The sequence below is a fragment of the Zeus faber genome, assembly GCF_960531495.2.
Source record: "Zeus faber genome assembly, chromosome: 14".
Taxonomy (NCBI): domain Eukaryota; kingdom Metazoa; phylum Chordata; class Actinopteri; order Zeiformes; family Zeidae; genus Zeus; species Zeus faber.
This window is the reverse complement of record NC_137200.1, coordinates 1,021,740-1,093,828: the sequence shown is the minus strand read 5'-3', so window position 1 is coordinate 1,093,828 and position 72,089 is coordinate 1,021,740.

The following is a 72,089-nucleotide window of genomic DNA, read 5'->3' as shown; positions in this document are numbered from 1 at the left end:
TAAACAAAAATCGTATGCCTCTTTTTTTATTTGCAGCCTTCTTTAAATTTAAATTGAACAGTTATCTTTTTTCCACAGGCTAATAATATATTTAAAAATAAAATAACAATAATAAACCAATCGACTAATAATAATATCCTTCAGTGAACGTGCAACCATTCAAGCCCATGCCTTGGACTAGCAAGAAAAAGGGCATAAAGACAACTTTAACAGTAGCTCAGTTTGGTACACACTGATCTACTCTGTGTTCAAGCCAGATACCTGGCATCTCTTCTTGGATGCTAATTCATCAATATCTGGGCTCAGGCTCTGAGCTGAGGAAATCCTCAGGGTCGAGCAAAGGTGTTCATCTGTCAGACGACTCCTGTGAGATGTTTTGGTCATCTTTATGGAGGAGAACAATTGCTCACATAGATAAGTGCTGCCGAACATGGAGAGCATCTGAGCAGCATGGGTGTGGAGCTGAGGCATTGTGTCAGGGATGAAATGTGGAAACTGTGCGGCACCCACAGCGTGTCACTACACTGGAGTCCAATCAGCTCCATTTGGAGGTTGGTAGGTGTGTTTTCCACGTCAACTGCAAAAGGATTAATGAGCAGTTCAAACCTACATTTCTGGACATCAAAGTCGGCAAATTGCCGGGTAAACTCGACGGCGGAGTTTTTCAGCAAACTGTGCACATGAGAACATGGCGATAAAGATCTGCGTTTTAATTGTTTGGCAGCAGGGAAAATGGCCCAGGTTTCCTTGCAGCATCTGGTTCTCCCACAGGCACAATTTAGTTTTAAAAGCCCTCACTGCAGCGTACATGTCTGTGATGATACACTCCCGCCCCTGAAGCTGCAGGTTCAGCGCATCGAGCTGGCTCGTGATGTCACACAAAGACCAGTTCACACAGAAACTTTTGCTTCCAGAGCTCTGCTGGGTCTTTCCCTTTGCTTTCCAGAAACTGACATATTTCCTCATGGAGCTCGAAACATCTGTTCAGTACTTTTTCTCGGCTTAACCATCACACCTCTGTGTGAGAAGGCACGTCTGCGTATTCCGAACTACATTCCTCCAAAAGAGACTTGAACTGGCGGTGATTTAGACCTTTGGCTCTTATAAAGTTAACTACTCATGTTACTGTGTTCATAACATGTTCCATCTTAAGGGCTTTGCCACACAGTGCTTCTTGATGTATAATGCAGTGATTAACAGCTAGCTCACCCGCACAGTTCTCCTCCCGCATCTTCTCCCGTACCCTGCCCACCAGTCCACTCTTTTGACCGCACATCCATGGCGCACCATCTGTCGTTGATCCCACGAGTTTATCCCAAGTCAGCTTCATTTCAGTTACACATTTGGAAACCTCTTCAAAGATTTCCTTTCCCGTGGTTGTGCCATGCATTGATTTTAATCGCAAAAGTTCCTCCGTAACACACAGATTTGAGTCCACTCCACGAATGAAGACTGCCAGCTGTGCAGTATCAGATGTGTCGCTGCTCTCATCCACAGCAAGGGAGAATGCAACAAAATCTTTTCCCTTTTCCATCAGCGGTCATATAGATTGGTGGCAAGATCACATGTGCAATCAGCTACTGTGTTTCTGCTCAGGCTAACATTTGAAAATGCTTGCTTTTTCTCTGGGCACACGAGGTCACAAACTTTCATCATGCACTTTTTCACAAACTCTCCCTCAGTGAAGGGCCAGGCTGATTTTGCGATCTCTGCTGCCACAATAAAACTCGCCTTTACAGCAGCCTCAATTTGTGATATTACTGCTTTTAACTTAGTCTGAAACCAAACTTCTTTTCATCTCCTCTACTTTCTGGTGCCTTTGAATCATGTCCATGTCCTTGTACTTGTCGTGGTGTTTCGTTTCATAGTGTCTTCTCATGTTGTACTCTTTGGTTATAGCCACGTTTGGCTCCACATACAAGACAAACAGGTCTGTCTTTTACATATGTAAACAGATATTCTGCCTCCCACCTGTCCAGAAAGCTCCTGTTTTCTGCCTTTCTTTTCGCCACTTTTGGGATGGGTAGCACGGTGCCAGTAGCAGCATGAGGTCGCTATGACTACTGTCAACAGAGGAGAGCGTGTTTATGGGTCCTTTACTCATTGACGCGCCAAACAACAAGCAGAGCATTCTGGGATTTGTAGTATTAGCGGTACATGCGCTGTATAATACCGGCGGGCCAGCTCTAGTCATTTGGTATTGCCTCGCGGGCCAAATATAATTACACTGCGGGACATATTCGAGCTCTAGTGCTGAGGTTGCTGTGTAGTGTATTACTGCTCTGCTTATGCTATCTAGTATTGTAGTATTGCAAATTAGGACTACTGGTTTGACTCTGCACATTTCACTGCTATTTGCTGATCTGCCAGCAAGCTTGTGTTCCAGACACACCCCCTATTCAGGTAAGTCCTCTCTTATGTGGGTGTGCTCTTAGCCAGGTGCAACCCTAATCACATGAGCAGCTGTATTCTATCACCTATTTATGGTCCTGCCTTGAAGCGTTAGCTTTAAGCATTGGCCCATTTGTAGTCGCTCTCGTGTGAAGACGCACGTCTACCTCTGCACGTCAACCGAAGCAAGGACACCGAACAAGACAAACCTGCCTTCTTTTTCTCACTCCATACAAAAATGTGCTACTACTGCATCTCTACAACTTCAAGGTCACCCAGAAAGCCTCGTTATACCATACGCCGATGCAATCCGGGTAACCTCAGGTCCCTGCAGCAAACATCTTCTGCAAAGACCTCCTTCTCTGTTGGCTTGTGGAATTGTCGATCTGCAGTTAACAAGGCAGACTTAATTTCTGGTCATGCCAACCACCTCTCCCTGGAGCTCCTTGCTCTCACTGAGACATGGATTAAACCGGAAGATAGCGCAACCCCGGCTGCACTCTCCACAAACTACACATTCTCCCACACATCCAGACCATCTGGCCGTGGTGGTGGGACTGGCCTGCTAATTTCCACATGGAAATTTAATCCACTGCTGCCTTTAAACAACTTTGCCTCCTTTGAATATCACGCCGTCTTGGTGACTGCTCCGGTGAAAGCCTATGTGGTCGTCATCTACCGTCCACCAGGACAACAAGGTGACTTCCTACATGAGCTTGACACCCTGCTGTCATCAATTCCTAAGCATGAGTGTCCCATGCTCGTCCTCGGAGACATGAACATCCACTTGGACAGTGCGAGCTCGGCTGACTTCCTGTCTTTGGTTCGCTCATTCGACCTAAGACAGGTCCCGACTCCACCGCCTCACAAGGCTGGCAAAGAGCTTGATCTCATTCTTGCTCGGAGCTGCACCACGGACAACCTAAGGGTCACTCCTCTTCATCTCTCAGGCCACTTCTTCAACCACTTCAATGTCCAGCTACCAAAACAACCCCCCACCTCCCCACCCATGGTTACTATCCGCCGCGATCTCCGCAACCTGTCTCCCACCCACTTCTCCACTGTGCTCTCCTCTTCTCTTCCGCCCCACGGCACTTTCTCCTCTCTGCAGGTTAATGATGCCAGTGACTCAGAGCAGCAGAGAGGAAAGGGCACAAATCCAAAACAATTGAAGATCTTGCAAGCTACCAGACACTGCTGTCCTCCTTCTCTTCCAGCATCACTGCTGCTAAGAAGACCTTCTTCAAAGATAGGATCAACGGTGCCACAGACACACGTAAGTTATTCGCCACCTTCTCTGCTTTACCCTCCACCACCTCCCCCAGCTACTAACCTCACTGCTGACTGCCTTGCACCTTTTTTAAGTGGCAGCCATCAGCAGCCAATTCACTAAACAACTTACTCACAACCTGTCTTCTCCAGCCCCAGGCTCATGGTTCCCTGGTTTCACCCCCCTCGCTGAAAGTGAGGTATCTAAATTACTAACATGTAGCCCTCCTACTACCTGTCCGCTAGATCCGATCCCATCAAACCTCCTTCAAGCCATTTCACCGACTATCACCCCGGCAATCACACATATGATTAACTCTTCCCTAACTTCCGGCACTTTCCCCTCCGCTTTCAAAGTGGCTCGGGTCGCACCACTGCTCAAAAAACCCTCACTCAATCCCAATCAAGTAGAAAACTATCGGCCGGTCTCTCTCCTCCCATTCCTTTCCAAAACCTTAGAGAGGGCGGTCTCTAGACAGGTTACAGAAACAACCTTCTCGATACACTTCAATCTGGCTTCAAAAGTGGTCACTCCACCGAAACAGCCCTGTTGTCTGTGACAGAGGCCTTAAAAACTGCTAGAGCTGATGCCAAATCCTCGGTTCTCAGTCTGCTAGACTTATCAGCTGCTTTTGACACTGTCAATCACAGCATACTCCTGTCCATACTCTCAAGTATGGGCATAACGGGCAGTGCACTTTCCTGGTTCGAATCTTACCTTACTGGGCACTCGGTCAGTGTGACATGGCAAGGCTAGCTGTCTGTGCCTCCCAACCTCACCACAGGTGCCCCAAGGCTCGGTGCAAGGACCCCTCCTCTTTGCCATATACACCACCTCACTGGGCCCGATCATCCGCTCACATGGCTTTTCATATCACTGCTATGCGGATGATACTCAACTCTATCTGTCCTTCCCGCCCGACGACCCCACTGTCTCGACGCGGATCTCGGATTGTCTCGCTCACATATCCACATGGATGAAGGATTATCATCTTCAACTAAATCTGGCGAAAACAGAACTGTCTACAAGACACCTTGGGGATTAAAATTTATTAAAACATTTTGTTTTCGTCACACAATGTGGGCGTGGCAACGCATTGAATTTCATATTCGAAAAAACACTGTGTTAACGTGACTTTTGGGGCCTTAAGAAACTCAAAAAATCCTTGATGATTTTTTGTGCTTTCCTAAGGCATCGTGTGCGGTAGATGCCTTGCACGGAGGGGAGGTGGCAACCAATGATGCGCTCCGCTGTCTTCACCACCCTCTGGAGCGCCTTGTGATCGGAGCAGCTGCCGTACCAGGCGGTGATGCAGCCAGTGAGAATGCTCTCAATGGTGCATTGGTAGAAGCTGGTGAGAGTCCTGACAGACATGTCAAATTTCTTGAGTCTCCTCAGGAAGAATTGGCGCTTTTGGGCAGTTTTTATTGCTGGGTCCGATTGCCTGGATGAGGAGAGGTCATCACTGATGGACACACCGAGGAACTGGAAGCAGGAGACTCTCTCCACTTCAGCTCCATCGATGTGGATGGGGGCGTGCACCCCCCCCTAGTCCACTCTTGCAGACGTTGACAGAGAGGTTGTTATCCTTGCACCATGTTGCCGAGACGCTGACCTCCTCTCTGTAGGAGGACTCATCGTTGTTGGAGATGAGATCTAGGATGGTGGTGTCGTCCGCAAACTTCAGGATGGTGTGGCCACACAGTCATGTGTGAACGAAGTGGACAGGAGGGGAAACAAATACACAGCCCTGCGGGGCTCCCGTGCTCAGGGTCAGGGTGCAGATGAGGAGACATTTCCCATTCTTACCACCTGGGGTCTGCCGGAAGTCCAAGATCCAGTTAGAGAGGGAGATGTTAAGACCCAGGATACTGAGCTTGGGAACAAGCTAAGCGGGCACAATTGTGTTGAATGCTGAGCTGCAATCCACAAACAGCATCCTCACCTATGTGTTGCTCTTGTCCAGGTGGGAGAGGGTGGTGTGCACTACCAGGGCGATGGCGTCCTCCGTAGATCTGTTCGGGCGATATGCAAATTGAAGAGGTCCAGGGTGTCAGGAAGGGAGGAGCAGATGTGGGTTCTGACTAGCCGCTCGAAGCACTTCATGATGGTAGAGGTCAGTGCTATGGGGCGATAGTCATTCAGGCAGGTGATGGGTTGTTTCTTTGGTACTGGGACAATGGTTGTCTGTTTAAAGCAGGTGGAGACTGTAGACTGGATCAGGGAGAGGTTGAATATGGAGGTGAATACCTCCGCCAGCTGGTCGGCGCATGCTCTGAGGACATGGCCTGGAATGCCATCAGGAGACTGGAGACTTCTGAGGGTTTACTCTTTTAAGTGCTCTCCTCACGTCAGCTGTAGACACGAACAGAGTGCAGTCATCCTGGTCCTCCGCTAGCCTTGCAGCGGGGATGGTGTTGCTCGCCTCAAACCGTGCGTAGAAGGTGTTGAGCTCGACGGGAAGAGAGGTGGCTGGCTAGGCATCACTCTTGTTTCTCCCTTTGTAGTCTGTGATGGTGCACAGTCCACACCACATGCGTCTGGGGTTGGAACTGTGGTAGCCCGACTCCAGTTTGTCCCTGTAGGCTCTTTTGGCATCTCTGATGGCTTTCCGAAGGTCATATCTGGACTTCCTCAAGGCCTCCAGGTCCCCAGAGCTATAGGCGGAGGACCGTGCTCTGAGCTTAGCACGGACATCACCATTAACCCAGGGCTTCTGGATCGGGAAAGTCCTGACTTTGACTCTCGGGACGACGTCATCATTGCACTTGGAGATGTAGGCTGAGACAGAGTCTGTGTATGCATCGATGTCCCCATCAGCTGCAACACAGAACATGTGCCAGTCTGTGGTTTCGAAACAGTCCTGGAGAGTGGCAGTGGATTCCTCACTCCAGCGTTGGACTGTCTGACAAACCGGTTTTCCTTGCTTTAATCGTTGTCTGTAGGTTGGTAGGAGAAGAATGGAGGCGTGATCTGGAGGTGCCTGACCAAAGGCAGGGTGGGGGAGGGGTTTGTAGCTGTCTCGTGGTTGTGAATAACAATGGTCTAGAGTCTGATCACCCCTGGTAGGAAAGTTGATATGCTGGTGATATTTAGGCAAAACTTTTCTCATATTAGCCCTATTGACGCCCCACAAACAATAGAGTGTTCTCCAGTCCATTGATTACTCTGTAAAGGTCCTCTAATGCGCACGTTTTATCCACCTGGAGGGGTATGTAGCCTGCCGTGATTATAGCGGAGCTAGAAGGAGGTAGAATGGAATAGAAGATAGAATAGAATTCATAGAATTCTGGCGAGTTTGCCTCTTCTCTTTCTCCTCCGTCGGCGTATTGGTAAACACAGTGCAGCAGGACAAAGGGATCTTAGCACATACTCCGGTTAGTTGCGAAAAAGTCAGTTTAAGGTGTCCAACGGATGTCCATGAGTGCTTGTCGTTCATAGTGTAAGAGTGACAGTGCACTGCGTGCAAAAATGAGGACCATACAAATAATAATAAACACAAAACTACCAGTTGAATGCGGAGCCATTGCCGGTGCGTCCATACTACGGTGCTACCGGAAGTTAGTCCGGGTTAACTCGTAAGTTAGCTAGCTAGCTAGCGGGAAGTTAACTAGTAAACCATAATCACACAGCACACCATTTGACTATTAGTTCAACAACTCACTCCTGCAGCTTCCTCTGCTGAACCAATATTTTATTGGTTAATATTATATAATATTAACCAATTATTATACCAATTAATAATATTAATATTTATTTCAACTTCCATAATCATTGAAGTCTGTCAACTAACTTTACAGCTCTCTCACCTTGTTATAATTTTTTCAAATAAATTTAAAGCGTTACAGTATCCTTTCCAGCAATCCTACCAGATATTTAGATTATAACGCTACTTTTACACCAAGGACTCATGTGGGAAACTTGTCGGACATGTTGTGTACAACACACATACTATGCTTATCTCACATTTATACATTTGCTTGTTTTTAATCAAGATTTTTATCAGCCAGGTAACTAAACATACCCCAAAACACTGATAGAATGTCTCCGAACTCATCTCATCCATACGTGCTCCAGAGTGATCCATCGGCCAGGCGGTGACACGCCCCAGATACCAATTCAATCAGCCAGGATTCATATCACTGAAAATACAAGTCACACAATGGGCCTTTGAACTCTGTCCTCTCCCTAGCTATTCAAAACTTCCGAAAACTAGTTAGAAAGTAAGTCGCATAGCTGGATTATCAGTTAAAAAAAAAAAACATGTTTATATCCATATATATATATATATATATATATATATATATATATATATATACTGTATGTATTTTTCAATGTATTTATATATCTTTTTCTAAATCACATGAGAGCATTGTCTTTATTTCCAAACCTGTGTCCCAATACACTGCAGGACCGACAGGTGGCTTTAATTATAATTATCAATTTACTTTAGTTATTAATTAATTTAATAAAATTTTGACAGCACCATAAGTTCCTCCCCTACCCTCAATTGTTTTGCTAGGAGGGAACAAAGTACAATTCTGCTTTCGCTGGGAGGGGTCAAGAATAATCTATTATAATTATGTATTTAATAATGTCGACTTTATTACTGAATAACATAACAAAAAATTAAATAAACAAACAAAAACCACGATTCTCTTGATCGATGCAAAATTGGTCATCGAAAGAGCCTTAATTGGCTCGCGAGCCATAGGTTCCTGACCCCTGCTCTAGATTGATTCAATCTTTAAACTGACTCAGAGCTATTTCATTCGATCTTCTCTGGTCGGCACAATAGCTTTTTCCTTTTATATTTCCTGATAGGAACAATATCTCAGTGAGTCGTCACCTTAATTTTTCGGGAATCTTGTGTTGCCTTTTCTGGACCTGTCCAGAAGACTCCTTCTTGGATATCTTACGGCCGGTCTCTGACTGCCGTTGTGCACACAACCTGGACATGAAGAGGTCCAGCAGAGTCAAGCAGAGAGTCTCATCATCGTCGCCAGATTGTTGGATAAATTATCCTAGGTGGTCGGTGAGGTTAATCTGCCCGCTACAGGAAAACAAAACTGAGAGTATTAAAGATATTTATTCTGTAGAATAAAGAGAAAGATACAGTCATGCTTCAAAGCAGTGTTCTGATCAGTCTACCCCTATTACTGATGAAAAGGGCTTTATACCAAAGAGAGGTTGTGTGCCATTGGTCAAGTGTCATTTACAACACCGTGACCCTCAGTCATATCCCTGGGTGTTACCCCCAAACAGTGATTTAACAGTCAAACTCCAGTCACACAGTTGTCCTGTATAAAACATGTAAAACATCATTCAAATAGTTGATCATGTGTATTTTTCTCTCACAGTGCACGGCCTCCATACGTGCAACTGCGGCTCTTGCGCGGGCCACTGCGATCGTAGACATTTCACCCGCTGGACTTGAAGGACCTGCTGAATGAATTGCCAAGCCCGCTTTGCGCAGTCAAAGTTGTACTGCCACTGCGGTCCAGGCCTTCTGCCCGTTCCTCCAAGCCTGGCCGTCTGTTTGGGCTCACAAGTTCCGTGGAGCCTCGGGGTTCCGAGGGGTCTCAGTGTTCCGTGGGCCCTGGGTGTTCTGACATCATTGCTCTCAGCAATGCCTTGAGGTGAGGCCAATCTTTTTACTCTCAGGCCCTCACCACGTGTAGCTGTACTTGGCTATACAGCGAGCTAAACACTAAGTACCCAGAGACAGGAGCTCACTTTTTGTATCTTTAATAAAAGCCGTGTAAAACTGTGGAACAATACAGAAATATGCAGATAAACGATCAATCTCTATGCAGATGTAGATAACCTGTTAATATGTTGTCATCGCTTCCACATTGTATACATACAACAATAACATGAATTATCTCACAGATTCTGCTTTCTCAAGGGCAGTGAAGAGGCTGATGGCTGTTAATCCGGGTCTGGGACATGATCAGATTGGCTGAGTGTGCCTCGATCTGTCTATGCCTGTTCTGATAGAATACTATCATCCAAATACTATGACGTTGCATAATGGCTGGGCGGGGGCCGCACCGGGAGGCAGAACAACCGTGTTTGGATTGCATCTGAATTTTTTAGTATGGCTTTTAAGTTGGTTTTGAAACTGTAATTCTGTATCATGATTGCGTCTGAATCTTTGGGACACATCATCAGTAGTGGACCCCAGGATCATGGGGTATTTGACCATTATCACTAGACACCCTCACCTGAGGAAGGCCCTCCAGTGGTTGATCAAGCCTCGGAGTGTGTCCCATAGCCAATTGGAGTTCAATTTGGGTTAGGCTCGATTTTGGAGGGTAGGCAAAGAGTTTTGCTAAACATTGATTTAGAATGATTGATGTTAAGAGTTTTGCTAAACATTAATTTTGAATGACCAATTTACTAATGCTCCATGCAATTATGCCATGTCAAGGTTGGTATGGTAAGTTAAAAAATAAAAAGTTCAAGTTAAATAGGTAAGTATTTAGAGGTGTCTTGTGTTCTTACCTTGTGTCGGGGTCTTCTGCAGGTTCAGAATGAAGTTAGCTCCTCGGCACTTCTAAATTTATGGGGCATAGCTCCACCCATTTTTTGGAATAAACTCCTTTTCTTTTCTTTGTTTTCTTCCAATAAAAATCCTAATTGGCTTTGTTAACTCCAGTTAACTTGGGGATGGGTTTTAACCAACTTCATCTTTCATTTTCATAAACTTCCTTTACTTGATTTTTCTTTAGTATCAGGGTTAGAGTTAGGTTACAGATTAGGTTAGGTTAAGGTAAGGGTTGGATAAGATTAGGTTTAGGCGGGTGTCGGTCTGGGGTTGGGGGTGGGCGCGGCCGGGGTTCTGTGCCTGCAGCTGTGTCTTGTACCTGCATGTGGGGGTGGGTTGTATGAGTCTGCCCCTGGGGTGCGGGGTCTCCTCGTGCTCCCTGGAACTGGGTTATGCTCCTGTGGGCCAGGCGTGGGGGTTGCACAACGGCCCTCTGGCTTCTCTGGTGGCCCGAGGGTCTTCTGTGGCCGCAGGGCAGGGTGCTCGGAGCTTTCATGCAGCCGATGGTGTCTATGCAGCTGCGGAGCTCAGGGGGCTTCGGGGCCCTTTCTGCTGCTTGGAGGCGCCATGACATAATACATAGTACCAAATGGGATAAGTCATGTATACTCACCGGTATACACCTTACACACACACACACACAGACAGGCGGTCCCATCACACACACACACACACACACACACACACACACACACACACACAGACACACCACTACACTTGCTTCGAATGCACCCCAGCACCATCCTGGTTGCATTCCTGTCCTTTTCGCCCTCATTTTCTGCCATAACTATGACAGGAAGAGGCCACATCACCATTTTTCGTTCCAGTTTTCCTGGACCTAATCCACTGTTTTTCATTACATGTGGTCATCCAATGTTTATGTTTTTGTCTAAATGTTGTTTGGTTCTATGTTTAATTGTCTCACCACTGGTGATTCTTCCCCTCTTGGAGTAGTGATCAGTTTATAGACCCAAACATGATAAATAGTTTTCCAAAGAGGGGGGTTGGTGGTGGTTCTCTATGACTAAAAACTGTGCTCTTGTCATTCTACAGGTCATCGACAGGACAGAGTTAATGCAGCAGTTATTGATGATTTAAGAATTAATACTGACTGAAAGAATGAAAGAAAGATTGAAAGATTGAAAGAAAGATTGAAAGAAAGATTGAAAGATTGAAAGATTGAAAGAAAGATTGAAAGTTTAAAGGAAAGATTGAAAGACTGAAAGAAAGAATGAAAGAAAGATTGAAAGATTGAAAGAAAGATTGAAAGAAAGATTAAAAGAATGAAGGAAAGAATGAAAGAAAGATTGAAAGATTAAATGATGGAAAGAAAGAATGAAAGAAAGATTGAAAGATTGAAAAAAGATTGAAAGAAAGATTGAAAGATTGAAAGATTGAAAGAAAGATTGAAAGTTTAAAAGAAAGATTGAAAGACTGAAAGAAAGAATGAAAGAAAGATTGAAAGAAAGATTGAAAGATTGAAAGATTGAAAGAAAGATTGAAAGAAAGATTGAAAGATTTAAAGATAGAATAAAAGAAAGATTGAAAGAAAGATTGAAAAAAGAAAGAAAGATTGAAAGATTGAAAGAAATATTGAAAGAAAGAAAGATTGAAAGTAAGAAAGATTGAAAGAAAGAATGAAAGAAAGATTGAACGAAAGATTGAAAAAAAAAGATTGAAGGAAAAATTGAAAGAAAGATTGAAAGAAGGAATAAAGAAAGATTGAAAGAAAGATTGAAAGACAGAAAGATTGAAAGAAACAATGAAAGAAAGATTGAAAGATTAAGAGAAAGGACGAAAGAAAGATTGAAAAATTGAAAGATTGAAAGAAAGACTGAAAGAAAGAAAGAACGATTGAAAGAAAGATTGAAAGAAAGATTGAAAGACTGAAAGAAAGAATGAAAGAAAGATTGAAAGAAAGATTGAAAGATTGAAAGATTGAAAGAAAGGTTGAAAGAAAGATTGAAAGAAAGATTGAAAGACTGAAAAAAAGAATGAAAGAAAGATTGAAAGATTAAATGATTGAAATAAAGATTGCAAGAAAGATTGAAAAAAAAGAAAGATTTAAAGATTGAATCAAAGAAAGATTGTAAAAAAGATTGAAAAAGGAAAGAAAGATTGAAAGATTGAAAGAAATATTAAAAGAAAGTAAGATTGAAAGTAAGAAAGATTGAAAGAAAGAATGAAAGAAAGATTGAACGAAAGATTTAAAAAAAAAAGATTGAAAGAAAAATTGAAAGAAATATTGAAAGAAGGAATGAAAGAAAGGTAGAATGAAAGATAGAAAAACAGAAAGATTGAAAGATACAATGTAAGAAAGATTGAAAGATTAAAAGAACGAATGAAAGAAAGATTGAAAAATTGAAAGATTGAAAGAAAGACTAAAAGAACGAAAGAACGATTGAAAGAAAGATTGAAAGAAAGAAAGATTGAAAGAAAGAATGAAACGAAGATGGAAAGAAAGAATGAAAGAAAGATTGAAAGATTGAAAGAAAGATTGAAAGAAAGATTGAAAGACTGAAAGAAAGAATGAAAGAAAGATTGAAAGATTAAATGATGGAAAGAAAGAATGAAAGAAAGATTGAAAGATTGAAAAAAAGATTGAAAGAAAGATTGAAAGATTGAAGGATTGAAAGAAAGATTGAAAGTTTAAAAGAAAGATTGAAAGACTGAAAGAAAGAATGAAAGAAAGATTGAAAGAAAGATTGAAAGATTGAAAGATTGAAAGAAAGATTGAAAGAAAGATTGAAAGACTGAAAGAAAGAATGAAAGAAAGATTGAAAGATTAAATGATTGAAAGAAAGATTGCAAGAAAGATTGAAAAAAAAGAAAGATTTAAAGATTGAATAAAAGAAAGATTGAAAGAAAGATTGAAAAAAGAAAGAAAGATTGAAAGATTGAAAGAAATATTGAAAGAAAGAAAGATTGAAAGTAAGAAAGATTGAAAGAAAGAATGAAAGAAAGATTGAACGAAAGATTGAAAAAAGAAAGATTGAAGGAAAAATTGAAAGAAAGATTGAAAGAAGGAATGAAGAAAGATTGAAAGAAAGATTGAAAGACAGAAAGATTGAAAGATACAATGAAAGAAAGATTGAAAGATTTAGAGAAAGAACGAAAGAAAGATTGAAAAATTGAAAGATTGAAAGAAAGACTGAAGGAAAGAAAGAACGATTGAAAGAAAGATTCAAAGAAAGATTGAAAGACTGAAAGAAAGAATGAAAGAACGATTTAAAGAAAGATTGAAAGATTGAAAGATTGAAAGAAAGATTGAAAGAAAGATTGAAAGACTGAAAAAAAGAATGAAAGATTGAAAGAAAGATTGAAAGAAAGAACGATTGAAAGAAAGATTGAAAGATTGAAAGATAGATTGAAAGAAAGATTGAAAGATTGAAAGATTGAAAGAAAGATTGAAAGAAAGAAAGATTGAAAGAAAGATTGATAGATTTAAAGATTGAAAGAAAGATTGAAAGTAAGAAAGATTGAAAGAAAGAATGAAAGAAAGATTAAAAGAAAGAACGATTGAAAGAAAGATTGAAAGATTGAAAGATAGATTGAAAGAAAGATTGAAAGATTGAAAGATTGAAAGAAAGATTGAAAGAAAGAAAGATTGAAAGAAAGATTGATAGATTGAAAGATTGAAAGAAAGATTGAAAGTAAGAAAGATTGAAAGAAAGAATGAAAGAAAGATTGAAAGATTGAAAGAAAGATTGAGAGAAAGAAAGATTGAAAGAAAGAATGAAAGAAAAATTGAAAGAAATATTGAAAGACTGAAAGAAAGAATGAAAGAAAGATTGAAAGATGAAACAATTGAAAGAAAGATTGCAAGAAAGATTGAGAAAAGAAAGAATAAAAGAGAGATTGAAAGAAAGATGGAAAGAAAGAACAAAAGAAAGATTGAAAGAAAGAATGAAAGAAAGATTGAACGATTGGAAGAAATATTGAAATTAAGAAAGATTGAAAGAAATATTGAAAGATTGAAAGATTGAAAGATGGAAAGAAAGAATGAAAGAAAGATTGAAAGATTGAAAGAAAGATTGAAAGAAAGATTGAATGAAAGATTGAAAGATTGAAAGATTGAAAGAAAGATTGAAAGTTTAAAAGAAAGATTGAAAGACTGAAAGAACGAATGAAAGAAAGATTGAAAGATTGAAAGAAAGATTGAAAGAAAGATTGAAAGACTGAAAGAAAGAATGAAAGAAAGATTGAACGATTAAATGATTGAAAGAAAGATTGCAAGAAAGATTGAAAAAAAAAGAAAGATTTAAAGATAGAATAAAAGAAATATTGAAAGAAAGATTGAAAAAAGAAAGAAAGATTGAAAGAATGAAAGAAAGATTGAAAGAAAGAAAGATTGAAATTAAGAAAGATTGAAAGAAAGAATGAAATAAAGATTGAACGAAAGATTGAAAAAAGAAAGATTGAAGGAAAAATTGAAAGAAAGATTGAAAGAAGGAATGAAGAAAGATTGAACGAAAGATTGAAAAAAGAAAGATTGAAGGAAAAATTGAAAGAAAGATTGAAAGGAGGAATGAAGAAAGATTGAAAGAAAGATTGAAAGACAGAAAGATTGAAAGAAACAATGAAAGAAAGATTGAAAGTTTAAACAATTGAAAGAAAGATTGCAAGAAAGATTGAAAAAAGAAAGATTGAAAGAAAGAATGAAAGAAAGATTGAAAGATAGATGGAAAGAAAGATTGAAAGAAAGAAAGATTGAAAGAAATAACAAAAGAAAGATTGAAAGATTGGAAGAAATATTGAAAGATAGAAAAATTGAAAGTAAGAAAGATTGAAAGAAAGAATGAAAGAAAGATTGAAAGATTGAATTATTGAAAGAAAGAATGAAAGAAAGATTGAAAGATTGAAAGAAAGATTGAAAGAAAGATTGAAAGATTGAAAGATTGAAAGATTGAAATAAAGATTGAAAGTTTGAAAGAAAGATTGAAAGAAAGATTTAAAGAAAGAAAGATTGAAAGTAAGAAAGATTGAAAGAAATATTGAAAGAAAGATTGAAAGATTGAAAGAAAGAATGAAAGAAAGATTGAAAGAAAGATTGAAAGACTGAAGGAAAGAATGAAAGAAAGATTGAAAGAAAGATTGAAAGATTGAATGATTGAAAGATTGAAAGAAAGAATGAAAGAAAGATTGAAAGATTGAAAGAAAGATTGAAAGAAAGATTGAAAGATTGAAAGATTGAAAGAAAGATTGAAAGTTTTAAAGAAAGATTGAAAGAAAGATTGAAAGACTGAAAGAAAGAATGAAAGAAAGATTGAAAGATTAAATGATTGAAAGAAAGATTGAAAGAAAGATTGAAAAAAGAAAGAAAGATTGAAAGATTGAAAGAAATATTGAAAGAAAGAAAGATTGAAAGTAAGAAAGATTGAAAGAAAGAATGAAATAAAGATTGAACGAAAGATTGAAAAAAGAAAGATTGAAAGAAACAATGAAAGAAAGATTGAAAGATTAAAAAAGAATGAATGAAAGATTGAAAAATTGAAAGATTGAAAGAAAGACTAAAAGAAAGAAAGAACGATTGAAAGATTGAAAGAAAGATTGAAAGATAGATGGAAAGAAAGATTGAAAGAAAGAAAGTTTGAAAGAAATAACAAAAGAAAGATTGAAAGAAATAATGAAAGACAGCTTGAACGATTGGAAGAAATATTGAAAGATAGAAAAATTGAAAGTAAGAAAGATTGAAAGAAAGACTGAAAGAAAAATTAAAAGATTGAAAGAAAGAATGAAAGAAAGATTGAAAGATTGAGATATTGAAAGAAAGATTGAAAGTTTGAAAGAAAGATTGAAAGACTGAAAGAAAGAATGAAAGAAAGATTGAAAGAAAGATTGAAAGAAAGATTGAAAGACCGAAAGAAAGAATGAAAGAAAGATGGAAAGATTAAATGATTGAAAGAAAGATTGAAAGAAAGATTGAAAAAAGAAAGAAAGATGGAAAGATTGAAAGAAATATTGAAAGAACGAAAGATTGAAAGTAAGAAAGATTGAAAGAAAGAATGAAAGAAAGATTGAACGAAAGATTGAAAAAAGAAAGATTGAAAGAAAAATTGAAAGAAATATTGAAAGAAGGAATGAAAGAAAGATAGAATGAAAGATTGAAAGACAGAAAGATTGAAAGAAACAATGAAAGAAAGATTAAAAGATTAATGGAAAGAATGAAAGAAAGATTGAAAAATTGAAAGATTGACAGAAAGAAAGATTGAAAGAAAGAATGAAACGAAGATTGAAATAAAGAATGAAAGAAAGATTGAAAGAAAGATTAAAAGAAAGAAAGATTGAAAGATTGAATGATTGAAAGAAAGACTGAAAGAAAGATTGACAGACAGAAAGATTGAAAGAAAGAATGAAAGAAAGAATGAAAGAAAGATTGAAAGATTAAACAATTGAAAGAAAGATTGCAAGAAAGATTGAAAAAAGAAAGATTGAAAGAAAGAATGAAAGAAAGATTGAAAGATAGATGGAAAGAAAGATTGAAAGAAAGAATGAAAGAAAGATTGAACGATTGGAAGAAATATTGAAAGAAAGAAAGATTGAAAGTAAGATAGATTGAAAAAAAGAATGAAAGAAAGATTGAAAGATTGCAAGAAAGAATGAAAGAAAGATTGAAAGATTGAAATATTGAAAGAAAGAATGACAGAAAGATTGAAAGAAAGATTGAAAGATTAAACAATTGAAAGAAAGATTGCAAGAAAGATTTAAAAAAGAAAGTTGAAGGAAAGAATTAAAGAAAGATTGAAAGAAAAATGTAAAGAAAGAAAAATTGAACGAAATAACAAAAGAAAGATTGAAAGAAAGAATGAAAGAAAGATTGAAAGTTAGAAAGAAAGATTGAAAGACTGAAAGAAAGAATGAAAGAAAGATTGAAAGAAAGATTGAAAGATTGAAAGATTGAAAGACTGAAAGAAAGAATGAAAGAAAGATGGAAAGATTAAATGATTGAAAGAAAGATTGAAAGAAAGATTGAAAAAAGAAAGAAAGATTGAAAGATTGAAAGAAATATTGAAAGAACAAAAGATTGAAAGTAAGAAAGATTGAAAGAAAGAATGAAAGAAAGATTGAACGAAAGATTGAAAAAAGAAAGATTGAAAAAAAAATTGAAAGAAATATTGAAAGAAGGAATGAAAAAAAGATAGAATGACAGATTGAAAGACAGAAAGATTGAAAGAAACATTGAAAGAAAGATTGAAGGATTAGAAGAAAGATAGAATGACAGATTGAAAAATTGAAAGATTGAAAGATTGAATGATTGAAAGAAAGACTGAAAGAAAGATTGACAGACAGAAAGATTGAAAGAAAGAATGAAAGAAAGATTGAAAGATTAAATGATTGAAATAAAGATTGCAAGAAAGATTGAAAAAAGAAAGAAAGATTGAAAGATTGAAAGAAATATTGAAAGAAAGAAAGATTGAAAGTAAGAAAGATTGAAAGAAAGAATGAAAGAAAGATTGAACGAAAGATTGAAAAAAGAAAGATTGAAGGAAAAATTGAAAGAATGAATGAAAGAAGGAATGAAGAAAGATTGAAAGAAAGATTGAAAGACAGAAAGATTGAAAGAAACAATGAAAGAAAGATTGAAAGATTAAGAGAAAGAACGAAAGAAAGATTGAAAAATTAAAAGATTGAAAGAAAGACTGAAAGAAAGAAAGAACGATTGAAAGAAAGATTGAAAGAAAGATTGAACGACTGAAGGAAAGAATGAAAGAAAGATTGAAAGAAAGATTGAAAGAAAGAAAGATTGAAAGAAAGATTAAAAGTTTGAATGATTGAAAGATTGAAAGAAAGAATAAAAGAAAGATTGAAAGATTAAAAAGAAAGATTGAAAGATTGAAAGAAAGATTGAAAGTTTTAAAGAAAGATTGAAAGACTGAAAGAAAGAATGAAAAAAAGATTGAAACAAAGATTGAAAGATTGAAAGATTGAAAGAAAGATTGAAAGAAAGATTGAAAGACTGAAAGAAAGAATGAAAGAAAGATTGAAAGATTAAATGATTGAAAGAAAGATTGAAAGAAAGATTGAAAAATGAAAGAAAGATTGAAAGATTGAAAGAAATATTGAAAGAAAGAAAGATTGAAAGTAAGAAAGATTGAAAGAAAGAATGAAAGAACGATTGAAAGAAAGATTGAAAAAAGAAAGAGTGAAAGAAAAATTGAAAGAAATATTGAAAGAAGGAATGAAAGAAAGATAGAATGAAAGATTGAAAGACAGAAAAATTGAAAGAAACAATGAAAGAAAGATTGAAAGATTAAAAGAAAGAATGAAAGAAAGATTGAAAAATTGAAAGATTGAAAGAAAGAAAGATTGAAAGAAAGAATGAAACGAAGATTTAAATGAAGAATGAAAGAAAGATTGAAAGAAAGATGAAAAGAAAGAAAGATTGAAAGATTGAATGATTGAAAGAAAGACTGAAAGAAAGATTGACAGACAGAAAGATTGAAAGAAAGAATGAAAGAAAGATTGAAAAAAAGATTGAAAGACTGAAAGAAAGAATGAAAGAAAGATTGAAATATTAAACAATTGAAAGAAAGATTGCAAGAAAGATTGAAAAAAGAAAGATTGAAAGAAAGAATGAAAGAAAGATTGAAAGATAGATGGAAAGAAAGATTGAAAGAAAGATTGAAAAAAAGAAAGATTGAAAGAAAGATTGAAAGATTAAACAATTGAAAGAAAGATTGCAAGAAAGATTGAAAAAAGAAAGATTGAAAGAAAGAATGAAAGAAAGATTGAAAGATAGATGGAAAGAAAGATTGAAAGAAATATTGAAAGAAAGATTGAACGATTGGAAGAAATATTGAAAGAAAGAAAGATTGAAAGTAAGATAGATTGAAAGAAAGAATGAAAGAAAGATTGAAAGATTGCAAGAAAGAATGAAAGAAAGATTGAAAGATTGAAATATTGAAAGAAAGAATGAAAGAAAGATTGAAAAAAGAAAGAAAGATTGAAAGAAAGATTGAAAGAAATATTGAAAGATTGAAAGAAATATTGAAAGAAAGAAAGATTGAAAGTAAGAACGATTCAAAGAATCATTTAAAGAAAGATTGAAAAAAAGATTGAAAGCTTGAGAGAAAGAGTGAAAGAAAGATTTGAAGAAAGGTTGAAATACTGAGAGAAAGAATGAAAGAAAGATTGACAGATTGAAAGATTGAAAGAAAGAATGAAAGATTGAAAGAAAGAATGAAAGTATGAAAGAAAGATTGAAAGATTGAAAGAAAGAATGAAAGAACGATTGAAAGAAAGAATGAAAGAATGAAAGAAAGATTGAAAGATTGAAAGAAAAATTGAAAGAAAGAGAGATTGAAAGTAACAAGGAGATTGAAAGAAAGATTGAAAGTAATGAAGTTTGAAAGAAAGAATGAAAGAAAAATTGAAAGATTGAAAGATTGAAAGAAAGATTGAAAGAAAGATTGAAAGAAAGTAAGATTGAAAGTAAGAACGATTGAAAGAAAGATTTAAAGAAAGATTGAAAGAAAGATTGATTGAAAGATTGAAAGAAATATTGAAAGAATGATTTAAAGATAGATTGAAAGAAAGATTCAAAGCTTGAAAGAAAGAAAGATTGAAAGATTGAAAGATTGAAAGAAAGAATGAAAGAAAGATTGAAAGATTGAAAGATTGAAAGAAAGATTGAAAGTTTGAAAGAAAGATTGAAAGAAAGATTGAAAAAAACAAAGAAAATTGAAAGATCGAAAGATTTACAGAATGAAAGATTTAAAGAAAGATTGAAAGACTAAAAGTAAGAATGAAAAAAAAGAATGAAAGAAAGATTGAAAAAAACAAAGATTGAAAGAAAGAAAGGTTTATAGAAAGATTGAAAGAAAGATTGAAAAAAGAAAGAAAGATTGAAAGAAAGATTGACAGATTGAAAGAAATATTGAAAGAAAGAAAGATTGAAAGTAAGAATTATTCAAAGAAAGATTGAAAGAAAGATTGAAAGAAAGATTGAAAGCTTGAGAGAAAGAGTGAAAGAAAGATTTGAAGAAAGGTTGAAAGACTGAAAGAAAGAATGAAAGAAAGATTGAAAGATTGAAAGAAAGAATGAAGGATTGAAAGAAAGAATGAAAGTATGAAAGAAAGATTGAAAGATTGAAAGAAAGAATGAAAGAACGATTGAAAGAAAGAATGAAAGAATAGAAGAAAGATTGAAAGATTGAAAGAAATATTGATAGAAAGAGGGATTGAAAGTAAGAAAGATTGAAAAAAGAATGAAAGAAAAATTGAAAGATTGAAAGATTGAAAGAAAGATTGAAAGACTGAAAGAAAGAATGAAAGAAAAAATGAAAGAAAGATTGAAGATTAAAAAATTGAAAGAAAGATTGAAAAAAGAAAGAAGGCTTGAAAGAAAGAATGAAAAAAAGATTGAAAGATTAAACAATTGAAAGAAAGATTGCAAGAAAGATTGAAAAAAGAAAGATTGAAAGAAACAATAAAAGAAAGATTGAAAGGATGGAAAGACAGATTGAAAGAAAGATTGAAAGATTGAAAGATTGAAAGAAAGAGTGAAAGTTTGAAAGAAAGATTGAAAGAAAGAAAGATTGAAAGTAAGAAAGATTGAAAGAAATATTGAAAGAAAGATTGAAAGATTGAAAGAAAGAATGAAAGAAAGATTGAAAGATTGAAAGATTGAAAGAAAGATTTAAAGAACGATTGAAAGACTGAAAGAAAGAATGAAAGAAAGAATTAAAGAAAGATTGAAGATTGAAAGATTGAAAGAAAGATTGAAAAAAGAAAGATTGAAAGAACGATTGAAAAAACAAAGATAGATTGAAAGATCGAAAGATTTAAAGAAAGAAAGATTTAAAAAAAGATTGAAAGTCTAAAAGTAAGAATGAAAAAAAAGAATGAAAGAAAGATTGAAAGAAAGAATGAAAAAAAGAAAGATTGAAAGTATTAAAGATTGAAAGAAATATGAAAGAAAGATTGAAAGATTGAAAGAAAGAAAGATTGAAAGAAAGAATGAAAGAATGATTGTAAGAAAGAATGTAAGAATGAAAGAAAGATTGAAAGAAATATTGAAAGAGAGTAAGATTGAAAGTAAGAATGATTGAAAGAAAGATTTAAAGAAAGATTGAAAGAAAGATTGAAAGCTTGAAAGAAATATTGAAAGAAAGATTTTAAGAAAGGTTGAAAGACTGAAAGAAAGAATGAAAGAAAGAATGAAAGAAATATTGAAAGATTGAAAGATTGAAAGAAAGATTGAAAGATTGAAAGAAAGAAAGATTGAAAGAAAGAATGAAAGAATGATTATAAGAAAGAATGTAAGAATGAAAGAGAGATTGAAAGAAATATTGAAAGACAGTAAGATTTAAAGTAAGAACGATTGAAAGAAAGATTTAAAGAAAGATTGAAAGAAAGATTGAAAGATTGAAAGATTGAAAGAAAGAATGAAAGATTGAAGGAAAGAATGAAAGAACGATTGAAAGAAAGAATGAAAGAATGAAAGAAAGATTCAAAGATTGAAAGAAATATTGAAAGAAAAATTGAATTGAAAGATTGAAAAAAGAAAGTTTGAAAGAACGATTGAAAAAAACAAAGAAAGATTGAAAGATTGAAAGATTTAATGAATGAAAGACTTAAAGAAAGATTGAAAGACTAAAAGTAAGAATGAAAAAAATGAATGAAAGAAAAATTGAAAAAAACAAAGTTTGAAAGAAAGAAAGATTTATAGAAAGATTGAAAGAAGGATTGAAAAAAGAAAGAAAGATTGAGAGAGAGATTGAATGAAAGATTGAAAGAAAGAATGAAAGAATGAAAGAAAGATTGAAAGAAATATTGAAAGAAAGAAAGATTGAAAGTTACAAAGATTGATAGAAAGATTGAAAGATTGAAAGAAAGAATGAAAGAAGATTGAAAGATTGAAAGAAAGAATGAAAGAAAGATTGAAAGAAAGATTGAAAGAAAGATTGAAAGAAAGATGGAAAGCTAGAAAAAAAGTTTGAAAGAAAGATTTGAAGAAAGGTTGAACGACTGAAAGAAAGAATGAAAGAAAGAATGAAAGAAAGATTGAAAGAAAGATTGAAAGATTGAAAGAAAGAATGAAAGAACGATTGAAAGAAAAAATGAAAGAATGAAAGAAAGATTGAAAGATTGAAAGACATATTGAAAGAAAGAATCAATCGTTCTTTCAATCTTTTTTTTTCAATCTTTCTTTCATTCTTTCTTTGTTTCAGTCTTTCAATCTTTCTTTCATTCTTTCTTTCTTTCAGCCTTTCAATCTTTCTTTCAATTTTTGTTTCATTCTTTCTTTCAATCGTTCTTACTTTCAATCTTTCTTTCTTTCAATATTTCTTTCTTTTGAAGATTGAAGATTAAAAGATTGAAAGAAAGATTGAAAAAAGAAAGATTGAAAGAACGATGGAAAAAAACAAAGAAAGATTGAAAGATCGAAAGATTTAAAGAATGAAAAATTTAAAGAAAGATTGAAAAAAACAAAGATTGAAAGAAGAACGATTTATAGAAAGATTTAAAGAAAGATTGAAAAAAGAAAGAAAGATTGAAAGAAAGAATAAAAGAAAGATTGAAAGAAGGATGGAAAGAAAGATGGAAAGATTGAAAGACAGAATGAAAGAAAGATTGAAAGACTAAAAGTTAGAATGAAAAAAAAGAATGAATGAAAGATTGAAAAAAACAAAGATTGAAAGAAAGAAAGATTTATAGAAAGATCAGTGTTTCTTTCAATCAATCAATCTTTCAATCTTTCTTTCTTTCAATCTTTCTTTCAATCTTTCTTTCATTCTTCATTTCAATCTTTGTTTCATTCTTTCTTTCAATCTTTCTTTCTTTCAATCTTTCTTTCAATCTTTCTTTCAATCGTTCTTTCTTTATTTCAGTCTTTCTTTCAATCTTTCAATTATTCAATCTTTTTTCAATCTTTAAATCTTTCAATCTCTCTTTCAATCTTTCTTTTAATCTTTCAATCTTTCTTTCAATCTTTCAATCGTTCTATCAATCTTTTTAACTTTCAATCTTCCGTTCTTTCAATATTTCTTTCAATCTTTCAAACTTTCTCTCATTCTTTCATTCTTTCTTTCAATCTTTCTTTCAATCTTTCTTTCAATCTTTCTTTCTTTTTTCAATCTTTCTTTCAATCTTTCTATAAATCTTTCTTTCTTTCAATCTTTGTTTTTTTCAATCTTTCTTTCATTCTTTTTTTTCATTCTAACTTTTAGTCCTTCAATCTTTCTTTCATTCTGTCTTTCAATCTTTCCATCTTTCTTTCCATCCTTCTTTCAATCTTTCTTTTATTCTTTCTTTCAATCTTTCTTTCTTTCAATCTTTAATTCAATCTATCTTTCAATCTTTCTTTCCCAAAAACGACTTACAAAAACGTCAAAATATACAACCCAGATAAATATTCCAAAAACTACATAATACTACGTCGAAAAATGTCAAAATATACAACGCCGAAAAATATTACAAAAACGTCAAAATATACAACCCAGATAAATATCCCAAAAACGACATACGAAAAAAGTCGAAAAATGTCAAAATAAACAACGCCAAAAAATATCACAAAAACTACATAATACTATGTCGAAAAAGGTCAAAATATACAACGCCAAAAATTATCCCAAAAATGACATAATATAGTATATCAAAAAACGTCAAAATATACAACGCCAAAAAAAATCCCAAAAACAACATTATACTATGTCAAAAAACGTCAAATATGCCATGCCAAAAAATATCACAAAAATGACATAATACTATGTCGAAAAACGTCAAAATATACAACGCCAAAATATGTCCCAAAAAGGTCAAAATATACAACCCAGATAAATTTCCCAAAAACGACATACGAAAAATGTCGAAAAAAGTCAAAATGAACAACGTCAAAAAATATCCCAAAAACGACATAATACTATGTCGAAATACGTCAAAATATACCACGTCGAAAAATATCACAAAAACTTCAAAATATACAACACCAAAAAATATCACAAAAACTACATAATGCTGTGTCGAAAAACGTCAAAATATACAACGCCGATATATTACAAAAACGTCAAATTATACAACCCAGATAAATATCCCAAAAACGACAAAATACTATGTCGAAAAACGTCAAAATATATTACGCAGAAAAATGTCACAAAAACTAAGTCCAAATATACAACACCACAAAATATCCCAAAAACTACATAATACTATGTCGAAAAATGTAAAAATATACAACGCCAAAATATGTCCCAAAAACGTCAAACTATACAACCCAGATAAATATCCGAAAAATGACATAATACTATGTCGCAAAATGTCAAAATATACGCCGAAAAATATCCCAAAAACGACATACTATATTATGTCGAAAAAAGTCAAAATATACAACACCAAAAAATATCCCCAAAACTAGATAATACAATGTCGAAAAACGTCAAAATATACAACGCTGAAAAATATCACAAATACTTCAAAATATACAACCCAGATAAATATCCCAAAAACGACATACAAAAAAAGTCGAAAAAGTCAAAATATACAACGCCAAACAATATCCAAAAAATGAGATACTATACTATGTCGGAAAAAGTCAAAATATACAACGCCAAATATGTCCCAAAAAGGTCAAAATATACAACCCAGATAAATATCCAAAAAACGACATAATACTATGTCGAAAAAAGTCAAAATATACAACACCAAAAAATATCCCAAGAACTACATAATACTATGTCGAAATACGTCAAAATATACCACGTCGAAAAATATCACAAAAACGTCAAATATACAACCCAGATAAATATCCCAAAAACGACATACGAAAAAAGTCGAAAAAAGTCAAAATATACAACGCCAAAAATTATCCCAAAAACAACATACAGAAAATGTCGAAAAAATTCAAAATATACAACACCAAAAAATAGCCCAAAAACGACATAATACTATGTCGAAAAAACGTCAAAATATACTATGTCGAAAAATATCACAAAAAAGTCAAAATATACAACGCCAAAATATGTCCCAAAAACGTCAAACTATACAACCCAGATACATTTCCAAAAAACGACATAATACTGTGTCAAAAAACGTCAAAATATACAACGTCGAAAAAATATCCCAAAAACGACATAATACTATGTCGAAAAACGTCAAAATATACAACGCGAAAAATATCCCAAAAACTACATACTATACTATGTCGAAAAAAGTCAAAATATACAACACCAAAAAATATCACAAATACTTCAAAATATACAACCCAGATAAATATCCCAAAAACGACATGCGAAAAAAGTCGAAAAAAGTCAAAATAAACAACGCCAAAAAATATCACAAAAACTACATAATATTATGTCGAAAAACGTCAAAATATACCACGTCGAAAAATATCACAAAAACGTCACAATATACAACACCAAAAAATATCCAGAAAACGACATACAAAAAAGTTGAAAAAAGTCAAAATATACAACGCCAAAAAATATCCCAAAAATGACATACAATACTAAGTCGAAAAACATCAAAATATTCCACATCGAAAAATATCTCAAAAACGTCAAAATATACAACCAAGATAATTATTCCAAAAACGACATAATACTTTGTCAAAAAACGTCAAAATGTACAACGCCGAAAAATATCCCAAAAACGACATAATACTATGTCGAAAAACGTCAAAATATACAACGCCGAAAAACATCACAAATACTTCAAAATATACAACCCAGATAAATATTCCAAAAACGACATACTTGTTACGTCGAAAAAAGTCAAAACATACAACGCCAAAATATGTCCAAAATGTCAAAATATACAACCCAGATAAATATCCCAAAAAACGACATAATATACTATGTCGAAAAAAGTCATAATATACAACGCCAAAAAATGTCCCAAAAACGTCAAATTATACAACCCAGATAAATATCCCAAAAACGATATAATACTATGTCGAAAAACGTCAAAATATACAACACCAAAAAATATCCCAAAAACGACATTTTAGTTTTTCTATGTCGAAAAAAGTCAAAATCTACAACGCTGAAAAATATCACAAATACTTCAAAATATACAACCCAGATAAATATCCCAAAAACGACATACAAAAAAAGTCGAAAAAAGTCAAAATATACAACGCCAAAAAAATCACAAAAACAACAAAATATACAACCCAGATAAATATTCCAAAAACGACATACTGGTTATGTCAAAAAAAATCAAAACATACAACGCCAAAATATGTCCAAAATGTCAAAATATACAACCCAGATAAATATCCCAAAAAACAACATAATATACTATGTCGAAAAAAGTCAAAATAAACAACGCCAAAAAATGTGCCAAAAACGTCAAAATATACAACCCAGATAAATATCCCAAAAACGCTATAATACTATGTCGAAAACGTCAAAATATACAACGCCGAAAAATATCCCAAAAACTACATATTATATTATGTCGAAAAATGTCAAAATATACGACACCACAAAATATCCCAAAAACGACATAATACTATGTCGAAAAACGTAAAAATATACCACGTCGAAAAATATCACAAAAATGGCAAAATATGCAACCCAGATAAAAATTCCAAAAACGACATACTTGTTATATCGAAAAAAGTCAAAATATACAACGCCAAAAAATGTCCCAAAAACGTCAAAATATACAACCCAGATTAATATCCCAAAAACGATATAATACTGTGTCGAAAAACGTCAAAATATACAACGCGAAAAATATCCCAAAAACTACATAATACTATGTCGAAAAACGTCAAAATATACAACGCCGAAAAATATCCCAAAAACGACATATTATACTATGTCGAAAAACGTAAAAATATACAACGCCGAAAAATTTCCCAAAAACTACATATTATACTATGTCGAAAAACGTAAAAATATACCACGTCGAAAAATATCACAAAAATGTCAAAATATACAACCCAGATAAATATTCCAAAAACGACATACTTGTTATGTCGAAAAAAGTCAAAACATACAATGCCAAAATATGTCCAAAATGTCAAAATATACAACCCAGATAAATATCCCAAAAAACGACATAATATACTGTGTCGAAAAAAGTCAAAATATACAACGCCAAAAAATGTCCCAAAAACGTCAAAATATACAACCCAGATAAATATCCCAAAAACGATATAATACTATGTCGAAAAACGTCAAAATATACAACGCGAAAAATATCCCAAAAACGACATACTATACTAGGTCGAAAACAGTCAAAATATACAACACCAAAAAATATCCCAAAAATTACATAATACTATGTCGAAAAACGTCAAATATACAACGCCGAAAAATATCACAAATACTTCAAAATATACAACCAAGATAAATATCCCAAAAACGACTTACAAAAAAAGTCGAAAAAAGTCAAAATATACAACGCCAAAAAATTTCACAAATACTTCAAAATATACAACCCAGATAAATATCCCAAAAACTACATACAAAAAAAGTCGAAAAAAGTCAAAATATACAACACCAAAAAAAATCCCAAAAACGACAAACTATACTATGTCGAAAAACGTCAAAATATACAACGCCGAAAAATATCCCATAAACGACATATTATACTATGTCGAAAAACGTAAAAATATACCACGTCGAAAAATATGTCCAAAATGTCAAAATATACAACCCAGATAAATATCCCAATAAACAACATAATATACTATGTCGAAAAAAGTAAAAATATACGAAGCCAAAAAATGTCCCAAAAACGTCAAAATATACAACCCAGATAAATATCCCAAAAACGATATAATACTATGTCGAAAAAAGTCAAAATATACAACACCAAAAAATATCACAAATACTTCAAAATATACAACCCAGATAAATATCCCAAAAACGACATACGAAAAAAGTCGAAAAAAGTCAAAATATACAACGCCAAAAAATGTCCCAAAAACGACATACTATATTATGTCGAAAAACGTCAAAATATGCAACGCCGAAAAATATCCCAAAAACGACATAATACTATATCGAAAAACATCTAAATATTCAACCCAGATAAATATCCCAAAAACGATATAATACTATGTCGAAAAAAGTCAAAATATACAACACCAAAAAATATCCCAAAAACTACAAAATACTATGTCGAAAAACGTCAAAATATACAACGCCGAAAAATATAACAAATACTTCAAAATATACAACCCAGATAAATATCCCAAAAACATTTGCGGAGTTATGATCATTTTCAGAACTTTGGACGGTTTGCTATTGTTGGATGTAGTATAGCGCACAAAATGGCTGCTAATAGAAATAACAGGGAATTTTACCTAAAATGGTGCCCAACATATAAAATGTCTCTTTATGACATCTCTCATCCAAATAGCCTTTATGACGACTTGCCAAATAACCTTTATGACAACTGGCCTAGGAGGATATATATATAGGAGCGTGTCTATAGACTCGCTCTCCCCCTCTCGCTTGGTCGCTCCTGCTTTAGGGTCGTCTCCTGGTCTTTGTCATTGTGCCAATAAAGGATCCATTCTGCATCGCATCCGTCTCCTTCTGATTGAAGAATCTCTCGACATCAACAAACCTGGGAGGGATCGGTTTCCCAGATCCCAACAGTTTTGGGGGCTCGTCCGGGATGTCGAGGAGATTTTAGAGATTGACAGACCGAAAGTTGCCCCGGACCTTTGCCTACGGATGACTCTGGTCGACCACATCTAAAAGGTATGCACTGGCCTGTTACATCGAACCTGTGCAAATTGGACTTTGTCAAATTTTGAGTCGGAAGTAAAAGGGGGTCCGGGAGAGAAATTAAAGCTAAGCAACGATTTAGGTGGATGCAATGTATGCAATGTATGATTTTATGCAGTGATGTGCGCTGGTTGTGAAACACACGGACATGTATTAAACTATTTGTGGGACTGGGATAGAACCCCCAGTAGTCGGCCGCAGTTTTCTCAGGAAGCTGTAGAAGCTTGCCGATTAGGTCCCAGAATAGGGCATTGCGTCCATACATGGTCTGTTGATCACGTGTAAGAATTTTGAAGTTTGTGGCGGTTAGTACATATGTGGTGAAGTGGTGGCCGGCCTGTTCCCGCGTGCCTCTCTGGTAATACATGCATGTATGAGCCTGTATACGGACTTTGATAAGAATCTATGAGCCTTTTTATAGGACGTTTATAAATTTGCCCCCTAATCGATTGATAATAAATCTATGAGCCTTCCCCAGGACGTTTATAAGATTGCCCCATAGTCAACTGATAAAAATCTATGAGCCTTGCCCAGGACGTTTATAAGATTGCCCCATAGTAAACTGATAAATATCTATGAGCCTTGCCCAGGACGTTTATAAATTTAATTGATGAGTATATGAGCCGTTTTTCAGGACATTTATGAAAACATATATGGGAAACAAGGAACTTGGCCTTTTTGTCCGCGTTGCGGAGGATTGGGGGGGTCTCGTCTGCATGTGCGCATGGGCGTAGCACGGACGTGTGGTTGAACTTGGCCTTTTGATCTGAGTTACAGAGAATTTGGGGTCTCTCAAATCCCGGCCGGGTAATAGAACAGGCGGACAACAGAGTGTACAAGTGGAGTTGTTGTTGACGGCTCTGGAAGGGGCCAAAAAGACGGAATGGGGTCCTAGGAAGGACATGAAAGATGAGTTAAATCTCGCATTGGGGCGACAGGGAGTAAACCAAGATGACGAATTGCCATTGGGGCCAGTGTTGTGGAAGAGGAAAAAAGAGTATAAGAAAGCGGTAGAAGACGCGGAGGAGGCCGCCAAGGGCAAGTTGTGGTTGTCACGAAAGAAGTTGCATAAGGTCAGAGACGAGGAAGAGGGGCACAGATGCAAGTGGTTTTCGTGGGCCATGTTTTGGCAGGGGATAGCTCATCAGTTGAAGAACAAACAGAGTAAAATGGAGGAAGAGGCCTCTTTGCAGCAGAAGGCCAAAGCGGCACCGACCACGCCTCCGTTGCCCAGTGCGATGTATCCAATATTGGAAATAGACTCGGGCAGATTCCAAATAGAGGTAGAGAATGGTCCTGAAAGGGGGTCTGACGGGTGTGGGACAGGGACTCCACCGATGAGGGCTGAGGACTGTCCACCGTGCGGGCCAAGGCCGGCAAACCAGCTGGGCCCTGAAATGGAGGCGCCGCCCAGGGAAGTTTTTCCCCAGGGGCCCCTGCCATGCACTGTGACGTGGGAGCAAACGGCGTTGCACAGAATTAGGAATGAGACACGGGAACAACGGGAAGTTGCGGACCGCGAGGAGGCGTGTCGCAAATATCGCCCGATGGGAGGGATTAAAACAGGAGGCCGTCAAGTCACTGCTCGAGGAGTTTTGACAGGCATTTATGACGACACAAAGGACACTGACGACGGGGAACCGAGAAGGCAAAAAAAGGGAGGGACGATTGGAACCCACAGAGGGGTGGTGAGAGTGACAGATGGCTCCTCCCAGGAGGGCAGTTCCGATGATGACACAGAGGACGAGGAAGCTAAGGTGTTAAGGGAAATAGCGGACTTGGAAAAAAAGATTGGGACGTCGCACAAACACATGCCCACCCCAAAGATACTGATACTAACCGACGACAGGCCAGACTCACGGCTCGTACCCGACGTCAAGCCAGGGGAACGACCAGTCCGGCTCACACTCGCACCGGACTACCCTATGGGCCCGAAGGCCCACAGTCCCGTTTAATGTTACCCCTAATGCAGGAAAGTGGAGGTCCTCCGGTGTACCGACCATACGGGCTGAGTGACCTCCAGGCCCTAGCGGACAAATTACCGCCCCTACACGAGGGGGGCATGGTGTGGTTGGAAAAATTAAGCGGCCTAACGGCAGGCCACACCGTGGCCCTTGGCGAATACCGTGGGGTGGCGTCGCGGTGTATGACTCCGGGGGAGGCGCAAGAGATCGAACGCGACGCTAAAACCACGCATACAGCCGATCAGGAACCGTTACACATGATTGCCCTACCACTTAATGATGCCATACGTAAGCGGTTTCCCCCTACTGTGGCCCCCACCGTCCCTAAGTTTCCCTGGAAGGAAGGACGGTCCCCTAGAGAGCACCTGACGGCATGTAAGGCCGAATGGACTCGTTTGACCGGTAGTCACCCTGAAAAGGACCGAAACTCGATCGAATGGTATCGGAGGGCGGTGTTAGAGGGGGCTGAGGGGACAGTAATGGACGCCATGATGGCCAATCCCGACATCCCGAGATGCCCCTCTACGACCTGGGAAAGACATTTTGTACACCACATGCAGCGAGCGCTCAACTCCAAGGAGAAGGAGGCCTCTGCGGTTAAGGACCTGCAGCTGCAACTACTAAAATTAGAACTAGACAAGGCCCGACGGGATGCGACCGATAAAAAGAAGGCGGGGACCGCCAAACAAATGTCTGCGCAGGCCGGCCCACCGGGTCCAGCCACTCCTGATTTGCACCCGATCCCATTATAGGAGGAACAAGGCCCCTACCCTCCAGGGCCTCAAAGGCGTGGATGGGGCCAGGGGCGGGGCTATGGGGCTTGACCATGGGGACAGCGAGGTATGAGAGGGGGACCTCCGGGGCGTCCGATGCAAGACGGATGCTACGCGTGTGGAGAAAGAGGCCATTGGTCAAGGGAATGTCCATACCAAGGGCAGAAGCCCCAACACCCGCGGGGAATGCGTGGGTCCAGAGGACCTTACCGAGGGGGTCGAGTGGCCCCCAACCCTGACACACCCCACAGAGAAAGCCAAGAGAAGGGGGCCAGGCAGACCCCATGCTCCCGATGGAAGTGCTAGGCGAATCACTGCCGTTCTTGGTAGACACAGGGGCCACCCATTCAACTCTGAACCGGCCTCTGTCGCCCCACCATATGTCGCGCAACACTGTGAACGTTGTGGGTTTCTCTGGGATAGGACAACAACTGCCCGTTACCAAGCCATTATCAACCAGACTGGGGAATCAACGGCTACTCCACCCGTATGTCATGTCTCCCCAAGTGCCCGTGAACCTCATGGGTCGTGATCTACTAATACGATTGGGGGCCAGCGTGTTGTGCTCTACAGATGGACTAATTGTGACTCTCCCTGATGGAACTGAACTGGCCTGCGGCCATGCCCTGACAGAAGGGGGCCAGTGGCTATTGGCCTCCCCCGAACTCCAAATGGCAGATATCTACTGGGGTTTAATTGTTACCCCCGGCAGACCACATCCTGAAGGGATCCTCGCCCAGTACGCCCGGTGGAAACCCTGGATTTCTCTGCTGGCACCCTACCTCGTTCCCCCCGACCCGCCCCATGTCACATTATTCTACGATCGAGACCAAACCGAAGTATACTCGGATTTGTTCAGAGATATTGAGGATACTGAGTGGGAAATTGTCACTCACAATCTTTACGTCGGTCCCCTAGGTGTCGCAACTGCGGTGGACCTCACGCCCGAGCAGGCGGTCTGGTATCAAATGGCTCCCACCGCGGTTCCCCATGTCTCCTTAGCAATACACCCCAACCATGACGCTAAGGACCTAGGGCCCATGACGAAGACCGCTGTGTCACTGACCGATTGGACTGAGACACAGATCCCCCAGGTGTGTTACTCCCCCTCGACCAAGATATATCGAATCTCACTCACAGGTTGCGATGCCGTCCGTCTAGAACACGACGAAGAAGCTCGTGACCACGGCTGTGAGAGAACTGACCACCCGAGGTTGGCACAGGCTCTGGAAACTTTGCCTCCCACCTGTGGTCGACCGGACCGACGGACGTTGGCCTGGCTTCTTGCCCCCCGGTGACCTTTGAGGTGACCCCGGGGGGCCCCATTTGGCTCCCTCAGTACTCCAGGAAACCGGAGGCTGAAGCAGGGATAGCCGAGACGATAGAAGGACTAAAAGCCTCTGGGGTGTTAGAACCCTCCACCTCTCCATGGAACACACCTATTCTCCCGGTGGAGAAAGCAGGAACAGGGAAATACCGCATGGCACATGATCTCCGCGCAATCAATAACATCCTAAAAAAAACCCAGATCATACCGGTTCCGAACCCTTACACCGCGCTAAATAGTCTCAGTCCCACGCATAAGTATTTCACTTGCATTGACTTGGCCAATGCATTTTTCTGTCTACCCCTAGCGCAGGGATGTCGGGATTTTTTCTCGTTCACCTACAAAGGTGAACAATTACGCTACACCAGGATGCCACAGGGGTTTGCGGCGTCCCCAGGCCTTTTTAATCAGGCCCTGCGCGAGGCACTGGACGAGTGCCCCCTCCTGGAGGGCTGCACGTTGATCCAGTATGTTGATGATCTCCTACTGGCCGCCCCCGACGCCGACTCCTGCTTAGCCGCTACGTTGACGGTTCTCCACCGATTGGCAGACACGGGGTTCAAAGTGAGCAAAACCAAACTACAAGGCGTCCGCCAAACGGTCACCTTCTTGGGCCGCATGGTCCAAAACAGGCGCGGGCCTCACCACAAGTCATCGAGACTCCATATTACATCACGGGCGCCCTCAGACGGTGAAACAAATGCTATCCTTCTTAGGATTGACCGGATATAGTCGCGCCTATATTCCAGATTACGCGTCAGTACATCCCCCGGCACGGGTTCTCGCGCAAAGTCCGAAGTGACAACGGGACCCATTTTAAGAATAAAGACCTCCAGAGGGTGGAGGCGGCACTAGGTCTCAGACACGCGTTCGGGACGGTGTACCACCCACAGTCGCAGGGCAAAGTTGAAAGAATGAATCAGACACTAAAAAACAAAATTGGCCAAAATATGTGCACAGACCTCCCTCAACTGGGTGGACGCCCTCCCAATCGCGCCTATGTCCATATGGAGTTCACTTAATAGGGGAACCGGGTTCACGCCGTATGAGTTACTTACCGGGCGCCAGTTCCCTGGGCCCAGCCCAGTGCCAAAGTGGGGGGAGGAACAGGAAATGTTGCTAAGAAAAGCATACTTGACGACCTGCGAGCCCTTGTTGCCAGTTTTGCCTCACAGGTGGAAGAGACGAAGGGAAGCCCAGGTGATTCCGAGCTCCACACGGCAGAGTGGGTCCTGCTGAGGGTCATCAAGCGAAAGTGGGCGGACCCCCGATGGACGGGACCACATCGGGTCACCGAGCGCACCTCCCGCGCCGTCCGGCTCGAGGGAAAAGGGGACACGTGGTATCACTGGAGCCAGTGTGCCCCAGCCTTCAACCCGGGCAGCCAACGACCAGTTCCTCACAGCACCACAACACAGCCCGACCCCAGAGGAAAGGGCGGCAGCCGCCCAATCGAGGCACTCACTGTTAGCTGCAAGGGTGATAGTGCTGGAAACCTCTCCCCGAGGTCATAGAGGAGCGAGGCGGGACGGTCACCATTCCCCGCCCAGAAGCAGACTGTCCAACTGCATGGAACCCCAGCTGCTTCTCCTTCTGAGTGGCTTATGGTCCATGGTGTGGTTGTGTGTGGATGTTTATAATTTTGACGTTGGGAAGGCCCAAGTCATGAGATTTAGTTCACCGACCTATGTGGGTGTGATTTTTGTGCTGGTTTTGTTGACATTGGAACTGACCGGCAACATCCAGCTGTACTAGACGCTAATTGCAACAATGAAGGTTGGGGGACTAGCCCTGTTCGCGGCCCTCCTCTTGTTCGGGGAACAGATCGAAACCGTGGCGGGGCCTGAGAAGGACGCGTGTTTGAATAAATATGGGGGGCTAGAGTTGAACTACACACAGGGGCACAAAACGACCTTTGTGTTTGATTTATGCATGGTTATTAATTGTGGGCCCCAACCATGGACCCAGGCAAAGAAGTGGCGGGGCTATAAACTGTATGCCTGTTTTGACTCCAGCGTACATCGCCAATGCGCGACAAGAGGCTATACGAGCGGGCCTTGGTGTAGAACCTGGAGCCAGGTGGTAGCGTATACCAGCGGTTCCTGGACCTCCACTAAAATGGCCAGGAAACTGGGAGGAGACATATGGGACAAATTAGAGCTACAACGAAATTACGACTGGATTTCGAATCCCGTGGCCCTTTCATTGGAGTGGGATGTTTCCCCCGCCCAGACCCCGTCCAATAGTAGTTTGTACCTGGTCTTAGGGGTGGAATTAACCGGAAAGGATACCATGGGGCTGATCAAAATCAATTTCTTGTCCCCTCAGCGCACCCCCAACACCCCTGAGGCTAGCAAAGATCATTTCATGCCTCCGCCTGACCGGGCTCCAGCTCGAGCCGTGGCCATAATCGATGGTACTTTGAAACCCCTAGACGTGATTCAGATGGCCACCGGATACCGAGAGAGTAATCTCTGGTTGAGTTGGATGGCCCAGACGGCCCGAGAGCAGGGGCTGGGGAACTGCATAGCGTGTGCGGCGGCTCGACCTTACCTAGTCACGGATCCTGCGCCGTTATATCCTCAGGACGCCTGGGGATACGGTTGTATGCTCCGATTGACCCGCGAAGCGACTCCACCAAAGTGCAACACCTTAGCTAGACTATTCCCGCCCATGGACAACGAAACACTTTCGGGACCATTTACGCCCCATAAGGTCGCAGGTAATTACACCTGTTTCAATTTGACCCACGACAAACCCCAGTTTTAACTAGGACAGATCCCGGAGGACTGGTGTAACACCACCCGAGCGGAAAATGGCGCTATCGGCCATTGGGCGCGGGGCGGCCTCTACTATTACTGCGGGGGTCAACGGCTGTTGACTCGTATCCCTAGTAAAGCGATAGGGATCTGTGCCATGGTTAGACTTGTGGCTCCTCTAACGTTGATAGGGGAAAGGACACGGCCCACAGGGCCCTCTAAAGGAAATGGGGACTTGACCACTCAAGGACGCGGGCACGTTCGCCGCAAACGAGATTTGGGTCAGTTTGACCTCACCCGCGGTTCCCCCACCTACATCGACGCCATCGGAATCCCCCGGGGAGTGCCCGATGAGTATAAGTTAGCCAATCAGGTGGCGACCGGGTTTGAAAATATCCCCATAATCTCTGCCTTATTCCCCGTGACTCCCAATAAGAATGTTGACCGCATTAACTACGTCCATTATAATGTCCAAAGACTGGCCAACCTCACCCGAGATGCCGTGACCGGACTGGCCTCCCAGTTGGACGCCACCTCCCGGATGGCCCTACAGAACCGTATGGCCCTTGATATGTTGTTGGCGGAGAAGGGCGGAGTATGTCACATGTTTGGGGAAGTCTGTTGTACGTTCATCCCCAACAATATGGCACCGGACGGGTCGGTGACCCGGGCGTTGGAGGGTCTGCGAACCTTCTTTCAATCATTCTTTCAATTTTTCTTTCAATCTTGCTTTTTTCAATCTTTCGTTCAACCTTTCTTTCATTCTTTCTTTCAATCTTTCTTACTTTCAATCTTTCTTTCTTTCAATATTTCTTTCAATCTTTCAATCTTTCTTTCTTTTTTCAATCTTTCTTTCAATCTTTCTTTTATTCTATCTTTAAATCTTTCTTTTTTTCAATCTTTCTTTAAATCTTTCTTTCAATCTTTCTTTCAAACTTTCAATCTATATTTCAATCTTTCAATCTTTCTTTCATTCTTTCTTTCAATCTTTCATTCTTTCTTTCAATCTTTCAATCTTTCTTTCATTCTTTCTTTCAATCTTTCTTTCATTCTTTCTTTCAATATTTCAATCTTTCAATCTTTCTTTCATTCTTTCTTTCAATCTATCAATCTTTCTTTCATTCTTTCTTTCAATATTTCAATCTTTCAATCTTTCTTTCAATCTTTCAATCTTTCTTTCATTCTTTCTTTCAATCTTTCTTACTTTCAATTTTTCTTTCTTTCAATATTTCTTCCAATCGTTCAATCTTTCTTTCAATCTTTCTTTCAATCATTCTTTCATTCTTTATTTCAATCTTTGTTTCATTCTCATTCTTTCTTTTAATCTTTCAATCTTTCTTTCATTGTTTCTTTCAATCTTTCTGTCTTTCAATCTTTCATTCAATCTTTCTTTCATTCTTTCCTTCAGTCTTTCAATCTTTCTTTCAATCTTTCGTTCAACCTTTCTTTCATTCTTTCTTTCAATCTTTCTTTCATTCTTTCTTTCAATCTTTCAATCTTTCTTTCAATATTTCTTTCAATCTTTCTTACTTTCAATCTTTCTTTCTTTAAATCTTTCTTTCAATCTTTCTTTCAAACTTTCAATCTTTATTTCAATCTTTCAATCTTTCTTTCATTCTTTCTTGCAATCTTTCTTACTTTCAATCTTTCTTTCAACCTGCCTTTCATACTTTCTTTCAGTCTTTCAATCTTTCTTTAAATATTTCTTTCAATCTTTCTTTCAAGCTTTCAATCTTTATTTCAATCTTTCAATCTTTCAATCTTTCTTTCAATCTTTCTTTCTTTCCATCTTTCTTTCAATTTTTCTTTTATTCTTTCTTTCAATCTTTCTTTTTTCAATCTTTCTTGCAATCTTTGTTTCATTCTTTATTTCAATCTTTGTTTCATTCTCATTCTTTCTTTTAATCTTTCAATCTTTCTTTCATTGTTTCTTTCAATCTTTCTGTCTTTCAATCTTTCTTTCAATCTATCTTTCATTTCATCTTTCAATCTTTCTTTCAATTTTTCTTTCAATCTTGCTTTTCTCAATCTTTCGTTCAACCTTTCTTTCATTCTTTCTTTCAATCTTTCTTACTTTCAATCTTTCTTTTTTCAATCTTTCTTTCAATCTTTCTTTTATTCTATCTTTAAATCTTCCTTTTTTTCAATCTTTCTTTAAATCTTTCTTTCAATCTTTCTTTCAAACTTTCAATCTTTATTTCAATCTTTCAATCTTTCAATCTTTCTTTCATTCTTTCTTTCAATATTTCAATCTTTCAATCTTTCTTTCATTCTTTCTTTCAATCTTTCAATCCTTCTTTTATTCTTTCTTTCAATCCTTCTTACTTTCAATTTTTCTTTCTTTCAATATTTCTTCCAATCTTTCTTTCATTCTTTCTTTCATTCTTTCATTCTTTCTTTCAATCTTTCTTTCTTTCAATCTTTCTTTCAATCTTTCAATCATTCAATCTTTCTTTCAATCTTTCTTTCAATCTTTCTTTCAATCTTTCTTTCATTCTTTATATCAATCTTTGTTTCATTCTCATTCTTTCTTTTAATCTTTCAATCTTTCTTTCATTGTTTCTTTCAATCTTTCTGTCTTTTTTTTCAATATTTCATTCAATCTATCTTTCATTCCTTCTTTCAATCTTTCTTTCAATTTTTCTTTCAATCTTGCTTTTTTCAATCTTTCGTTCAACCTTTCTTTCATTCTTTCTTTCAATCTTTCTTACTTTCAATCTTTCTTTCTTTCAATATTTCTTTCAATCTTTCAATCTTTCTTTCTTTTTTCAATCTTTCTTTCAATCTTTCTTTTATTCTATCTTTAAATCTTTCTTTTTTTCAATCTTTCTTTAAATCTTTCTTTCAATCTTTCTTTCAAACTTTCAATCTTTATTTCAAACTTTCAATCTTTATTTCAATCTTTCTTTCATTCTTTCTTTCAATATTTCAATCTTTCAATCATTCTTTCAGTCTTTCTTTCAATCTTTCAATCTTTCTTTCATTCTTTCAATCTTTCTTACTTTCAATTTTTCTTTCTTTCAATATTTCTTCCAATCGTTCAATCCTTCTTTCATTCTTTCTTTCAATCTTTCTTTTGTTCTTTCTTTCAATCTTTCTTGCACTCTTTCTTTCAATTGTTTAGTCTTTCAATCTTTCTTTCATTCTTTCTTTCAATATTTCTTTCATTCTTTCTTTCAATATTTCTTTCATTCTTTCTTTCAATCTTTCTGTCTGTCAATCTTTCTTTCAGTCTTTCTTTCAATCATTCAATCTTTAAATCTTTCTTTCAAACTTTCTTTCTTTCAATCTTTCATTCAATCTTTCTTTCATTCTTTCCTTCAGTCTTTCAATCTTTCTTTCAATCTTTCTTTCAATCTTTCTTTTTTTCAATCCTTCTTTCAATCTTTCTTTCATTCTTTCTTTCAATCTTTCAATCTTTCTTTCAATATTTCTTTCAATCTTTCTTTTTTTCAATCCTTCTTTCAATCTTTCTTTCATTCTTTCTTTCAATCTTTCTTTCAATCTTTCAATCTTATTTTCATTCTTTCTTTCAATATTTCTTCCAATCGTTCAATCTTTCTTTCAATCTTCTTTCAATCATTCTTTCATTCTTTATTTCAATCTTTGTTTCATTCTCATTCTTTCTTTTAATCTTTCAATCTTTCTTTCATTGTTTCTTTCAATCTTTCTGTCTTTCAATCTTTCATTCAATCTATCTTTCATTCCTTCTTTCAATCTTTCTTTCAATTTTTCTTTCAATCTTGCTTTTTTCAATCTTTCGTTCAACCTTTCTTTCATTCTTTCTTTCAATCTTTCTTACTTTCAATCTTTCTTTCTTTCAATATTTCTTTCAATCTTTCAATCTTTCTTTCAATCTTTCTTTCATTCTTTCCTTCAGTCTTTCAATCTTTCTTTCAATCTATCTTTTTTTCAATCCTTCTTTCAATCTTTCTTTCATTCTTTCTTTCAATCTTTCAATCTTTCTTTCAATATTTCATTCAATCTTTCTTACTTTCAATCTTTCTTTCTTTAAATCTTTCTTTCAATCTTTCTTTCAAACTTTCAATCTTTATTTCAATCTTTCAATCTTTCTTTCATTCTTTCTTGCAATCTTTCTTACTTTCAACCTGCCTTTCATTCTTTCTTTCAGTCTTTCAATCTTTCTTTAAATCTTTCTTTCAATCTTTCTTTCAAACTTTCAATCTTTATTTCAATCTTTCAATCTTTCTTTCAATCTTTCTTTCTTTCCATCTTTCTTTCAATCTTTCTTTTATTCTTTCTTTCAATCTTTCTTTTTTCAATCTTTCTTGCAATCTTTCTTTCAATTGTTTAATCTTTCAATCTTTCTTTCAATCTTTATTTCAATCTTTCTTTCATTGTTTCTTTCAATCTTTCTGTCTTTCAATCTTTCATTCAATCTATCTTTCATTCCTTCTTTCAATTTTTCTTTCAATTTTTCTTTCAATCTTGCTTTTTTCAATCTTTCGTTCAACCTTTCTTTCATTCTTTCTTTCAATCTTTCTTACTTTCAATCTTTCTTTCTTTCAATATTTCTTTCAATCTTTCAATCTTTCTTTCTTTTTTCAATCTTTCTTTCAATCTTTCTTTTGTTCTATCTTTAAATCTTTCTTTTTTTCAATCTTTCTTTAAATCTTTCTTTCAATCTTTCTTTCAAACTTTCAATCTTTATTTCAATCTTTCAATCTTTCAATCTTTCTTTCATTCTTTCTTTCAATATTTCAATCTTTTAATCTTTCTTTCATTCTTTCTGTCAATCTTTCAATCTTTCTTTCATTCTTTCTTTCAATCTTTCTTACTTTCAATTTTTCTTTCTTTCAATATTTCTTCCAATCGTTGAATCTTTCTTTCATTCTTTCTTTAAATCTTTCTTTTGTTCTTTATTTCAATCTTTCTTTCATTCTTTCTTTCAAAATTTCAATCTTTCAATCTTTCTTTCATTCTTTCTTTCAATCTTTCAATCTTTCTTTCATTCTTTCTTTCAATCTTTCTTACTTTCAATTTTTCTTTCTTTCAATATTTCTTCCAATCGTTCAATCTTTCTTTCAATCTTTCTTTCAATCTTTCTTTCATTCTTTATATCAATCTTTGTTTCATTCTCATTCTTTCTTTTAATCTTTCAATCTTTCTTTCATTGTTTCTTTCAATCTTTCTGTCTTTTTTTTCAATATTTCATTCAATCTATCTTTCATTCCTTCTTTCAATCTTTCTTTCAATTTTTCTTTCAATCTTGCTTTTTTCAATCTTTCGTTCCACCTTTCTTTCATTCTTTCTTTCAATCTTTCTTACTTTCAATCTTTCTTTCTTTCAATATTTCTTTCAATCTTTCAATCTTTCTTTCTTTTTTCAATCTTTCTTTCAATCTTTCTTTTATTCTATCTTTAAATCTTTCTTTTTTTCAATCTTTCTTTAAATCTTTCTTTCAATCTTTCTTTCAAACTTTCAATCTTTATTTCAAACTTTCAATCTTTATTTCAATCATTCTTTCATTCTTTCTTTCAATATTTCAATCTTTCAATCATTCTTTCAGTCTTTCTTTCAATCTTTCAATCTTTCTTTCATTCTTTCAATCTTTCTTACTTTCAATTTTTCTTTCTTTCAATATTTCTTCCAATCGTTCAATCTTTCTTTCATTCTTTCTTTCAATCTTTATTTTGTTCTTTCTTTCAATCTTTCTTGCACTCTTTCTTTCAATTGTTTAGTCTTTCAATCTTTCTTTCATTCTTTCTTTCAATATTTCTTTCATTCTTTCTTTCAATCTTTCTGTCTGTCAATCTTTCTTTCAGTCTTTCTTTCAATCATTCAGTCTTTAAATCTTTCTTTCAAACTTTCTTTCTTTCAATCTTTCATTCAATCTTTCTTTCATTCTTTCCTTCAGTCTTTCAATCTTTCTTTCAATCTTTCTTTCAATCTTTCTTTTTTTCAATCCTTCTTTCAATCTTTCTTTCATTCTTTCTTTCAATCTTTCAATCTTTCTTTCAATATTTCTTTCAATCTTTCTTTTTTTCAATCCTTCTTTAAATCTTTCTTTCAATCTTTCTTTCAAACTTTCAATCTTTATTTCAATCTTTCAATCTTTCTTTCATTCTTTCTTGCAATCTTTCTTACTTTCAATCTTTCTTTCAACCTGCCTTTCATACTTTCTTTCAGTCTTTCAATCTTTCTTTAAATATTTCTTTCAATCTTTCTTTCAAGCTTTCAATCTTTATTTCAATCTTTCAATCTTTCAATCTTTCTTTCAATCTTTCTTTCTTTCCATCTTTCTTTCAATTTTTCTTTTATTCTTTCTTTCAATCTTTCTTTTTTCAATCTTTCTTGCAATCTTTCTTTCATTCTTTATTTCAATCTTTGTTTCATTCTCATTCTTTCTTTTAATCTTTCAATCTTTCTTTCATTGTTTCTTTCAATCTTTCTGTCTTTCAATCTTTCTTTCAATCTATCTTTCATTTCATCTTTCAATCTTTCTTTCAATTTTTCTTTCAATCTTGCTTTTCTCAATCTTTCGTTCAACCTTTCTTTCATTCTTTCTTTCAATCTTTCTTACTTTCAATCTTTCTTTTTTCAATCTTTCTTTCAATCTTTCTTTTATTCTATCTTTAAATCTTCCTTTTTTTCAATCTTTCTTTAAATCTTTCTTTCAATCTTTCTTTCAAACTTTCAATCTTTATTTCAATCTTTCAATCTTTCATTCTTTCTTTCATTCTTTCTTTCAATATTTCAATCTTTCAATCTTTCTTTCATTCTTTCTTTCAATCTTTCAATCCTTCTTTTATTCTTTCTTTCAATCCTTCTTACTTTCAATTTTTCTTTCTTTCAATATTTCTTCCAATCTTTCAATCTTTCTTTCTTTTTTCAATCTTTCTTTCAATCTTTCTTTTGTTCTATCTTTAAATCTTTCTTTTTTTCAATCTTTCTTTAAATCTTTCTTTCAATCTTTCTATCATTGTTTCTTTCAATCTTTCTGTCTTTCAATCTTTCTTTCAATCTATCTTTCATTTCATCTTTCAATCTTTCTTTCAATTTTTCTTTCAATCTTGCTTTTCTCAATCTTTCGTTCAACCTTTCTTTCATTCTTTCTTTCAATCTTTCTTACTTTCAATCTTTCTTTTTTCAATCTTTCTTTCAATCTTTCTTTTTTCAATCTTTCTTTCAATCTTTCTTTTATTCTATCTTTAAATCTTCCTTTTTTTCAATCTTTCTTTCAATCTTTCTTTCAATCTTTCTTTTGTTCTATCTTTAAATCTTTCTTTTTTTCAATCTTTCTTTAAATCTTTCTTTCAATCTTTCTTTCAAACTTTCAATCTTTATTTCAATCTTTCAATCTTTCAATCTTTCTTTCATTCTTTCTTTCAATATTTCAATCTTTCAATCTTTCTTTCATTCTTTCTTTCAATCTTTCAATCTTTCTTTCATTCTTTCTTTCAATCTTTCTTACTTTCAATTTTTCTTTCTTTCAATATTTCTTCCAATCGTTGAATCTTTCTTTCATTCTCTCTTTAAATCTTTTTTTTGTTCTTTATTTCAATCTTTCTTTCATTCTTTCTTTCAAAATTTCAATCTTTCAATCTTTCTTTCATTCTTTCTTTCAATCTTTCAATCTTTCTTTCATTCTTTCTTTCAATCTTTCTTACTTTCAATTTTTCTTTCTTTCAATATTTCTTCCAATCGTTCAATCTTTCTTTCAATCTTTCTTTCAATCTATCTTTCATTCCTTCTTTCAATCTTTCTTTCAATTTTTCTTTCAATCTTGCTTTTTTCAATCTTTCTTTCAATCTTTCTTTCATTCTTTCCTTCAGTCTTTCAATCTTTCTTTCAATCTTTCTTTTTTTCAATCCTTCTTTCAATCTTTCTTTCATTCTTTCTTTCAATCTTTCAATCTTTCTTGCAATATTTCATTCAATCTTTCTTACTTTCAATCTTTCTTTCTTTAAATCTTTCTTTCAATCTTTCTTTCAAACTTTCAATCTTTATTTCAATCTTTCAATCTTTCTTTCATTCTTTCTTGCAATCTTTCTTACTTTCAACCTGCCTTTCATTCTTTCTTTCAGTCTTTCAATCTTTCTTTAAATCTTTCTTTCAATCTTTCTTTCAAACTTTCAATCTTTATTTCAATCTTTCAATCTTTCTTTCAATCTTTCTTTCTTTCCATCTTTCTTTCAATCTTTCTTTTATTCTTTCTTTCAATCTTTCTTTTTTCAATCTTTCTTGCAATCTTTCTTTCAATTGTTTAATCTTTCAATCTTTCTTTCAATCTTTCTTTCAATCTTTCTTTCATTGTTTCTTTCAATCTTTCTGTCTTTCAATCTTTCATTCAATCTATCTTTCATTCCTTCTTTCAATTTTTCTTTCAATTTTTCTTTCAATCTTGCTTTTTTCAATCTTTCCTTCAACCTTTCTTTCAGTCTTTCTTTCAATCTTTCTTACTTTCAATCTTTCTTTCTTTCAATATTTCTTTCAATCTTTCAATCTTTCTTTCTTTTTTCAATCTTTCTTTCAATCTTTCTTTTGTTCTATCTTTAAATCTTTCTTTTTTTCAATCTTTCTTTCAAACTTTCTTTCAATCTTTCTTTCAAACTTTCAATCTTTATTTCAATCTTTCAATCTTTCAATCTTTCTTTCATTCTTTCTTTCAATATTTCAATCTTTTAATCTTTCTTTCATTCTTTCTGTCAATCTTTCAATCTTTCTTTCATTCTTTCTTTCAATCTTTCTTACTTTCAATTTTTCTTTCTTTCAATATTTCTTCCAATCGTTGAATCTTTCTTTCATTCTTTCTTTAAATCTTTCTTTTGTTCTTTATTTCAATCTTTCTTTCATTCTTTCTTTCAAAATTTCAATCTTTCAATCTTTCTTTCATTCTTTCTTTCAATCTTTCAATCTTTCTTTCATTCTTTCTTTCAATCTTTCTTACTTTCAATTTTTCTTTCTTTCAATATTTCTTCCAATCGTTCAATCTTTCTTTCAATCTTTCTTTCAATCTTTCTTTCATTCTTTATATCAATCTTTGTTTCATTCTCATTCTTTCTTTTAATCTTTCAATCTTTCTTTCATTGTTTCTTTCAATCTTTCTGTCTTTTTTTTCAATATTTCATTCAATCTATCTTTCATTCCTTCTTTCAATCTTTCTTTCAATTTTTCTTTCAATCTTGCTTTTTTCAATCTTTCGTTCAACCTTTCTTTCATTCTTTCTTTCAATCTTTCTTACTTTCAATCTTTCTTTCTTTCAATATTTCTTTCAATCTTTCAATCTTTCTTTCTTTTTTCAATCTTTCTTTCAATCTTTCTTTTATTCTATCTTTAAATCTTTCTTTTTTTCAATCTTTCTTTAAATCTTTCTTTCAATCTTTCTTTCAAACTTTCAATCTTTATTTCAAACTTTCAATCTTTATTTCAATCTTTCTTTCATTCTTTCTTTCAATATTTCAATCTTTCAATCATTCTTTCAGTCTTTCTTTCAATCTTTCAATCTTTCTTTCATTCTTTCAATCTTTCTTACTTTCAATTTTTCTTTCTTTCAATATTTCTTCCAATCGTTCAATCTTTCTTTCATTCTTTCTTTCAATCTTTATTTTGTTCTTTCTTTCAATCTTTCTTGCACTCTTTCTTTCAATTGTTTAGTCTTTCAATCTTTCTTTCATTCTTTCTTTCAATATTTCTTTCATTCTTTCTTTCAATCTTTCTGTCTATCAATCTTTCTTTCAGTCTTTCTTTCAATCATTCAATCTTTAAATCTTTCTTTCAAACTTTCTTTCTTTCAATCTTTCATTCAATCTTTCTTTCATTCTTTCCTTCAGTCTTTCAATCTTTCTTTCAATCTTTCTTTCAATCTTTCTTTTTTTCAATCCTTCTTTCAATCTTTCTTTCATTCTTTCTTTCAATCTTTCAATCTTTCTTTCAATATTTCTTTCAATCTTTCTTTTTTTCAATCCTTCTTTCAATCTTTCTTTCATTCTTTCTTTCAATCTTTCAATCTTTCTTTCAATATTTCTTTCAATCTTTCTTACTTTCAATCTTTCTTTCTTTAAATCTTTCTTTCAATCTTTCAATCTTTCTTTCAATATTTCTTTCAATCTTTCTTACTTTCAATCTTTCTTTCTTTAAATCTTTCTTTCAATCTTTCTTTCAAACTTTCAATCTTTATTTCAATCTTTCAATCTTTCTTTCATTCTTTCTTGCAATCTTTCTTACTTTCAATCTTTCTTTCAACCTGCCTTTCATACTTTCTTTCAGTCTTTCAATCTTTCTTTAAATATTTCTTTCAATCATTCTTTCAAGCTTTCAATCTTTATTTTAATCTTTCAATCTTTCAATCTTTCTTTCAATCTTTCTTTCTTTACATCTTTCTTTCAATTTTTCTTTTATTCTTTCTTTCAATCTTTCTTTTTTCAATCTTTCTTGCAATCTTTCTTTCATTCTTTATTTCAATCTTTGTTTCATTCTCATTCTTTCTTTTAATCTTTCAATCTTTCTTTCATTGTTTCTTTCAATCTTTCTGTCTTTCAATCTTTCTTTCAATCTATCTTTCATTTCATCTTTCAATCTTTCTTTCAATTTTTCTTTCAATCTTGCTTTTCTCAATCTTTCGTTCAACCTTTCTTTCATTCTTTCTTTCAATCTTTCTTACTTTCAATCTTTCTTTTTTCAATCTTTCTTTCAATCTTTCTTTTATTCTATCTTTAAATCTTCCTTTTTTTCAATCTTTCTTTAAATCTTTCTTTCAATCTTTCTTTCAAACTTTCAATCTTTATTTCAATCTTTCAATCTTTCAATCTTTCTTTCATTCTTTCTTTCAATATTTCAATCTTTCAATCTTTCTTTCATTCTTTCTTTCAATCTTTCAATCCTTCTTTCATTCTTTCTTTCAATCCTTCTTACTTTCAATTTTTCTTTCTTTCAATATTTCTTCCAATCTTTCAATCTTTCTTTCTTTTTTCAATCTTTCTTTCAATCTTTCTTTTGTTCTATCTTTAAATCTTTCTTTTTTTCAATCTTTCTTTAAATCTTTCTTTCAATCTTTCTATCATTGTTTCTTTCAATCTTTCTGTCTTTCAATCTTTCTTTCAATCTATCTTTCATTTCATCTTTCAATCTTTCTTTCAATTTTTCTTTCAATCTTGCTTTTCTCAATCTTTCGTTCAACCTTCAGATAAATATTCCAAAAATGACAATCTATACTACGTCGAAAATGTCAAAATATACCACGCCGAAAATATCACAAAAACGTTCAAATATTAAACCAAGTAAATATCACAAAAACGACATAATATCTTTCAATCTTTCTTACTTTCAATCTTTCTTTTTTCAATCTTTCTTTCAATCTTTCTTTTATTCTATCTTTAAATCTTCCTTTTTTTCAATCTTTCTTTCAATCTTTCTTTCAATCTTTCTTTTGTTCTATCTTTAAATCTTTCTTTTTTTCAATCTTTCTTTCAATCTTTCTTTCAATCTTTCTTTCAAACTTTCAATCTTTATTTCAATCTTTCAATCTTTCAATCTTTCTTTCATTCTTTCTTTCAATATTTCAATCTTTCAATCTTTCTTTCATTCTTTCTTTCAATCTTTCAATCTTTCTTTCATTCTTTCTTTCAATCTTTCTTACTTTCAATTTTTCTTTCTTTCAATATTTCTTCCAATCGTTGAATCTTTCTTTCATTCTCTCTTTAAATCTTTCTTTTGTTCTTTATTTCAATCTTTCTTTCATTCTTTCTTTCAAAATTTCAATCTTTCAATCTTTCTTTCATTCTTTCTTTCAATCTTTCTTTAAATATTTCAATCTTTCAATCTTTCTTTCAATCTTTCTTTCAATCTTTCAGTCTTTCTTTCATTCTTTCTTTCAATATTTCAATCTTTCAATCTTTCTTTCATTCTTTCTTTCAATCTTTCAATCTTTCTTTCATTCTTTCTTTCAATCTTTCTTACTTTCAATTTTTCTATCTTTCAATATTTCTTCCAATCGTTCAATCTTTCTTTCATTATTTCTTTCAATCTTTCTTTTGTTATTTCTTTCAATCTTTCTTTCTTTCAATCTTTCTATCCATCTTTCTTTCAATCTTTCTTTCATTCTTTCTTTCAATCTTTCTTTCATTATTTCTTTCAGTCTTTCAATCTTTCTTTCAGTCTTTCAATCTTTCTTTCAATCTTTCTTTCATTCTTTCTTTCAGTCTTTCAATCTTTCTTTCAATCTCTCAATCTTTCTTTCATTCATTCATTCCTTCTTTTAATCTTTCTTTCATTCTTTCTTTCAATCTTTATTTCATTTTTCTTTCAATCTTTCTTTCTTTCAATCTTTCTTTCCATCTTTCTTTCAATCTTTCTTTTATTCTTTCTTTCAATCTTTTTTTTATTCTTTGTTTCAATCTTTCTTTTTTTTCAATCTTTCTTACAATCTTTCTTTCAATCATTTAATCTTTCTTTCATTCTTTCTTACAATCTTTTCTTTCATTCTTTCTTTCAATCTTTCTGTCTTTCAACCTTTCTTTCAATCTTTCTTTCATTCCTTCTTTCAATCTTTCTTTCTTTCAATCTTTCTTTCAATCTTTCTTTCTTTCTCTCATTCTTTCTTTCAATCTTTCATTCTTTTAATCTTTCTTTCAATCTTTCTTTTTTTCTTCCTTTCAATCTTTCTTTCAATATTTCTTTCAATAGTTCTTTCTTTCTTTCAATCTTTCTTTCAATCTTTCTTTCATTCTTTCTTTCAATCTTTCTTTCAATCATTCTTTCTTTCTTTCAATCTTTCAGTCTTTCAATTTTTCTTTCATTCTTTCTTTCAAACTTTCAATCTTTTTTTCATTGTTTTTTTCAATCTATCTGTCTTTCAATCTTTCTTTCAATGTTTCTTTCATTCTTTCTTTCAATCTTTCTGTCTTTCAGATAAATATTCCAAAAATGACAATCTATACTACGTCGAAAATGTCAAAATATACCACGCCGAATAATATCACAAAAACGTTCAAATATTAAACCAAGTAAATATCACAAAAACGACATAATATACTTTCTCGAAAAAAGTCAAAATATATCACGCCAAAAAAATGTCCCAACAACGTCAAAATATACCACCCAGATAAACAACATACTAAACTATGTCGAAAAACGTCAAAATATACAAGACCGAAAAATATCACAAAAACGTCAAAATGTACAACCCAGAAAAATATCCCAAAAATGACATACTCTACTAAGTTGAAAAACATCAAAATATACAACCCAGATAAATAACCCAAAAACGACATACTATATATACTATGTCGAAAAAGGTCAAAATATACAATGCTGAAAAATATCAAAATATACAACCCAGGTAGTTATCCAAAAAACGATATGCTATATATACTTTATCGAAAAAAGTCAAAATGTTCCACGCCCAGAATTGTCCCAAAAACGTCAAAATATACAACCAAGATTAATATCCCAAAAATTACATACTATACTATTTTGAAAAACGTCTAAATATACAACGCCGAAAAATATCCCAAAAATGACATACCATACTACGTCGAAAAAAGTGAAAATATACAACACCAAAAAATATCCCAAAAACGACATAATACTATGTCCAAAAACGTAAAAATATACAACCCAAAAAAATATCCCAAAAACGACATTCTATACTATGTTGAAAAACGTCAAAATATACCACGCCCAAAAATGTCCCAAAAACGTCAAAATATACAACCCAGATAAATATCTCAAACATGACATCCTATACTATTTTGTACAATGTCAAAATATACCACGCTGAAAGATATCATAAAAACGTCAAAATAATCAACCCAGATAAATATCACAAAAACGACATAATACTCTGTCGAATAACGTCACAATATACAACCCAGATAAATATCCCAAAAACGACATACTACATATACTATGTCGAAAAAGGTCAAAATATACCACACCGAAAAATATCACAAAAACGTCAAAATTTACAACCCAGATAAATATTCCAAAGACGACATACTATTCTAGGTCGAAAAAAGTCAAAAGATACAACGCCAAAATATGTCCCAAAAACGTCAAAATATACAACCAAGATAAATATCCCAAAAAACGACATAATTTACTTTGTCGAAAAAAGTCAAAATAAACAACGCCGAAAAATGTCCCAAAAACGTCAAAATATACCACCCAGATAAATATCTCAAAAACGACATACTATACCATGTCGAAAAACGTCAAAATATACTACGTCGAAAAATATCACAAAAACGTCACAATGTACAACCCAGATAAATATTCCAGAAACGACATACTCTATATACTATGTCGAAAAACGTCCAAATATACCACGCCAAAAAATATCCCAAAAACGATATAATACTATGTCGAAAAATGTCAAAGTATACCACGCCCAAAAATATCCCAAAAAGGTCAAAAAATACAACCCAGAAGAAAGAGTCTTTAGAAGTCACGCAACACACCACACTACAACACATGCTTGCACACACACGCTTTGATGGTGGCCAGTGAAATGGATTCTCTGCTTTTGACCCATTCTGGCTTGTCCTTCCTCCGGGGGCACAGCCAGGAGCAGTGGGCAGCATACGTGTACGCGCCCGGGGACCAGGTGATAATTGCCCATTGCTGGTCAGACGATGATGTGTGCATGTTTTTGAGGGGGGTCCTTACTGACGTGAGGTGGAGGAACCCCCTTGTGAGCACGGGGAGAACATGCAAACTCAACACAGAAAGGCTCCTATTTGGGAGAAACCCGCCGGAGCACGGTGCCAACAGCGCCCCAGGCGGGAATTGAACCCTGGACCTTCTTGCTGTGAGGCAGCAGTGCAATGCACTGCGCCACCGTGCCACAATACCCAGATAAATATCCCAAAAACTACATAATACTATGTCGAAAAACGTCAAAATATACAACGCCGAAAAATATCACAAATACTTCAAAATATACAACCCAGATAAATATCCCAAAAACGACATACGAAAAAAGTCGAAAAAAGTCAAAATATACAACGCCAAAAATTATCCCAAAAACGACATACTATACTATGTCGAAAAACGTCAACATATACAACACCAAAAAATATCCCAAAAACGACATAATACTATGTCAAAAAACGTAAAAATATACAATGCCGAAAAATATCACAAATACTTCAAAATTTACAACCCAGATAAATATCCCAAAAATGACATACAGAAAATATCGAAAAAAGTCAAAATATACAATGCCAAAAAATATCCCAAAAACGAAATAATACTATGTCGAAAAAACGTTAAAATATACTATGTCGAAAAATATCACAAAAAAGTCAAAATATACAACGCCAAAATATGTCCCAAAAACTTCAAACTATACAACCCAGATAAATATCCCAAAAACGACATAATACTATGTCAAAAAAGACAAAATTTACAACCCCGAAAAAATATCCCAAAAACGACATAATACTGTGTCGAAAAACGTCAAAATAAACAACGCCGAAAAATATCACAAATACTTCAAAATATACAACACAGATAAATATCCCAAAAACGACATACGAAAAAAGTCCAAAAAAGTCCAAATAAACAACGCCAAAAAATATCACAAAAACTATATAATACTATGTCGAAAAACGTCAAAATATACCACGTCGAAAAATATCACAAAAACTACATGATACTATGTCGAAAAACGTCAAAATATACCACGTAGAAAAATATCACAAAAACGTCACAATATACAACACCAAAAAGTAAAACAAAAAATACATACTATACTATGTCAAAATACTTCAAAATATACAACCCAGATAAATATCCCAAAAACGACATACAAAAAAAGTCGAAAAAAGTCAAAATATACAATGCCAAAAAATGTCCCAAAAACGTCAAAATATACAACCCAGATAAATATTCCAAAAACTATATAATACTATTTCGAAAAACGTTAAAATATACAACCCAGATAAATATCCCAAATACGACGTACTATACTATGTCGAAAAAACGTCAAAATATACCACGCCAAAAAATATCACCAATACGTCAAAATATACAACCCAGATAAATATCCCAAAAACGATATACAAAAAAAGTCGAAAAACGTAAAAATATACAACGCCGAAAAATATCACAAATACTTCAAAATATACAACCCAGATGAATATCCCAAAAAGGACATACAAAAAAAGTCGAAAAAAGTCAAAATATACAACGCCAAAAAATATCCAAAAAACGAGATACTATACTATGTCGAAAAAAGTCAAAATATACAACGCCAAATATGTCCCAAAAAGCTCAAATTATACAACCCAGATAAATATCCCAAAAACGACATAATACTATGTCGAAAAACGTCAAAATATACAACACCAAAAAATACATATTACTATGTCGAAAAACGTAAAAATATACAACACCGAAAAATATCACAAATACTTCAAAATTTACAACCGAGATTAATATCCCAAAAACGACGTATGGAAAATGTCGAAAAAAGTCAAAATATACAACGCAAAAAATATCCCAAATACGACATACTATACTATGTCGAAAAAACGTCAAAATATACCACGCCAAAAAATATCACAAATACGTCAAAATATACAACCCAGATAAATATCCCAAAAACGATATACAAAAAAAGTCGAATAAACGTCAAAATATACAACGCCGAAAAATATCACAAATACTTCAAAATATACAACCCAGATAAATATCCCAAAAACGACTTACAAAAAAAGTCGAAAAAAGTCAAAATATACAACGCCAAAAAATGTCCCAAAAACGTCAAAATATACAACCCAGATAAATATCCCAAAAACGATATAATACTATGTCGAAAAACGTCACAATATACAACGTAAAAAATATCCCAAAGACTACATAATACTATGTCGAAAAACGTTAAAATATACAACGCCGAAAAATATCACAAATACTTCAAAATTTACAACCCAGATAAATATCCCGAAAATGACATACGCCAAAATATGTCCAAAAACGTCAAAATATACAACCCAGATAAATATCCCAAAAAACAACATAATATACTATGTCGAAAAAAGTCAAAATATACAACAACAAAAAATATCCCAAAAACAACATACTATATTTTGTCGAAAAAGGTCAAAATATACTACGTCGAAAAATATCACAAAAGCGTCAAAATATACAACCCAGATAAATATCCAAAAAATGACATACTATACTATGTCGAAAAACCTCAAAATATACAATCCAGATAAATATTCCAAAAACGACATACTATACTATGTCGAAAAACGTCAAAATATACAACGCCAAAAAATGTCCGAAAAACGTCAAAATATACCACCCTGATAAATATCCCAAAAACGACATACAAAACTGTGTTGAAAAACGTCACAATATACCACGCTGAAAAATATCCCAACAACGACATAATACTATGTCGAAAAAAGTCAAAAAATACAATGCAATAGAATATCCCAAAAATGACATAATACTATGTCGAAAAACGGCAAAATATACCACGCCGAAAAAATGCCCAATAACTTCAAAATGTACAACCCAGGTATATGTCCCAAAAACGACATACGAAAAAAGTCAAAAAAAGTCAAAATATACAACGCCAAAAAATTTCACATATACTTCAAAATATACAACCCTGATAAATATCCCAAAAACGACATACGAAAAAAGTCGAAAAAAGTCAAAATATACAACGCCAAAAAATATCCCAAAAACTACATATTATAAATGTCGAAAAAAGTCAAAAAATACAATACCACAAAATATCCCAAAAACTACATAATACTATGTCGAAAAACGAAAAAATATAACACGTCGAAAAATATCACAAAAATGTCAAAATATACAAGCCAGATAAATATTCCAAAAACGACATACTTGTTATGTCGAAAAAAATCAAAACATACAACGCCAAAATATGTCCAAAATGTCAAAATATACAACCCAGATAAATATCCCAAAAACGATATACGAAAAAAGTTGAAAAAAGTCAAAATATTCAACGCCGAAAAATATCACAAATACTTCAAAATGTACAACCCAGATGAATATCCCAAAAACGACATAATACTATGTCAAAAAACCTAAAAATATACCACGTCGAAAAATATCACAAAAATGTCAAAATATACAAGCCAGATAAATATTCCAAAAACGACATACTTGTTATGTCGAAAAAAGTCAAAAAATACAACGCCAAAAAATGTCCCAAAAACGTCAAAATATACAACCCAGATAAATATCCCAAAAACGATATAATACTATGTCGAAAAACGTCAAAATATACAACGCGAAAAATATCCCAAAAACTACATAATACTATGTCGAAAAACGTCAAAATATACAATGCCAAAAAATATCCCAAAAATGTCAAAATATACAATCCAGATAAATATCCCAAAAACGACATAATACCATGTCGAAAAACGTGAAAATATACAACACCAAAAAATATCCCAAAAACTACATATTACTATGTCGAAAAACGTTAAAATATACAACGCCGAAAAATATCACCAATACTTCAAAATTTACAACCCAGATAAATATCCCAAAAACGACATAATACTATGTCAAAAAACGTAAAAATATACCACGTCGAAAAATATCACAAAAATGTCAAAATATACAAGCCAGATAAATATTCCAAAAACGACATACTTGTTATGTCGAAAAAAGTCAAAATATACAACGCCAAAAAATGTCCCAAAAACATCAAAATATACAGATAAATATCCCAAAAACGACATAATACTAGGTCGAAAAACGTCAAAATTTACAACCCAGATAAATATCCCAAAAACGACATAATACTAGGTCGAAAAACGTCAAAATTTACAACCCAGATAAATATCCCAAAAACGACATACGGAAAAAGTTGAAAAAAGTCAAAATATAAAACGCCAGAAAATGTCCCAAAAACATCAAAATATACAACCCAGATAAATATCCCAAAAACAACATAATACTAGGTCGAAAAACGTCAAAATATACAACCCAGATAAATATCCCAAAAACGATATAATACTATGTTGAAAAACGTCAGAATATACAACGCCGAAAAATATCCCAAATACGACATACTATACTATGTTGAAAAAAGTGAAAATATACAACACCAAAAAATACCCCAGAAACTACATAATACTATGTCGGAAAAGATCAAAATATACAACGCCGAAAAATATCACAAAAACGTAAAAAATACAACCACAAAGAATATCTGGCTGAATTAGAGAAACACCGAACCATTGTCTCTTCATAAGTGAATGATTCAGAATGCTACAGTACAGCATAGAAATTTAATTAATATGATGAACTATTATGTGCTTCTTAAGTGTTTCTCACAGATTTCTATGCCCATCTAACATGTATTTGTGGAGTTAAGATCATTTTCAGAACTTTGGACGGTTTGCTGTCTAGCTGAATTAGAGAAACACCGAACCATTGTCTCTACAGCGGTGAATGATTCAGAATGCTGCAGTACAGCATACACATTTAATTAATATGATGAACTATTCTGTGCTGCTAAAGTTTTGTTTGTCAAACAGTTTTAGTCCCATACAACATCTATTTGTCGAGTTATGAGCATTTTCAGAACTTTGAACGGTTTGCTGTCTAGCTGAATTAGAGAAACACTGAACCATTGTCTCATCAAAGGTGAATGGTTCAGAATGCTGCAGTACAGCATAGAAATTTGATTAATATGATGAACTATTATGTGCTACATAAGTGTTTCTCACAGAGTTTTAGGCCCATGTAACATGTATTTGTGTAGTTATGATCATTTTCAGAACTTTGGACGGTTTGTTGTCTAGCTGAATTAGAGAAACACCGAACCATTGTCTCTTCATAAGTGAATGATTCAGAATGCTGCAGAACAGCATAGAAATTTAATTTATATCATGAACTATTATGTGCTTCTTAAGTGTTTCTCACAGAGTTTTAGGCCCATCTAACATGGATTCGTGGAGTTATGATCATTTTCATCATAGTGTTCACATGTGGGAAAAAAACTATTTTCAGCCGATTAAAACGTCGAAAATGCGAATTGGTTAAAAGCTTCAGTCATTACCCTGTGTGACAGTGTCAGACAGTTTAAATACAATGATGAATTAGTATGTGCTGCTAAAGTGTTGTTTGTCAAACAGTTTTAGTCCCATACACAATGTATTTGTCGAGTTATCATCATTTCCAGAACTTTGGACGGTTTGCTGTCTAGCTGAATTAGAGAAACACCGAACCATTGTCTCTTCATAAGTGAATGATTCAGAATGCTGCAGTACAGCATAGAAATTTAATTAATATGATGAACTATTATGTGCTTCTTAAGTGTTTCTCACAGAGTTTTAGGCCCATCTAACATGTATTTGTGGAGTTATGATCATTTTCATCATAGTGTTCACATGTGGGAAAAAACGCATTTTCAGCCGATTTAAACGTCGAAAAGGCGAATTGGTTGAAAGCTTCAGTCATTACTCTGTGTGACAGTGTCAGACAGTTTGAAATACTATGATGAACTAGTATGTGCTGCTAAAGTGTTGTTTGTCAAACAGTTTTAGGCCCATATAACATGTATTTGTCGAGTTATGATAATTTTCATCATAGTGTGCACATGTGGGAAAAAACGTATTTTCAGCCGATTTAAACGTCGAAAAGGCGGATTGGTTAAACGCGTCAGTCATTACTCTGTGTGACAGTGTCAGACAGTTGAAATAATATGATGAACTAGTATGTGCTGCTAAAGTGTTATTTGCCAAACAGTTTTAGTCCCATACAACATGTATTTGTCGAGTTAGGAGCATTTTCAGAACTTTGGACGGTTTGCTGTGTAGCTGAATTAGAGAAACACCGAACCATTGTCTCTTCAGAGGTGAATGATTCAGAATGCTGCAGTACAGCATAGAAATGTAATTAGTATGATGAACTAGTCTGTGCTGCTAAACTGTTGTTTGTCAAAGAGTTTTAGTCCCATACAACATGTATTTGTCGAGTTATGAGCATTTTCAGAACATTGAACGGTTTGCTGTCTAGCTGAATTAGAGAAACACCGAACCATTGTCTCATCAAATGTGAATGGTTCAGAATGCTGCAGTACAGCATAGAAATTTGATTTATATGATGAACTATTATGTGCTTCTTAAGTGTTTCTCACAGATTTCTATGCCCATCTAACATGTATTTGTGGAGTTATGATCATTTTCAGAACTTTGGACGGTTTGCTGTCTAGCTGAATTAGAGAAACACCGAACCATTGTCTCTTCAGAGGTGAATGATTCAGAATGCTGCAGTACAGCATAGAAATTTAATTAATATGATGAACTATTATGTGCTTCTTAAGTGTTACTCACAGAGTTTTAGGCCCATCTAACATGTATTTGTGGAGTTATGATTATTTTCATCATAGTGTGCACATGTGGGAAAAAATGCATTTTCAGCCGATATAAACGTCGAAAAGGCGAATTGGTTAAAAGCTTCAGTCATTTCTCTGTGTGACAGTGTCAGACAGTTTAAATACTATGATGAACAAGTTTGTGCTGCTAAAGTGTTGTTTGTCAAGCAGTTTTAGTCCCATACAACATGTATTTGTCGAGTTATGATCATTTTCATCATAGTGTGCACATGTGGGAAAAAACAAATTTTCAGCCGATTTAAACGTCGAAAAGGCGAATTGGTTAAACGCTTCAGTCATTAAAATACTTCAGTTTAAATACTATGATGAACTACTCTGTGCTGCTAAAGTGTTGTTTGTCAAATAGTTTTCGTCCCATACAACATGTATTTGTCGAGTTATGAGCATTTTCAGAACTTTGAACGGTTTGCTGTCTAGCTGAATTAGAGAAACACCGAACCATTGTCTCATCAAAGGTGAATGGTTCAGAATGCTGCAGTACAGCATAGAAATTTGATTAATATGATGAACTATTATGTGCCCCATAAATGTTTCTCACAGAGTTTTAGGCCCATCTAACATGTATTTTTCGAGTTATGATCATTTTCAGAACATTGGACGGTTTGCTGTCTAGCTGAATTAGAGAAACACTGAACCATTGTTTCTTCAGAGGTGAATGATTCAGAATGCTGCAGTACAGCATAGAAATGTAATTAATATGATGAACTATTTTGTGCTTCTGAAGTGTTTCTCACAGAGTTTTAGGCCCATCTAACATGTATTTGTGGATTTATGATCATTTTCATCATAGTGTGCACATGTGGGGAAAAACGCATTTTCAGTCGATTTCGACGTCGAAAAGGCGAACTGGTTAAACGCTTCAGTCATTACTCTGTGTGACAATGTCAGACAGTTGAAATACTATGATGAACAAGTATGTGCTGCTAAAGTGTTGTTTGTCAAACAGTTTTAGTCCCATACAACATGTATTTGTCGAGTTATGATCATTTTCATCAGAGCGTGCACATGTGGGAAAAAACAAATTTTCAGCCGATTTAAACGTCGAAAAGGCGAATTGGTTAAAAGCTTCAGTCATTACTCTGTGTGACCGTGTCAGACAGTTTAAATACTATGATGAACAAGTATGTGCTGCTAAAGTGTTGTTTGTCAAGCAGTTTTAGTCCCATACAACATGTATTTGTGGAGTTATGATCATTTTCATCATAGCGTGCACATGTGGGAAAAAACAAATTTTCAGCCGATTTATACGTCGAAAAGGCGAATTGATTAAACGCTTCAGTCATTAAAATACTTCAGTTTAAATACTATGATGAACTAGTCTGTGCTGCTAAAGTGTTGTTTGTCAAATAGTTTTCGTCCCCTACAACATGTATTTGTCGAGTTATGAGCATTTTCAGAACTTTGAACGGTTTGCTGTCTAGCTGAATTAGAGAAACACCGAACCATTGTCTCATCAAAGGTGAATGGTTCAGAATGCTGCAGTACAGCATAGAAATTTGATTAATATGATGGACTATTATGTCCTTCTTAAGTCTTTCTCACAGAGTTTTAGGCCCATCTAACATGTATTTGTGGAGTTATGATCATTTTCATCATAGTGTGCACATGTGGGAAAAAACGCATTTTCAGCCGATTTAAACGTCAAAAAGGCGAATTGGTTAAAAGCTTCAGTCATTACTTTGTGTGACAGTGTCAGACAGTTTAAATACAATGATGAACTAGTATGTGCTGCTAAAGTGTTGTTTGTCAAACAGTTTTAGGCCCATACAACATGTATTTGTCGAGTTATGAGTATTTTCAGAACTTTGAACGGTTTGCTGTCTAGCTGAATTAGCGAAACACCGAACCATTGTCTCATCAAAGGTGAATGGTTCAGAATGCTGCAGTACAGCATAGAAATTTGATTAATATGATGAACTATTATGTGCTCCATAAGTGTTTCTCACTGAGTTTTAGGCCCATCTAACATGTATTTTTCGAGTTATGATCATTTTCAGAACTTTTGATGGTTTGCTGTCTAGCTGAATTAGAGAAACACCGAACCATTGTCTCTTCGGCGGTGAATGATTCAGAATGCTGCAGTACAGCATAGAAATGTAATTAATATGATGAACTATTTTGTGCTTCTGAAGGGTTTCTCACAGAGTTTTAGGCCCATCTAACATGTATTTGTCGAGTTATGATCATTTTCCTCATAGTGTGCACATGTGGGAAAAAACGCATTTTCAGCCGATTTAAACGTCGAAAAGGCGAATTGGTTAAACGCTTCAGTCATTACTCTGTGTGACAGTGTCAGACAGTTTAAATACAATGATGAACTAGTATGTGCTGCTAAAGTGTTGTTTGTCAAACAGTTTTAGGCCCATAATAAATCTATTTGTCGAGGTATGAGCATTTTCAGAACATTGGAAAGTTTGCTGTCAAGCTGAATTAGAGAAACACCGAACCATTGTCTCATCATTGTTGAATAATTTAGAATGCTGCCGTACACCATTGAAATCTAATATGAGGATCTATTATGTGCTTCTTAAGTATTATGTCGTTTTTCGGATATTTATCTGGGTTGTATATTTTGACTATTTTCCACATCGTATTATACAGATTTGGGGTTTTTTTTTGGCGTTGTATATTTTGACGTTTTTCGACATAGTTTATTGTGTCATTTTTGGAATATTTTTTGGCGTTGTATATTTAGAAGATTTTCGACATAGTATAGTATGTCGTTTTTTTTTTTTTTTGGCATTGTATATTTTGACTTTTTTCGACTTTTTTTGTATGTCGTTTTTGGGATATTTTTCTGGGTTGTATATTTTGAAGTATTTGTAATATTTTTGGGCGTTGTATATTTTGACGTTTTTCGACATAGTATCAGTAGTTTTTAGGATATTTTTCGGCGTTCTATATTTTGACGTTTTTCGACATAGAATTATATCGTTTTTGGGATATTTATCTGGGTTGTATATTTTGACGTTTTTGGGAATTTTTTCGGCGTTGTATCTTTTGACGTTTTTAGACATGTCGTTTGTCGTTTGTTTGTCGATGTCGTTTTTGGGATATTTTTTAGCCTTGCACATTTTGATTTTTTGGACATAGCCTTACGACCCGGAGAAGAAGTGGGTTAATTACACGATCCGGTGAAGCGGCGGTGTTCTCCTGCACCCGCAGTTGTGGAATGCGGAAGTTTCTTTTATTTTGTTTTTGTCATTTTGGGACATTTATCTGGGTTGCATATTTTGACTTTTTCTGGACATATTTGGCGTTGTATATTTTGACTTTTTTCGAAATAGTATTTCCAAAAACGACATAGTATGTCGTTTTTGAAATATTTATCTGGGTTGTATATTTTGATGTTTTTCGACATAGTATAGTATATCATTTTTGGGATATTTATCTGGGTTGTATATTTTGACGTTTTTGTGATATTTTTCGACGTGGTATATTTTGACGTTTTTCGACATAGAATATTATGTCGTTTTTGGGATATTTTTTGGCGTTGTATATTTTGACTTTTTTCGACTTTTCCCGTATGTCGTTTTTGGAATATTTATCTGGGTTGTATATTTTGAAGTATTTGTGACATTTTTCGCCGTTGTATATTTTTACGTTTTTCGACATAGTATTATGTATTTTTTGGGATATTTTTTGGTGTTGTATATTTTGACTTTTTTCGACATAGTATTATGTCGTTTTTGGGATATTTATTTGGGTTGTATATTCCGACATGTTTTGGACATATTTTGGCGCTGTATATTTTGACGTTTTTCGATATAGTATTATGACATTTTTGGGATATTTTTTGGAGTTGTACATTTTGACTTTTTTCGACATAGTATATTATGTCATTTTTGGGATATTTTTTGGCGTTGTATATTTAGACTTTTTTCAACATATTATGTCATTTTTGGGATATTTACTGGGTTGTATATTTTGACGTTTTTGGGAGATATTTGGCGTTGTATATTTTGACTTTTTTGAGATATTTTTCGATGTTTTTCGAATTGTATGTCATTTTTGGGAAATTTATCTGGGTTGTATATTTTGAGGATTTTGAGATATATTTCGATGTGGTATATTTTGACGTTTTTCGACTTTTTCCGTATGTCGTTTTTTGGATATTTATCTGGGTTGTATATTTTGAAGTATTTGTGATATTTTTCGGCGTTGTATATTTTTACGTTTTGGCATAGTATTATCTAGTTTTGGGGATATTTTTGGTGTTGTATATTTTGACTTTTTTCGACATAGTAATATGTAGTTTTTGGGATATTTTTTGGTGTTGTGTATTTTGACGTTTTTCGACATCGTATTATGTCGTTTTTGGGATATTTATCTGGGTTGTATATTTTGACGTTTTTGGGACATATTTGGCGTTGTATATTTAGACTTTTTTCAACATAGTATTATGTAGATTTTGGGATATTTTTTGGTCTTGTCTATTTTGACTTTTTCGACTTTTTTTGCATGTCTTTTTGGGATTTTTTTTGGCGTTGTATATTTTGACGTTATTGTGATATCTTTCGACGTGGTATATTTTGAAGTTTTTCGACATAGTATTATGTAGTTTTTTCGGACATTTTTCGGCGTCGTATATTTTGACGTTTTTCGACATAGTATTATGTCTTTTTTGGGATATTTATCTGGGTTGTAAAGTGAAACGTTTTTGGGACATATTTAGGCGTTGTATATTTTGACGTTTTTTGACATAGTATTATGTAGATTTTGGGATATTTTTTGGTCTTGTATATTTTGACTTTTTCGACTTTTTTTGCATGTCTTTTTGGGATATTTATCCAGGTTGATATTTTGACGTTTTTTTGGACATTTTTTAGCGTTGTATATTTAGACTTTTTTCGACATAACAATGTTGTTTTTGTAATATTTATCTGGGTTGTATATTTTGACGGTTTTGTGATATTTTTCGATGTGGTATATATTGACATATTTCGACATAGTATAGTATGTCGTTTTTGGGTTATTTTTTGGCGTTGTATATATTGACTTTTTTCGACCGTTTTCGTATGTCGTTTTTGGGATATTTATCTGGGTTGTATATTTTGAAGTATTCTTGATATTTTTCAGCGTTGTACATTTTGACGTTTTTCGACATAGTATTATGTAGTTTTTGGGATATATTTTGGTGTTGTATATTTTGACTTTTTTCGACATAACAAGTATGTCGTTTTTGGGATATTTATCTGGGTTGTATATTTTGACGTTGTTGAGACATTTTTTGGCGTTGTATATTTTGACTTTTTTCAACATAGTACATTATGTCTTTTTTTGGGATATTTATCTGGGTTGGATATTTTGACATTTTGGACATATTTTGGCGTTGTATGTTTTGACTTTTTTCGACATAACTAGTATGTCGTTTTTGGAATATTTATCTAGGTTGTATATTTTGAAATTTTTGTGATATTTTTCGACGTGGTATATTCTGACGTTTTTCGACATAACAAGTATGTCATTTTTGGGATATTTTTTGGCGTTGTATATTTAGACTTTTTTAGACTTTTTTCGTATGTTGTTTTTGGGATAATTATCTGGGTTGTATATTTTGAAGTATTTGTGATGTTTTTCGACATAGTATTATGTAGTTTTTGGGATATTTTGTGGTGTTGTATATTTTGACTTTTTTCGACATAGTATATGTCGTTTTTGTGATATTTTTCGGCATTGTATATTTTGACGTTTTTCGACATAGTATTATGTCGTTTTTGGGATATATATCTGGGTTCTTTCTTTAAATCTTTCTTTAAATCTTTCTTTCAATCTTTCAATCGTTCAATCTTTCTTTCTTTCTTTCTTTCAATCTTTCAATCCTTCAATCTTTCTTTCATTCTTTCTTACAATCTTTCTTTGATTCTTTCTTTCAATCTTTCTTTCTTGAAATCTTTCATTCTGTCTTTCAATCTTTCAATCTTTCTTTCATTCTTTCTTTCAGTCTTTCAATCTTTCTTTAAATCTTTCTTTCAATCTTTCTTTCAAACTTTCAATCTTTCTTTCAATCTTTCTTTCAATCTTTCTTTCAATCTTTCAATCTTTCAATCTTTCTTTCTTTCAATCTTTCTTTCAATCTTTCTTTTTTTCAGTCTTTCTTTCAATCTTTCAATCTTTCTTTCATTCTTTCGCTCAATCTTTCTTACTTTCAATCTTTCTTTCTTTCAATATTGCTTCCAATCTTTCAATCTTTCTTTCAATCTTTCTTTTGTTCTTTCTTTCATTCTTTCTTTCAATCTTTGTCTGTCAATCTTTCTTTCATTCTTTCCATCAGTCTTTCAATCTTTCTTTAAATCTTTCTTTCAATCTTTTTTCATTCTTTCAATCTTTAATTCTTTCTTTCAATCTTTCTTTCATTCTTTCTTTCAATCTTTCTTTCTTCCAATCTTTCTTTCATTTTTAAATCTTTCTTTCATTGTGTCTTTCAACATTTCTGTCCTTCAATCTTTCTTTCAATCTTTCTTTCATTCCTTCTTTCAATCTTTCTGTGTTTCAATCTTTCTTTCAATCTTTCAATCTTTCTTTCATTCTTTCTTTCTTTCTTTCAATCTTTCTTTCGTTCTTTCTTTCATTCTTTTTTCAGTCTTTAAATCTTTCTCTCAATCATTCTTTCAAAATTTGAATCTTTCTTTCAATCTTTCAATCTTTCAATCTTTCTTTCAATCTTTCTTTCAATCTTTCAATCTTTCTTTCATTCTTTCTTTCAATCTTTCAATCTTTCAATCTTTCTTTCTTTCAAGCTTTGAATCTTTCTTTCAATCTTTCATTAAATCTTTCTTTCAATCGTTCTTACTTTCAATCTTTCTTTCTTTCAATCTTTATTTTTTCAATCTTTCTTTCAATCTTTCAATCTTTCTTTCAATATTTCTTTCAATCTTTCTTTTATTCAATCATTCTTTCTTTCATTCTTTCATTCTTTCTTTCAATCTTTCTTTCAAACTTTCAATCTTTCTTTCAATCTTTCTTTCAATCTTTCAATCTGCCAATCTTTCTATCAATCTTTCAATCTTTTTTGTCATATTTTTCGGTGTGGTATATGTTGACGTTTTACGACATAGTTTATAGTTTGTCGTTTCTGGAATATTTATCTGGGTTGTACATTGTGACGTTTTTGTGATATCTTTCAACGTGGTATATTTTGACGTTTTTCGACATGGTATAGTATGTCGTACTTGGGATATTTTTCGATTCAGTATATTTTGACTTTTTTAGACATAGTATATTATGTCGTTCTTTGGAATATTTATCTGGGTTGTATATTTTGACGTTTTTCGACATATTTTGGCAATGTATATTTTGACATTTTTCGACATCACAATTATGTTGTTTTTGTAATATTTATCTGGGTTGTATATTTTGACGTTATTGTGATATTTTTCGACCTGGTATATTTTGATGTTTTTCAACTTAGTGTTATGTAGTTTTGGTGATATTTTTTGGTGTTGTATATTTTTACTTTTTTCGACGTAGTAAAATGTGGTTTTTGGGATATTTTTTGGTGTTGTGTATTTTGACGTTTTTCGACATAGTATTATGTCGTTTTTGGGATATTTATCTGGGTTGTATATTTTGACGTTTTTGGGACATATTTGGCGTTGTATATTTTGACTTTTTTCGACATAGTATAGTATGTCTTTTTTGGGATATTTTTTGGCGTTGTATATTTTGACGTTATTGTAATATCTTTCGACGTGGTATATTTTGAAGTTTTTCGACATAATATTATGAAGTTTTTGGGACATTTTTCGGCGTCGTATAGTTTGACGTTTTCTACATTGTATTATGTCATTTTTGGGATATTTATCTGGGTTGTAAAGTTAAACGTCTTTGGGACATTTTGGCGTTGTATATTTTGACGTTTTTTGACATAGTATTATGAAGATTTTGGGATATTTTTTGGTGTTGTATATTTTGACTTTTTCGACTTTTTTTGCATGTCGTTTTTGGGATATTTATCTAGGTTGTATATTTTGACGTTTTTGGGACATTTTTGGCGTTGTATATTTTGACTTTTTTCGATATAGTATATTATGTTGTTCTTTGGGATATTTATTTGGGTTGTATATTTTGACGTTTTTGGACATTTTTTAGCGTTGCATATTTAGACTTTTTTCGACATAACAAGTATGTCGTTTTTGTAATATATATCTGGGTTGTATATGTTGACGGTTTTGTGATATCTTTCGATGTGGTATATTTTGACGTTTTTCGACATAGTATAGTATGTCGTTTTTGGGATATTTTTTGGCATTGTATATATTGACTTTTTTCCACCGTTTTCGTATGTCGTTTTTGGGATATTTATCTGGGTTGTATATTTTGAAGTATTCTTTATATTTTTCGGCATTTTTACGTTTTTCGACATAGTATTATGTAGTTTTTGGGATATTTTGTGGTGTTGTATATTTTGACTTTTTTCGACATAGTATTATGCCGTTTTTGGGATATTTATCTGGGTTCTTTCTTTAAATCTTTCTTTAAATCTTTATTTCAATCTTAATTACTTTCAATCTTTCTTTCTTTCAATATTTCTTTCAATCTTTCAATCTTTCTTTCATTCTTTCATTGTTTCTTACAATCTTTATTTGATTCTTTCTTTCAATCTTTCATTCTTTCTTTCAATATTTCTTTCAACTTTCTTTAAATCTTTCATTCTGTCTTTCAATCTTTCAATCTTTCTTTCATTCTTTCTTTCAGTCTTTCAATCTTTCTTTAAATCTTTCTTTCAATCTTTCTTTCAAACTTTCAATCTTTCTTTCAATCTTTCTTTCAATCTATCATTCAATCTTTCAATCTTTCAATCTTTCTTTCTTTCAATCTTTCTTTCAATCTTTCTTTTTTTCAGTCTTTCTTTCAATCTTTCAATCTTTCTTTCATTCTTTCGCTCAATCTTTCTTACTTTCAATCTTTCTTTCTTTCAATATTGCTTCCAATCTTTCAATCTTTCTTTCAATCTTTCTTTTGTTCTTTCTTTCATTCTTTCTTTCAATCTTTGTCTGTCAATCTTTCTTTCATTCTTTCTATCAGTCTTTCAATCTTTCTTTAAATCTTTCTTTCAATCTTTTTTCATTCTTTCAATCTTTAATTCTTTCTTTCAACCTTTCTTTCATTCTTTCTTTCAATCTTTCTTTCTTCCAATCTTTCTTTCATTTTAAAATCTTTCTTTCATTCTTTCTTTCAACATTTCTGTCCTTCAATCTTTCTTTCAATCTTTCTTTCATTCCTTCTTTCAATCTTTCTGTGTTTCAATCTTTCAATCTTTCTTTCAATATTTCTTTATTTCTTTCAATCTTTCTTTCTTTCAATCTTTATTTCATTCTTTCTTACAATCTTTCTTTCTTTCAATCTTTCTTTCAATCTTTCTTTCAATCTTTCTTTCAATCTTTCTTTTTTCAATCTTACTTTCACACTTTCTTTCAATCTTTATTTCAACCTTTCTTTCAATCTTTCTTTCATTCTTTATTTCAATCTTTCTTTCAATCTTTCTTTCATTCTTTATTTCAGTCTTTAAATCTTTCTTTCAATCTTTCTTTCTTTCAATCTTTCTTTCATTCTTTCTTTCAATCTTTCTGTCTTTCAATCTTTCTTTCAATCTTTCTTTCATTCCTTCTTTCAATCTTTCTTTCATTCCTTCTTTCAATCTTTCTGTCTTTCAATCTTTGTTTCAATCTTTCAATCTTTCTTTCAATATTTCTTTATTTCTTCCAATCTTTCTTTCTTTCAATCTTTATTTCATTCTTTCTTACAATCTTTCTTTCTTTCAATCTTTCTTTCAAACTTCTTTCAATCTTTCTTTCAACCTTTCTTTCAATCTTTCTTTCATTCTTTATTTCAGTCTTTCAAACTTTCTTTCAATCTATCTTTTTTTAAATCTTTCGATCTCTCAATCTTTCTATCTTTTTATCAGTCTTTTTTTGTTTCTTTCATTCTTTATTTCAATCTTCCTTTCTTTCAATCGTTCTTTCTTTCAATATTTCTTTCAATCTTTTAATCTTTCTTTCATTCTTTCATTCTTTCTTTCAATCCTTCATTCTTTCTTTCAATCTTTCTTTCAATCATTCTTTCAAACTTTCAATCTTTATTTCAATATTTCAATCTTTCAATCTTTCTTTCAATCTTTCTTTTTTTCTTTCCTTCAGTCATTCAATCTTTCTTTTTTCAAACTTTCTTTCAATCTTTCAATTTTTCTTTCATTCTTTGAATATTTCAATCTTTCTTTCATTCTTTCTTTCAATCAATCAATCTTTCTTTCAGTCTTTCTTTCAATCATTCTTTCAAACTTTCAATCTTTATTTCAATATTTCAATCTTTCAATCTTTCTTTCAATCTTTCTTTTTTTCTTTCCTTCAGTCATTCAATCTTTCTTTCAATCTTTCTTTTTTTCAATCTTTCTTTCAATCTTTCTTTCATTCTTTCTTTCAATCTTTCAATCTTTCTTTCAATATTTCTTTCAATCTTTCTGACTTTCAATCTTTCTTTCTTTAAATCTTTCTTTCAATCTTTCTTTCTTTCTTTCAATCTTTATTTCAATCTTTCACTCATTCTTTCCTTCATTCTTTCAATCTTTCTTTCAATATTTCAATCTTTCTTTCAATATTTCAATCTTTCTTTCATTCTTTCTTTCAATCTTTCAATCGTTCTATCAATCGTTCTAACATTCAATCTTCCTTTCATTCAATATTTCTTTCAATCTTTCAATCTTTCAATCTTTCTTTCATTCTTTCATTCTTTCTTTTAATCGTTCTTTCATTCTTTCTTTAAATCTTTCTTTTTTCAATCTTTCTTTCAATCTTTATTTCAATCTTTCAATCTTTCTTTAATTCTTTCTTTCATTCTTTATTTCAGTCTTTCAATCTTTCTTTAAATCTTTCTTTCAAACTTTCAATCTTTCTTTCAATCTTTCTTTCAATCTCTCTTTCAATCTTTCTTTCAATCTTTCTTTCAATCTTTCTTTCTTTTAGCAATCTTTCTTTCAATCTTTCTATAAATCTTTCTTTCTTTCAATCTTTGTTTTTTTCAATCTTTCTTTCATTCTTTTTTTCATTCTTAAATTTAGTCTTTCAATCTTTCTTTCATTCTTTCTTTCATTCTTTCTTTCAATCTTTCTTTCAATCTGTCCTTCAATCTTTCAATCTTTCTTTCCATCCTTTTTCAATCTTTCTTTTATTCTTTCTTTCAATCTTTCTTTTTTCAATCTTTCTTGCAATCTTTCTTTCAATTGTTTAATCTTTCAATCTTTCTTTCATTCTTTCTTTCAATCTTTCTGTCTGTCAATCTTTCTTTCAGTCTTTCTTTCAATCATTCAATCTTTCAATCTTTCCTATAATATTTCTTTCTTTCAATCTTTCTTTCAATCTTTATTTTATTCTTTCCTTCAGTCTTTCAATCTTTCTTTCAATCTTTCTTTCAATCTCTTTTTTTTGAATCTTTCTTTCAATCTTTCTTTCAATATTTCTTTCAATCTTTCTTACTTTCAATCTTTCTTTCTTTAAATCTTTCTTTCAATCTTTCTTTCATTCTTTCAATCTTTATTTCAATCTTTCACTCATTCTTTCCTTCATTCTTTCAATCTTTCTTTCAATATTTCAATCTTTCTTTCATTCTTTCTTTCAATCTTTCAATCGTTCTATCAATCTTTCTAACATTCAATCTTCCTTTCATTCAATATTTCTTTCAATCTTTCAATCTTTCAATCTTTCTTTCATTCTTTCATTCTTTCTTTTAATCGTTCTTTCATTCTTTCTTTAAATCTTTCTTTTTTCAAATCCTTCTTTCAATCTTTCTTTCAATCTTTCAATCTTTCTTTAATTCTTTCTTTCATTCTTTATTTCAGTCTTTCAATCTTTCTTTAAATCTTTCTTTCAAACTTTCAATCTTTCTTTCAATCTTTCTTTCAATCTTTCTTTCAATCTTTCTTTCAATCTTTCTTTCTTTTAGCAATCTTTCTTTCAATCTTTGTTTTTTTCAATCTTTCTTTCAATCTTTTTTTCATTCTTACTTTTAGTCTTTCAATCTTTCTTTCATTCTTTCTTTCAATCTTTCAATCTTTCTTTCATTCTTTCTTGCAATCTTTCAATCTTTCTTTCATTCTTTCTTTCAATCTTTCTTACTTTCAATCTTTCTTTCAATCTGCCTTTCATTCTTCCTTTCAGTCTTTCAATCTTTCTTTCAATCATTCTTTCAATCTTTCTTTCAAACTTTCAATCTTTATTTCAATCTTTCAATCTTTCAATCTTTCTTTCAATCTTTCAATCTTTCTTTCATTCTTTCTTTCAGTCTTTCAATCCATCTTTCATTCTTTCTTTCAATCTATCTTACTTTCAATCTTTCTTTCTTTCAATATTTCTTCCAATCGTTCAATCTTTCTTTCATTCTTTCTTTCAATCTTTCTTTTGTTATTTCTTTCAATCTTTCTTTCTTTCCATCTTTCTTTCAATCTTTCTTTAATTCTTTCCTTCAATCTTTCTTTTTTCAATCTTTCTTGCAATCTTTCTTTCAATTGATTAATCTTTCAATCTTTCTTTCATTCTTTCTTTCAATCTTTCTTTCATTCTTTCTTTCAATCTTTCTGTCTGTCAATCTTTCTTTCAGTCTTTCTTTCAATCATTCAATCTTTCAATCTTTCCTTCAATATTTCTTTCTTTCAATCTTTCTTTCAATCTTTATTTCATTCTTTCCTTCAGTCTTTCAATATTTCTTTCAATCTTTCTTTCAATCTTTTTTTTTTCAATCTTTCTTTCAATCTTTCTTTCATTCTGTCTTTCAATCTTTCAATCTTTCTTTCAATATTTCTTTCAATCTTTCTTACTTTCAATCTTTCTTTCTTTAAATCTTTCTTTCAATCTTTCTTACTTTCAATCTTTCTTTCTTTAAATCTTTCTTTCAATCTTTTTTTCAAACTTTCAATATTTATTTCAATCTTTCATTCTTTCAATCTTTCTTTCAATCTTTCTTTCAATCTTTCAATCTTTTGTTTCATTCTTTCTTTCAATATTTCAATCTTTCAATCTTTCTTTCATTCTTTCTTTCAATCTTTCAATCTTACTTTCAATCTTTCTTTCTTTCAATCTTTCTTTCATTCTTTCTTTCAGTCTTTCAATCTTTCTTTCAAACTTTCAATCTTTCTTTCAATCTTTCAATCTTCAATCTTTCAATCTATCTTTCAGTCTTTCTTTCAATCATTCAATCTTTCAACCTTTCTTTCATTCTTTCTTTCAATCTTTCTTTCATTCTATCTTTCAATCTTTCTGTCCGTCAATCTTTCTTTCAGTCTTTCTTTCAATCATTCAATCTTTCAATCATTCCTTCAATATTTCTTTCTTTCAATCTTTCTTTCAGTCTTTCTTTCATTCTTTCCTTCAGTCATTCAATCTTTCTTTCAATCTTTCTTTATTTCAATCTTTCATTCTTTCATTCGTTCTTTCAATCTTTCTTTCAATATTTCAATCTTTCAATCTTTCTTTCATTCTTTCTTTCAATCTTTCAATCTTTCTTTCAGTCTTTCTTTCAATCTTTCTTTCAAACTTTCAATCTTTATTTCAATTTTTCAATCTTTCAATCTTTCTTTCAATCTTTCTTTTTTTCAATCTTTCTTTCAATCTTTCTTTCATTCTTTCTTTCAATCTTTCAATCTTTCTTTCAATATTTCTTTCAATCTTTCTTACTTTCAATCTTTATTTCTTTAAATCTTTCTTTCAATCTTTATTTCAATCTTTCATTCTTTCAATCTTTCTTTCATTCTTTCTTTCAATATTTCAACCTTTCTTTCAATCTTTCTTTCATTCTTTCTTTCAATCTTTCAATCTTTCTTTCATTCTTTCTTGCAATCTTTCAATCTTTCTTTCATTCTTTCTTTCAATCTTTCTTACTTTCAATCTTTCTTTCAATCTGCCTTTCATTCTTTCTTTCAGTCTTTCAATCTTTCTTTCAATCTTTCTTTCAATCTTTCTTTCAAACTTTCAATCTTTATTTCAATCTTTCAATCTTTCAATCTTTCTTTCAATCTTTCAATCTTTCTTTCATTCTTTCTTTCAGTCTTTCAATCTTTCTTTCATTCTTTCTTTCAATCTATCTTACTTTCAATCTTTCTTTCTTTCAATATTTCTTCCAATCGTTCAATCTTTCTTTCATTCTTTCTTTCAATCTTTCTTTTGTTATTTCTTTCAATCTTTCTTTCTTTCCATCTTTCTTTCAATCTTTCTTTTATTCTTTCTTTCAATCTTTCTTTTTTCAATCTTTCTTGCAATCTTTCTTTCAATTGTTTAATCTTTCAATCTTTCTTTCATTCTTTCTTCCAATCTTTCTTTCATTCTTTCTTTCAATCTTTCTGTCTGTCAATCTTTCTTTCAGTCTTTCTTTCAATCATTCAATCTTTCAATCTTTCCTTCAATATTTCTTTCTTTCAATCTTTCTTTCAATCTTTATTTCATTCTTTCCTTCAGTATTTCAATCTTTCTTCCAATCTTTCTTTCAATTTTTTTTTTTCAATCTTTCTTTCAATCTTTCTTTCATTCTTTCTTTCAATCTGTCAATCTTTCTTTCAATATTTCTTTCAATCTTTCTTAACTTCAATCTTTCTTTCTTTAAATCTTTCTTTCAATCTTTCTTACTTTCAATCTTTCTTTCTTTAAATCTTTCTTTCAATCTTTTTTTCAAACTTTCAATCTTTATTTCAATCTTTCATTCTTTCAATCTTTCTTTCATTCTTTCTTTCAATCTTTCAATCTTTTGTTTCATTCTTTCTTTCAATATTTCAATCTTTCAATCTTTCTTTCCTTCTTTCTTTCAATCTTTCAATCTTACTTTCAATCTTTCTTTCTTTCAATCTTTCTTTTTTTCTTTCTTTCAGTCTTTCAATCTTTCTTTCAATATTTCTTTCAATCTTTCTTACTTTCAATCTTTCTTTCTTTAAATCTTTCTTTCAATCTTTATTTCAATCTTTCATTCTTTCAATCTTTCTTTCATTCTTTCTTTCAATATTTCAACCTTTCTTTCAATCT